A 72,089-nucleotide genomic window follows, 5' to 3' on the forward strand; every position below is an offset into this window, starting at 1 on the left:
AATAAAAGTTGGATCAGTCATGAGTTGGAGAGCTTCAGGGGCATGGTGTACATATGCAGCCTACTCGACTGCCACGCCCAAGGGTGTCCGTGTGAACTAGGGTTGGACCTTGATTTCGCAGCTTAGGTCAGCTTTTGTATTCATTTTTAGTCTGTAATAGTTTTAAACTCTGTTGGGATCTCATGTATCAAACTCAAACTCTTTTAATGGAATGGTTGACTTTTGACTGAAATTTTTAGTACCTAAACTTGGTGTTAGTTTCAAATATATGTTTTAAGTCCAAATAACTTGTTTAGCGAGTTCAGCACTATTTTAATTACACAGTATAACGGTCGTGGATAAGGAGGACATCACATCAATCCTAAACCTAATGAGATTAGACCTAGACTGTATACAAATATTTTTCTAGGCTTGTCTCGTGAGTCCCATAAGCAGTCAAGAAAAATATACACTCTATATTTTTATTCTCTCAAGTCTCTAGATCTCATGTGTCGAATACATTTAGAGACTGAAAAATTGTCTATATCATTCTACGTGCCCACACACATCCTAGTGTGTTGAAGACTGGCTTGGAAGATCTTGGTGTGAATCCAAATTCAACAAGCAAGGATTGAATGTTCGTTATTTTACACTAAAAGATAGTTAGGACACTCAACATGAGGTATATATCTAACTTTTGTATGTCTTTGCTTAAATGTATAATTATGTATAGGATTCTGCCATGGTTTAAGTTAATAAATATATATATTTTTTTAAAATACCTTTTGCTATGCATCTACTGTTCCCTTTTTACCTACACTTTGACCATTCTTTTCTGATGGGAGGGGGTCGCTTGAAGGGGACACGATTCTCATTTACTTCCAAGTTTTTGGGAAATTTACAGAAGGCTATGGGTACGCAACTGAAGTTCAGCACTGCTTATCATCCTAAGACACATGGACAATCTGAGAGGACGATACAGATATTAGAGGACATGTTGCAAGCATGTGTTCTGGACTTTGATGGGTCCTAGAGTAAGTATTTTCCTTTGATAGAATTTTCCTACAATAACAGCTATCAGTCGATCATTGGGGTGGCTCCTTATGAGATTTTGTATGGTAGGAAATGTAGATCTCCCATTCATTGGGATGAGACAGGAGAAAGGAAATACTTGGGTCCTGAGGCAGTTCAGGGGACCAATGACGCTATTGAGAATATCAGAGCTTGGATGTTCGCTTCTTAGAGTAGGCAGAAAAGTTATGCTGATCCTAAACGTAGGAACATGGAGTTCCAAGTGGGAGACTATGTATTCCTTAGAGTCTCACCATGGAAAAGGGTGAGGAGATTGGGTAAGAAGGGCAAGTTGAGCCCTAGATTTGTAGGACCATTTGAGATCTTGGAGGGGATTGGTCAGGTGGCCTATAGATTTGCATTACCTCCGGCACTGTCAGTTGTACATAATGTATTTCATATTTTGGCCATATGGAAATATGTGTCAGGTGTGACTCATGTGTTGAGTTACGAGGGTCTGGAGCTTGAGACAGATCTCTCCTATGAGGAACAATCAGTCCATATATTAGACAGGAAGGACAAGGTCCTGAGAAACAAAACTATACCTTTGGTTTAGGTATTATGGAGAAACAGCAAGGTCAAAGAAGCGACATGGTAGCTGGAGTCAGATATGCGGAATCAATATCCCAAGCTATTCAGGTAAAATTTTGAGGACGAAATTTCTTTAAGGGGATGCTTGTAACGTCCCAAATTACCTAATAAGGCTTAGGGCCTTGATTAAGGGGGCAGGATGGAAAATTATGGAAATTATGTGCTTATGTGATATATATGTGTATCATTTCATTATTATGTGAGTTATATCATAATATGACTTGATATACATGTGTTAGGTGTATTAAATATGGATGTGGGCCCATTTCTTATTAGAATGGAAACTTTCGTAATTTGGCTCGTTATGGGTATATTTGGCATATATATGATATATGTGTGAGACCACATTATTATGTGGATAAATTTGGGTTACTCGGCACAAGACAATCTGTAACACCCTGGATAACAAAGATTGTTACACTGTGTGTTTAAATAGTGCGAGACTTGCTAACCAAGTTATTTAAATGAAAATGTGAATCTAAAGACATAAACATGTTAGGTTTAAAAGATTTTGGTTATAAACGGATAATTTCTCATTAAACTAAATGTTTGGTACATGGGATCCCAAATCAGGGTTTAAATGACATATTTACAAGATTTCCAGATGTTATGAATAATCAAGGCCACTCTAATGGAAAAATACACATTTTAGGTTTCTGTCCCTGTACAATCCCTCGACCGTGGCGGCTGAGCAGCTGACAATGTACACCTCACCCCCAGACCTCTCCAACCCATGGTCGATTCATCTTACCCTTGCCCTTACCTGCATCATGTAGCACCCGTGAGCCAAGGCCCAGCAAGAAAACTATACCATCATAGCACTATCAACATCGTTAACCAAGTAGTTTACAAAGCATAATCAAATGATTTACAAGACAAGAAAAATATACACTCTATATTTTTATTCTCTCAAGTCTCTAGATCTCATGTGTTGAATACATTTAGAGACAGAAAAATTGTCTATATCATTCTACGTGCCCACACACATCCTAGTGTGTTGAAGATTGGCTTGGAAGATCTTGGTGTGAATCCAAAGTCAACAAGCAAGGATTGAATGTTCGTTATTTTACACTAAAAGATAGTTAGGACACTCAACATGAGGTATATATCTAACTTTTGTATGTCTTTGATTAAATGTATAATTATGTATAGGATTCTGCCATGGTTTAGGTTAATAAATATATATATTATTTTTTTAAAAAAAACCTTTTGCTACGCATCTAGTGTTCCCTTTTTACCTACACTTTGACCATTCTTTTCTGATGGGAGGGGGTTGCTTGAAGGGGACACGATTCTCATTGTTGGTGAAAGATGTGTTCTCAATACTGGTTGAGTTATGTGTAGAAGGTGTAGTGGGCTCATTTGTTTTTGTCATTCTTCTTTTCCTTCCTGGGATTTTTGTGACAGTCAGAATCCCGTGATCCGTAAGGGGAAATACCGGGTAAGCTGTGCAATCCCACACCGCCTGGGGAAGGTCAAGTGTGATGATTCTAAGACTGTGTAGGTATGGGACTACACAGTTGAAGAGGGCTTAAATGGATTGATGGGTACTACCTATATCAACAAGATGCATCTTCTTTTCGGTTGCCCATCACCTGAGAACTCCAAAGTTAAGCGTGCTTGACCTGGGGTAATCTAGGGATGGGTGACCTCCTGGGAAGTTTTCCTAGGAAGCATGTGAGTGAGGACAAAGCACGCTGAAAAGACTCGTGTTGGTTTGTAGGGCCAGTCGTCATTCCAGAAAGCAGCCATAGTGATGTGGGGCGTCACAATTTTCCTTCCTCTGCTCTTTGTGACCTCACTTTTTGTCCATATGAATGCTTGCAAATCACACCTTGCTGAAGGTGAAGATTCTTGCAAGGTTCCACTCACCCACATATTCTCATGCCTGTCTTCAACACGTATGTATTTCTAGGCTTAGGCGCAGAAATCATCAATATCTTGGAGTTCTTCCTTGACCATGTTATTACATAACTTACTCTCGTGTTTTTCCCCTGCAACTATGGCCATCTTCAAGTTATCTTTGGATAGCTTCTCGACTAGGGCGACTTTGGCAATGAAGTGTTGATTGTAGCTCTTGATGTGATTCTCGATTGCCTTGTTTCACACTAGCGAGGCTCTTCAACAGAACAGTGTAGTCTCGGGACGTGTGATGCTACTAGATGAATTCATTGAAAGTTGCTTCCAAAATGGATGGAACCTGGAGGAAATTTTTTGAACCACTTATACACAACCTTGACAAGGGTTACCACAAAGCATTTACATATGTCCTTGCAAATAACATATTTTATCCCTACGAGGTTATTTGAAGAGACAGAGCGATTCCCAGCACAAGGACGTTCCAAATTGCTACCTCGAGGAGATGGTCCATTTCAAGTGCTAGAAAGGATCAATGACAATGCCTACACACTCGATTTACTAGGTGAGTATACTGTTAGTGTTACTTTTAATGTTTCTGATTTGAGTCCTTTTGATGCAGGTGAAGATTTGAGGACAAATCCTTCTCAAGAGGGGGGGAATGATGAGGACACCAAGACTAAAGATCCAAGTCTAGTTCCAGTTGGTCTGGTGACGAGGGCGCGAGCCAAAATACTCAGTTTAGGAGCTTGATGAGTCTTATTGTATTTTGTCATCTTGTATTTTTTATTTAGTCTTTGTTTATTTTGTGAAAAAGTCAAACACTTGACTTGTGTGAGTCCAAGAGTCCTTTTGTCTTTAAATTTCAGTTTTCATTAGGAAGACAAAAGGTTGTCTTTATTTTTCGGTTTTTAGGAAGACAAAGGGGCTTGTCTTGATGTATTTTTCGGCTATATAAGGCCTTGAAAACATTTGGAAAAATCAGATTATGTTGAATGAAATTGTGAGTTTATTTCTTCTTGAGTTCTTGAAGAAACTTTTGAACTTATCAAGGAGATTCCTTGTGGCGTTCATCCTGACTTATCAAACGGATTCCATTCCCGTTTGTGGCGTCTTCCTCATACCAAGGTTCGTGCTTGGCTAAGCATTGGGTCGCGGTTCCATTCCAATCTCGTATGTTCTTGGTGGCTGTTCCATATTTGGTGTCGGGTTTCATCACAATGTTGGTGTGGTTCGTATCATGGTCGCACATAACTATGATGCTTGATAAACCAATAACTTTATAGTCGATGGCCGAGCAGGATACATTCACTTATAGTTGTCACGTGCCTACCACGTGTAGGTCAATTCTGCCACATCATCAGGGGTCATTTTTTTTTGGGTAAACAGAGTGAGTTTTTGAGAATGACATCACGTATGCATGTTACATGCAAGTACACTTTTACGCATAATTATATGTTATTTAATTAATTCTAAGGTTCTTGTTTAAAGATCATTGAGGGTTGATGAGTAAAATGACATTTTGTGACTTTATGTGAGACTTGCGAATGTGACTTGATGTGAGGATTCTTGTTAGAGTTAAGACTATGGTGGAACTTGTGTGGGATAGATGCCACGTGTGCATGGCCCATGCACCCGTGGATTATGCTTGAAATGTTCTTGTGTGGTTTTACATTATATTAAGATGAGTGTTTGAATGTTATTCTAGGCTCGTTATGAAGTACTCTCGCTCTTATTATTCTTGGACTTGAGGTAAGGAAGTTAGATAGTATTTATTTTTGGATTTTTATTATGTACTAATGTTTTATGATAAGGTATATGTTGTGTGACTGATGTTAAGACTACAATAAAAAGGGGTGCCACAAAAGTTGACCAAAAAGGTTGTTATGAATGTAAGAAAGTTTGCTAGATTTTTCTGTTATGCTCCTGAATGAACTCTTGTTATGAGATATGCATGGATGTGTTTGTGTTTGTTTAACCTATTGTTGGAGCATTATTAAAAGAAAACGTGCCTAAGATTCTGGCCAAAAGGGTGCCAGGTGAATTATGCCCAAAAGGGTGCCATGGAAGTGACCAAAAGGGAGTCATATGATCATTGGAAATAGGGGTGCCATGTTCTTATGCTGCATGCTTATGATTACGTTGGTTATGATCTTCTGTTGAATGTTTATGCTCATGTTACAAATGATCTTATGGTTATGATTGTGATTTTATTATGTATGATTGTGCTTATGCGCAAGGAGTATCATGTTTATGAATGGACTTGTGTTGATAGCGATTGCTATAAGAAAATTATGTTAAGAATGTATGAAATATGTTGCTTATGCTTGTATGTCTTTTTGTACTTCCTTACTAAGCTTTTAGCTCACCCCAATTACTTTTGCCCCTTGCAGATAGAAAATAGATAGACTTGTTTTGGCACGCATGGTTAGCTGAGTCAGTTTTCCATAAGTATGTATGTATGCTGCGGGGAGCCAATGAACAAGGAAATGATCCATAATGATCTGTATCAGTGGGATGTATTTGTTTATTTTTAAGACTGCATAAAATTCTCTTTTGTTTTGAACATCGGATCCAAACTTTGCATGTATTTCCAATAAGGTCCCACTGTGTTTTCAGAAAAAGTAATCTTTTTGAGCTATTATTAAAAATTGTACTTTAATGAAGATAGGAAATTAGGGGTATTGTAAAAGGTATCAGAGACAGTCGTTCAACTCTTGGTTTCGAGGAATCCCTCAGCATACATAGTGAAGACTGGGAAAAAGACTTAACTCACTGTGTCGTAAGTTGTTTTTATTTTCTGTTTGTTTTGTTAGCATTAAAATAGTAGTTTTGGTTCTATTATTCTTTCTAGATGTAGAGTCACTAAGAATCAGATTCTCTCTTTTCTCAAATCCATTTGGACTTTAGAATTCCATCATGTCAACTAGAGGAGCAAAAAGGGGCAGAGGGAGAGGAGCTGGCCGATGAAGAGGAAGGGGCAGAGGTCGTGGTGCGGCCGCTAGCCCGAACATGGTTGGCATCTCTTAGGACTCAATACCTCCCATGGCTGACATTCCTGAGGTTCCTGTAGCACCCGTTGCTAACGACCTACCAGGAAAATTGGCAAGGTTGAGAGAGTAGCTTAGGGCAAGAAAGGAAGAATTGGCTCGGGTTTGGCAAGCGCCACTAGCACCACCTACACCAGCAGGATCACAACAGGTGCCAGTAGGTCTAGGAGTACAAATTCATGGATTTGCACTAGTGTATGAGAGGTTCAAGAAACAATCCCCGCCAAACTTTGAGGGGAAACTGGATCCCATGGAGGCTGAATATTGGCTCAAGTAAGTGGAGGCTATCTTTGAACACATGGAATTAAATGATTGGGAGAGGATATCTTATGCATCCCACTTACTGAAGAAGGATGCGAGAATTTGGTGGGATGTCATCAGAAAGAATCAGGACTTAGCCACTATGACTTGGAATGACTTCGTGCTGGCCTTCAATAAGATGTATTATAGTGCTGCAGTCATGGCAACCAGGGTCGATGAGTTTTTGACGCTAGTTCAAGGGAACTATACTGCCATAGAATACGCACAGCAATTTGACAGATTTGCTAGATTTGCACTAGAAATAGTTCTGATGGAAGCCATGAGGATCCAATGCTTCATTAGGGGATTGAAACCGATGATAGCCAAAGACATCAAGTTAACTAGTGTGGAAATAGACAGTTACGCTGAGATCCTGGATAGAGCCTTGGATGCAGAGTTCGTGGAAGACCGCATCGAGAAAGATTTAGCAGCCAGAAGAGAAGCAAGGAAGAATCACTCAGGGTAGGGTGACAACAAGAGAAAATCGCATGAGGATTAGGGCAGTGGGTAAGACTAGAAGCCCAAACCAGCAGCCCAGAGCAATGGCAACAGCAACCAGCAGGACCGCATAGTAAAGTTTATATTTTGTCAGAAGTGTGACTGTAAGCACCCAGGTGAGTGTAGGGCAAACACTGGAAAATGCTTCAAGTGTGGCCAGGAGGGTCATATAAAGAGAAACTATCCACAAATGGGGGTAGAGGCAGGACAAAGAGGCAGTGACAATCTTGTACTAGCCCGAGTCTTTGCATTGATAAAAGGAGAAGCCGGGGCCAGTAACACTGTGGTAACAAGTCAGAACTCTATAGCTGGTAGATTATGTAAAGTCCTTATTGATTCAAGAGTTATGTATTCTTTTATTTCTGTGGAAATGATAGATCGCCTAGGAGTGCCCTATAGGGATTTTAGTGAGGGTTTTGCTACGATGTTACCCTCGGGTAATGTAATGATGTGAACTAGATGGATACCAGCAACCCCAATAGACATTGAAGCGAGAATATGTCCACGAGATTTGATCGAGTTGGATATAATAGACTACAAGGTGATTCTTGGTATGGATTGGTTGGTTAAGTATGGAGCAACCATTGATGGTCGCAAGAAGGCAGTGAAGTTTAAAGCTAGACAACGAGGAACAGTTCACCTTTATGGGCGACACAGCAAGACTTCGTACACCGATAATATCAACCTTAAAAGCACACAACATGATTCGCAATGGATGCCAGGTGTATCTTGCAAACGTAATGGATAAGACAAAAGAAACTGAACTAAGGCCTGAGGACGTTCGCGTGGTGTGTGAATTTCCAAAGGTGTTTCCAAAAGACTTACCTGGCCTACCTCCAGATAGGGAAATTGAATTTGTGATCGATTTAATTTCATAGATTGCGCCCATATCAAAGGCACCCTACAAAATGGCACCAATGGAGCTAAAGAAATTGAAACTACAACTACAGGTGTTGTTGGACAAAGGTTTCATAAGACCAAGTTATTTTCCATGGGGCGCTCTAATGTTGTTCATTAAGAAGAAGGATGGGAGCATGAGGATGTGTATTGATTATTGAGAACTTAACAAATTCACAGTCAAGAACAAGTACCCGCTACCGTGAATCGATGACCTCTTTGACCAAATTCAGAGAGCGGTAGTATTTTCTAAAATCGACTTGAGGTCGAGGTACCATCAGCTGAAGGTGAGGGAAGAAGATGTCCCAAAGACTGCCTTTTGAACCCGGTATGGCATTACAAATTTCTGATGATGTCTTTTGGACTCACAAATGCTCCAACAACTTTCATGGATTTGATGAGCTGAGTCCTAAAGGACTTTCTGGACAAAATTTGTGGTAGTGTTTATTGATGACATTTTATTGTACTTCAAATCTGAGATGAAACATGAAGAACACATGAGATTGGCACTAAAGAGGCTTCAAGAGCATCAGTTGTATGCAAAGATTGAGAAGTGTGGATTATGGTTAGAGAATGTGGGATTTTTGGGCCATATAGTGTCTAAAGAGGGAGTAGCGGTAGACCCAGCTAAGATCGAGGCTATTCGAGATTGGCTTCAACCTAAGAATGTAGCAAAGTTTAAGAGCTTCTTTGGATTGGTGGGGTATTACAGAAAATTTGTTGAAGGGTTTTCTAAGATTGTTGCACCCCTAACCAACTTGACAAGAAAGAATCATAAATATACTTGGACTGAAAAGTGTGAAGAGAACTTTCAGACCATGAAGAATAAGCTTATATTAGCTCCAGTGTTGTGTGTACCAATTGAAGAAGGGAAGTTTGTAGTATACTGTGATGCTTCCAAGAATGGCTTGGGATGTGTATTAATGCAAGACGATAAAGTAGTGGCTTATGCCTCAAGACAATTGAAAGAATATGAACAGAGATACCCTACCCATGATTTTGAGTTTGTTGCGATAGTATTTGCACTTAAGATATGGAGGCACCACCTTTACGAAAAGAAATGCGAGATATACACAGACCATAAGAGCCTAAAGTATTTCTTCACTTAGAAGGAGCTGAATATGAGGCAAAGAATGTGGTTGGAGTTAGTAAATGTAACGACCCAAATTTACTAATAAGGCTTAAGGGCCTTGATCAGTGTGCCGGGAGGGCATAACTGGATTATATGTGATTTAATGATTAAAATATGTTATATGATTATATGAATATCTGAGATGCATGACTATGTGTATTAGTATGCATGTAGGCCCTGATTAGGTTAGAAGGGCATAATCGTAATTTTGGCCCGTTGAGGGCATAACTGTTTATATATGTGATAAATTGTCTAAACCACATTATTATGTGGATATATTTGTAATCTGTGATTCGAGGCGATCCTAGTGAGCGATTTAGCAAAAAAGTCACGGCGGGGATTTATACCTGGCTTGGGACGAGCCTGGGGGTATTTCAGGGAATTTAGAGAATATATTGGAGTCTATTTTGATATTGGGGAATATAAATGGTGATTAGTTAGGTGTCGGGAAGTAAGCGATAAATATTAGAGACACTCGAGGAATTAGCGAGAATTGGGAATAAATGACAAGAATGCCCTTGGATGGATTAAAGGCTTAAATTTTAATGGGAGGGTATTGTGGTCATTTGGCTTACAAGGGGATAAGAGTTAAGTGTTTTTTTGGCTTTATGCCTTAGTGGGAAGTCTAGAATCTGAAGGAAGTTAAAGAAAAGAAGAAGAAAAAGAAAGAAGGAAAACAGGGGGTCATTTCTTCTCCCATTCAGTTTAGGTTTCTTCCTCATTTCTTCAAGGAGTGTTCAGCTGAAATTCAAGGAGAGTCTGGGCAGGAGCTTGAGGCTAGGGTTCTTGGTCTGGCTTGAGGAATTAGCAAGGAGTTAGCAAGAAAAGTCCATCCATTTGAGGTAAGGTCTAAGGTTGTTTTTCAGTTTCTAGTTCTTAGTATTGATATACATTTTGAGCTGAGCTTTTGATATGAACCACACCAACGATTGTAGTGAAACCCGACACCAAATATGGCAGCCACCAAGAACACACGAAATTGGAATGAAGAACCGCGACCCAATGCTTAGCCAAGCACGAACCTTGGTATGAGGAAGACGCCACAAACGGGGATGGGAATCCGTTTGATAAGTCAGGTTGAACGCCACAAGGAACCCCTTGATAAGTTCTAATAGTTTCTTCAAGAACTCAAGAAGAAAAACTCACAAATTTCATTTCATCATAATCTGCCTTTCCCAAACGTTTACAAGGCCTAATATAGCCGAAAATTACATCAAAGACAAGCCCCTTTGTCTTCCTAATGAAAAACCGAAAATTACATCAAGACAAGCCCCTTTGTCTTCCTAATGAAAACCGAAAATTACATCAAAGACAAGCCCTTTGTCTTCCTAATGAAAACCAAAAATTACAAAAAAAAGACTATTGGACTCACACAAGTCAAGTGTTTGACTTTTCACAAAATAAACAAAGACTAAATAAAAAACGTGATTAAAATAAAAAATACAAGATGACAAAATGTGATAAGACTCATCAAGCTCCTAAACTAAGTCTACTTTGATGAGTAGGACAAGTCTTTCCTCATGTGTAACCATACCCAATCACCGGGCTCAAAAACCTGCTTATGACGACCCTTGTTAGCTTGCATAATGTATTGTTTAGTCCTTCTCTCTATGTTGAGTCGTGCCCTCTCATGGATTTCCTTCACAAATTCTGCCTTCTTCTTTCCATCTAAATTCAAATGCTCATAAACAGGTAAAGGTGATAAATCCAAAGGAGTTAGAGGATTAAAACCATAAACAATTTCAAATGGTGAAAATTTAGTAGCAGAATGCATGGAACGATTATAAGCAAACTCAACATGTGGTAAACAATCTTCCCAAGTCTTAATATTTTTACTTATGATAGCCCTCAACAAGGTGGATAGAGTCCTATTAACTACTTCTGTTTGACCATCGGTTTGAGGATGACAAGTAGTAGAAAACAATAGTTTTGTCCCAAGTTTACCCCATAATGTTTTCCAAAAGTAGCTTAAGAATTTAGCATCCCTATCTGATACAATTGTCCTAGGCATACCATGTAATCTCACAATCTCCCTAAAGAACAAATCTGCAACGTTAGAAGCATCATCAGTTTTATGACAAGGGATAAAATGAGCCATCTTAGAAAATCGGTCTACCACCACAAAGATTGAATCCCTCCCACGCTTACTTCTAGGTAAACCCAACACAAAATCCATCGAAATATCAACCCATGGTGAACTAGGAATAGGTAGGGGTGTGTAAAGGCCATTTGGTTGAACTCTTGATTTAGCTTGCCTACAAGTGACACACCTACCACAAATTCGCTCAACATCTCGTTTCATGTGGGGCCAAAAGAAGTTCTCTTGTAACATAACTAGGGTCTTAGCAACTCCAAAATGTCCCATCAACCCTCCCCCGTGGGATTCCCGAACTAACAAGTCTCTTAAAGAACAATTAGGTACACACAACCTATGCTCCCTAAACAAGAAACCCTCATGCCTATAAAATTTTCCCCCAGCAGATTTTTCACAAACACCATAAATCTCCCCAAAGTCATGGTCAACAGGATAAAGCTCCTTAATGTGTTCAAAACCAAGTAACTTAGCATCAAGAGTAGAGATTAAGGCATACCTGTGAGAAAGGGCATCAGCAACCACATTCTCCTTACCTTGTTTATACCGAATGACATAAGGAAATGTCTCAATGTACTCAACCCATCGTGCATGTCTCTTGTTGAGCTCTGATACCAACTGATACGAACCACACCAACGATTGTGGTGAAACCCGACACCAAATATGGCAGCCACCAAGAACACACGAAATTGGAATGAAGAACCGCGACCCAATGCTTAGCCAAGCACGAACCTTGGTATGAGGAAGACGCCACAAACGGGGATGGGAATTCGTTTGATAAGTCAGGTTGAATGCCACAAGGAACCCCTTGATAAGTTCTAATAGTTTCTTCAAGAACTCAAGAAGAAAAACTCACAAATTTCATTTCATCATAATCTGCCTTTCCCAAACGTTTACAAGGCCTAATATAGCCGAAAATTACATCAAAGACAAGCCCCTTTGTCTTCCTAATGAAAAACCGAAAATTACATCAAGACAAGCCTCTTTGTCTTCCTAATGAAAACCAAAAATTACATCAAAGACAAGCCCTTTGTCTTCCTAATGAAAACCGAAAATTACAAAAAAAAGACTATTGGACTCACACAAGTCAAGTGTTTTACTTTTCACAAAATAAACAAAGACTAAATAAAAAACGTGATTAAAATAAAAAATACAAGATGACAAAATGTGATAAGACTCATCAAGCTCCTAAACTAAGTCTACTTTGATGAGTAGGACAAGTCTTTGTTCTCCTTCAGTGTTGACCACGGTCTCCTCTTGTTTTAGGACTCTGTGGACTAGGCTGTTAAGTTCTTCTTTGAATCTCTTGCCTCGTGCCCTCGTCACCGAACCAACTGGAACTTGACTTGGATCTTTAGTCTTGGTGTCCTCATCAGCTTTGATGGGGAATTCTAGGGAGTTGAGGCTGAATCTTTGAGGAGGTGAAGGCTAAGCTAGTGTGGAGGATAACCTAAGTTGAGCTCATCCATCAAAGGTAATAAACTCTAGTTTCAATCTTTGTGATTTCTGTGGTTTTGCTAAGATTTTGAGCTTTAGGTTCAGCCATGGTGGATCTTGTGTTTTGAGGTGCATGTGATTGAATTTCTTGTGGTTAATACTTATAGGATGATTTGAGGATGTTGGGAGGCTTGTTTTGTAGTTTGGTTGAAGTTTGGTTGAGTTTTGGAAAGATTTGGCTCAGGAAAATTCGAAGGGGAAAATTTGTGCTAGGCTGTGCTGTGACTAGCGCTACAGCGCCCAGCTAGTCACTAGGTGCTGTAGCGCTAGGCCCTAAAGTTCCTGAGCCTTTTGGCTCTGTTTTTAGCGCTATAGCGCTCTCCTTAGGGCGTTGTAGCGCTACCGTGTTTCCATAAAGGGATTTTTGGGTTATTTTCAAGGGTTTTTGCCCAGGGGTTCGGGGTTTGATTCCACCACCCCGTTTGGTGGAATTTGGGCTTCCCGATGGCTCGGGATTGGTCTCGAGGCTAGGTTTTGGATTTGAGGTTTGGTGATGATTCTGATCTATGGCTGTGACTAGGTGTACGCTAGGGCTCAAGCGAGATCGTGCTTGAGGATCAAATTGAACAAAGCTATCGAATCTAAAGGTAAGAAAACTGCACCGGTTATGTGTTTGTGATGGGACTAAGAGCTCCCTATATCTGTATGATTTCATAGATGGTATTATGCCATGGGACATGTTATAAACGGCCTAAGGGTGCCATAAATAATACTTGCGCACAGGGCACGGCTCGGCCATTGGTAGCTGAGGACAGCTTAATATTCACTGAGCTCGGTTTAAGCGGGCCGGAGTCAGTGGGATAAATAGAGGGTGCGGCCTAAGGGCGTTAACCCTAATTATCATATGTGGATTGATTATTGATATGAAATGATATACTTAGTATGTTGAATACTTGATTAACATGAATGCTTGGACTGTTGAGTACATGCTTATGCGGTATGAGTTATCTGATTGTATGTTGAATGATATGCTCTGTTATTGTGTTTTCTTGCTGGGCCTTGGCTCACGGGTGCTACGTGGTGCAGGTAAAGGCAAAGGCAAGTTGGACCAATCCTGAGATGGAGAGCTACGGGGCTGAATGTACATAATCAGCTGATCGGCCGCCACGGCCGAGGAGTGGAACAGGATGAGAAAAGCCTATTTGTTTGTTTTGCCTTAGAGTGGCTAGCAACTGTATTTAAATCTTAAATCTTTTGTAAACAGTCTTTAACTTATTACTTTTGGGATCCCATGTAAAAAGAAAATGTTTATTTATAAGAAATGCAACTTTTGAGACCAAAATATTTTAACCCTAGTTCAACCATAGTTTCAGTAACACGTTTTGAATTAAACGACTTGATTAGCAAGTCTTGCACATTTATGAACAAACAGTGTAACGGTCTTGGCTATCCAGGGCGTTACAGTAAAGGACTATGACTATGAGATCTTTTATCACCGAGGCAAGGCAAACAATGTAGCAGACGCCTTGAGTAGACGCAGTTATGGGACCCTCTCTGCACTAACTTCAATAGAGGCACCACTCCAGAAAGAAATGGTAGTTGCTATAATTGAATTAGTTACTGGGACATTGTCAAGCTTATCTTTGTAATCATCCTTACTTGAGCAAATAAAGGAGAAGCAGAAACTGGACAAGACTTTGGTTAGGCAGGAAGCACTAATCAAGGAAGGGAGTGACATTAACTTCACTATGTCCAAGGTGTTGGAAACATATTTTCTGAGTGCGGAGCGGAATGCGATTTATGGCCCCAGTAGATTACAAAAAATTTATATATAAAAATATTTTATATAAACGATCCTGTAGCGTCCCATATTTGCTAATAAGGCTTAGGGCCTTGATTAGTGTGCCTAGAGGGCAATAATTGATTTATTATGTTAATATGTGTGAATTCGATAAGTATGCAATTAGAAATGCAAGTTTAGGTGAATTAAATATGCATGTGGGCCTCATTTGGTTATTAGGGGCATGTTTGTAATTTTAGCCCGCCAAGGGCATAAATGCAATATTTGTGTATACTGTGATTGACACCACGTGTGAGTGGTGATATATTTGTGATGCACGACCCGAGACAGTTCTAGAGAGCGGTTTAGCTAGAAATTCACAACGGGGTCGAATACCCGGCTCGGGAATATAACTTATGTTCGAGAATTATTAAGTAATGGTTAGTAGCTTATCAATAATTTGGCATGTCAAGATTAAATGGGGATTTATAGGAATACTCGAGGACTTAGCGGGATTTGGGTGAAATGACGGAATTACCCTTGAGGTTAGTATAAGAATTTTATAAGGGGAAAGGGCAAAATGGTAATTTGGCCTTAGGAGTAGATAGACTTGGCAGAGGAGAAGTCATTCACACTATTTACAGTTAGATTTATATCTCAGTTTTCTGTTGGAAGTCTAGAGAGAACCAAAAGCTAGGAAGGAAGGAGAATAAGAGTTTATCTTCTTTGGGGTCAAGGAAGGAACTCAAGGCTGAACTAGGGGAGAAGTGAAGTTGGGGCAACTAGAGTCAAGCATAGGCCAAGATTAATTCAGAGGTAAGGCTTCAACTTTGATTTTGAGTCTTCTTACATGTTCTTGAGAGTTTGGGGTTGAATGTTGAAAATTGGATTTGTGGCTTAGTGATTGTGAGGTTTCAGCTTAGGAATCAAAGGATTTAAGCTTGGAGTTGGACTTGAAAGTAGCTCAAGGTCGAATTCCTGCTTGAGGTAAGAATTCCATGCATTTCTGAAGTTTATGTTATGATGTGGTTTAAGTTTTCTGGATTATGGCTTAAGCTTTGTGAAGGGTGGTTTAAGTTTTATAAATTTTTAAACCACTAGATGATTTTTGGGTTTGGTTGGGTGTTTCAGTTTGTTGCTGTTGTTTCTGGGTTACAATACTGTTTATTTGAGGTTTTAGGCCGAATTGGGACTTGGGTATACTTTGGTAGTGATTTGGATGAGTTTTGGCTCTGGAAAAATGTTGGGAAAAAAACCCAGTTTTCTGGGTTCTCGTATGAGCATCGCGATCCTGTTCTTCTGTGTCGTGGTGCTGGGTTGGATCAGGACATGGGAGACCTGCTGGGCGTCGCGACCCCTATAGGCCTGTGTTGCGACGCTAGGCCATTTTCAGGAGGTGGGATTTTGTCTTTATAGGGTTTTGGCTCTGGGGGCTCGGGGGACGCTTTCGCTACCTTGTGTAGGGAAACGAGAGGTCTCAAGAGCATGGGATTGGTTCCGGGGTACAATTATGAATTTGTTAGTAATGAGAGTGTTATGTATGTGTTGTGACTAGGTTTTCAGCGAGGCTTGGGTTAGAGGACTGTGCTCGGGATTCTGGTACTCAAGAAGCTCATGACACGGGTAAGAAAATTGTTGTACCCGTAGAGCAGGGTGTGGCCCTATAGTTTGTATTGCAGGGCACGACCCTATGTGATTGTGATGCAAGGCGTAGCCCCATTGATTATGTTTGTGTATGTTTAAGTATTTGTTAAATTATGCTATGTGTGCATATATTTGATGAATAGCAAAGGTCGGGAACGGCGAGGGCCGGGAACGGCGAAGGCCGAGAACGGCGAAGGCCGAGAACGAGAAGGGGCTGGGAGCAGCGTTTAGCATGCGGAGTGCGAGTTTCCAGGGTGAGACCCCTATTGGATACCTGGGATATCCTAACGGTGTGGACCGCGAACCCAGGGCTTGGTAAAGCACCTGGGACAGTATGGTCGTATGTGTTTAGCCTGTTGGCTATTATATGCTAATTGGTTTAGCTTGTTGGCCGTATGTGTTTTATTATATGCTAATTGGTAGCTATGTATAGGTTGATTGCTTGTGTGGAGTTTTCTTGCTGGGCTTCGGCTCACGGGTGCTATATGGTGCTGGTAAGGGCAAGGGGAAGGTCAACCAACCATTAGTACGGAGAGCGTGAAGCGACGTGTACATATTTTTCCTGCCTGGCTACCATGGCCAGATGTATTTTTTGGAGATGTTTGTATTTAACCTAATTTTTTCGTTTAGTCGACTTTGATCATATTTTTGAGTTGTAAATATTTCTAAACAGTATTTTGGAATCCCGAATGTTAAACGCTTTATAATTTTCAATGAATGATTACATTTTCAAATTATGTGACTTTTATTACAGTTTAGTTACACTTTTGACCTAAATCCTCGATTAGTGGGTTAATTGCACGTTTTAAACTCACTTAGTAATGGCTCTAAGGAAGTAGGGTGTTACAGAAATTTACCTCTTATTTCAAGATCAGAAATTTACTTAGTAACGGCTCTAAGGAAGTAGGGATTAATATGCTTCAAGTGGTGTTACAGATTAATATCTTATTGTACAAAGCACCTCCACTAAGATGTCCTACTACACCAGCGATCCGGATCTAGATCACATGTATTCATATTACTAGTGGACCATACTAGCAGTGTTTAATTAAAGATTCCATAACTTTAATATAAACTGTGGACTATTTAATTCATTATCTATAATCTTAATCATCTTGTACCAATACAAGATTATAGGTACATTAATGAATTAGGAATTTTTCTGATATTTATCTAGATATTATTCAATAATAATAAACATTAATTGTATATAAAAAAAATATTTCTTTTATAAATTTCATAAATAATGAACTATTTTCATTGCTTTAAGGGCACTATGCCCAACACAAGGATGGATTGTTGCGGTATAAGGATCTAATTTGTGTGCCAGCAGATAAGGAACTGAAAAAGAACATCATGTCAGAGGCTCACACTACCCCTTATTCCCTGCATCCAGGTTCTACAAAGATGAACATTGATTTAAAAGCATTGTACTAATGGCCAAGAATGAAGCATGCCATGGCAGAGTATATGATGCGGTGTCTCACTTGTCAATAGGTTAAAGCAGAGCACCAGAGGCCAGCAGGTTTTGTCCAACCCATCAGTATCCCAAAATGGAAATGGGAAGACATAACCATGGACTTTGTGGTAGGATTTCCACGGACCCCAAAGCAACACGATTCAGCTTGGGTGATAATCGATAGATTCACCAAGTCAGCTCACTTCCTACCAATTAAGAAAACTTATATTGTGTACCAATATGCAGAGTTATATGTAGGTGATATCGACCGATTACATGGAGTGCCAAAATCTATAATCGCTGATAGAGGGTCTGCATTCACTTCAAAGTTTTGGAAGAGTTTACAATAAGCTATGGCGATGAGGCTTAAACTTAGTACGGCCTTCCATCCCTAAATAGATGATCAATCAGAGAAAACAATACAGATTATGGAGGACATGTTGAGGTTTTGTGCACTCAACTTTTCAGGAACGTGGAGTTGATATTTACCTCTAATAGAATTCTCTCATAACAATAGCTACCAGTCTACTATTGGGATGGCCCCGTATGAGATGCTATATGAATGTAAATGCATGACACCCCTACATTAGGATGAGGTGGGGGAGAAATAGATTCTAGGTCCAGAAGCAATGAAAGAGGCCACCGAAGCAGTCGTCAAGATTAGGCAGAGGATGTTGACTTCCCATAGTAGAGAGAAAAGCTATGCGGATTTTAAGAGAAGAGAGTTGGAATTCTCAGTAGGTGATCAAGTGTTTCTAAGAGTATCACCTATGAAAGGTGTTATGCATTTTGGGAAGAATGGAAAGTTATGCCCGAGGTATATATGTCAATTTGAGATCTTGAATAAAGTAGGGCAAGTTGCCTATCGCCACTAGTTCTCACTGAGACAATTGATGTGTTCCACATTTCCATGTTGAGGAAGTATGTGCCCGATCCCTCCCACATATTGAGTTATGAATTGTTGGAATTGAAGCAGGACCTGAGTTATGATGAGCAACCAGTGCAAATCTTAGAGATAGGAGTCAAGGAACTAACGTTCAAGAAGATTCCGCTAGTAAAGATCGTGTGAAAGAATAGTTCAGCTAGAGAGGCAACCTAGGAGTTGGAGGAGGACATGAAGGAACGCTTCCCCGAGTTTTAGAAAATATTTGAATTATTGTTTTATGTGAATTAGGATTTATTGATTTATTGTGTAATGTTTGTTTAATTATTAGTGTTACATTTTATTAGGTGTGACAAATTATGTGATTAGAATAGGTTATATTTTTTTATTAAATGTGCGTGTGCTGAATTTGTATGTATGTGTGTGTGGATAATTGTTTTATTTTTTTAAAATTAAGAAATTAAAAAGGGAAAAGAATGTTAGTTGTCATATTTTGGGATAAGATGACAAGGCTTATCTATTGGATTATGTTCACATTTGGATAGGGTTTAAGTGAGGTGTAAAGAAAGAAAATGGTGGAATTAGGCTTATTTGGTGGGATAGGATTGGAGCTTTCACACTTTGTTTCTTTTCTTAGGGTTAGTTCATTAAGGGTTATAAATAGAAGAGAATGTGAGCCTTGGAGACCCATTTTGTTGGCTGTCGAGACTTGGAGAGAAAGAGAGGGAGAAGGGCACGAAAAAGAGAAAGAAAAAGAGACAAAGAAAGAGGGGATGAGAAGGAACACTACAAGAAAAAACAGTATTCATAACACTTAAAAACTGCTAACCGGGACTATTGATAGCACTTCTGAAAATGCTAACATAGCCCCTGTTATTAAAAGTCCAGTCTTTTCTATAACAGTTTTTGAATGTTATGTTCGATGTTGTCTTAAACTATTCAATAACACATTTTTAGGTGCTATAATATTGAAATAATAACATTTAGATAGAGTTTTTGGTTATAAATTTGAAACTTAATCTTGTACTTTTTTCATAACACTTTTCAACTATTACATTTGATTATTTTGATAACATTTTTAATTGGTTATATTATATAAACCATAACGATTTTTTACGCTTATAATACGTTTCTAAATCATAACATATTAAAAGTCTAGTAATAAAATTTTGTTACTTTAGTGTGGATAATATATTTTAAATTTTATTTTGATAAGTATACTTATAAGGTTTTTTTTTAATTAAAAGATTTTCATTATTGTATTTTGATAAAAAAAAATCAAAATTAATCATAAAATGCAATTCCCAATAGATTGATAAACCACAAGTATTACATTAATCAATAACTAATTCAAACCATGAATATATCTAATTCATGAGATCTTAGTTCTAACTTAAATTTGAAAGCATAACATAATAAAGTAATATAATCTTGAACATTTTTTACTTTAAAAATGAAAAACAGAAACATTACAAAATACACAAAAGTAAACCATGCATGAAACTTGCTCCATCCTTCAATTCATCATCCAACCAAGTACTTGCTGCTGAAGTTGTTTGTTGCCATCTGAAGCTCTCTAAATTGAAATCTCCTCAGGTTTCCAAGGCAAACCTCCTCATGATGTTGCTCTGAAATTTTTTAAAACACTGCAAAATTTAGTCAAATAAACAGTATGGTAATAGTTCAAAAGCTTGGCATCTATCACTCTCTAATCCAGTGAGTCAAAGAGACCTCTTCTATGCTCATATAAGTTGCATAATAATTACAAACTTTTCCACAAAAAATGAGTAAAATGAGAGCTGAATAAAATGACTAAAAATTAATCAAAAGAAAACAAAGAAAAACCATATACACACGTACATACATACATACAATGTGTATTATATTTAACTAAATATCAATCCTAATATAGCTGAAACATGAAAGTTGGAAACTCCCAAAAAAGAAAAATGTATGAATAAAAGAAGTTGTCACTATTGCACAAGAAAATGTTAGCATGTAGTCTTTCTTGATACTAGATATGATAATCAATTAGTGAACCTCAATCAGTAACATTAGCTGCAAAAATAGCTTAAGAAAAACTTGTTAAGATCTTACAAAGAGATTCAGAATGTGGTCTTTCATTGTATCAAATAAACAACATTATCCCTTTCCACAAATATTCAAATAAGCAGCTATATTTTAGGCACAATTTTAGGACATTCATAAACAAAACGAATCTGATTGGCATGGAATGCATTTTGATTTACAGGACTAATGAATGACTTATGCAAAGCAAAACTCCATATCTATATCCGTGTTTATATTTCATTAGCATAGCTGAAATTCCCAAATACCAAAACTAAACATGAATAGAAGATCTTGGGACAAAGCAGAGAAACATTCCCACTTAAAATAAATTCAAAAAAAAAATGTTAAACCAATAACCAATGATACATCATGACACATATCTTAATTAACCTGTCTTTTAACACCCAATTAATCAGACACTTTACAACAATAAGAAAGCAGAACAAAGCTTCAGATGCAGGCTAAGAACCAAGATAAATAACATCCCAGAACATATGTTCTGTATGTTGAGTAAAAATGTTTCAGATTGGAGAATAGTAAATTGAGTATTCTTCTTAATCTTTGTTGAAAAAAGACGGGGAAATGAGGGAGCCAAGAAGCCTTAATCGAAACAGGATCGGAAGCTATATTTTAGGCACAATTTTAGGACATTCATAAACAAAAATATTGAGCATAACAATACATTTTTGATATTTTGATTAACAAACAATCACTTTTTCAAAGAATAGTTGCAGGTGTGAAATTTGAAATTTTTTTGCATGAACTCAACAAATGTAACCAGTCCAGGACACAGAAAAAAGAACTAAAGTGAGTGTAATGGGATGAGACAAAAACACACTAAAACAAAAACTAAAGAGAAAAAACACTTGCCCAAAAAGGAGCAACTCAAACCATATTTTAAACAACTCAAATATTAAGAAACAACATCTGGGAACAAGAAACTAAAACTACTATCCTTGCATCAAAAAGCTATTATACTGATTTAGTCTATTTCAGTATAACCTCCAACATATGGATAATACTGTATACGCTTTAGTACAATGCACTAGAGACTTGTCCCCAGATGACTATAAGAAATGTCTTGAAAGTGCCACAGAAGAGATTTTGGATGTTTATTATTACTCAATTGGAGTTAGACTTCTTAGTCAAAGCTGCTACTTGAGATATGAGTTGTATGCGTTTTATATGGGTGAATCTGATTCTATGGCTAATAATAAGAATGGAGAAGGTTCTTAATTATTCATCATGACTAGACATTTGAAGTTGAAATTCTTTACATGATACTAAAATTTTACAAATATGTATAAAATTGAAAGTTAACAGAATAAAAGGAATGATCTAACAGAGTTAGTAAAGCAGAACAATACAATTTTCATTTACCAAACAATGTTTATGAATTTCTCATAATTAACTCTAGAGAAAAAGAAACTACTTAAATTATAAATGACTTGCAAGATGAGATGAGATGAGATGAAAAGAGACATACTGGCTCATGCAGCACATTAGCAGTTTCAGTCCTGGAAGTCCATTCCTCCAAATCAAGCTCTCTAGCTATACTGCAAGTTATTCAACATATTTTTGTGTGAGGTAGATTCTAACTACTATAAAATGAACCAAAAATATGCTGGCTGAGATCCCTGTGGTCAGAAAGGAGCCCATATTGGACTCAAATTGAAGTCTATGGTTTCAAATTTTGCATATTAAAGCTAAAGTACCAAGAGAAAGTTAAGCCCTTTAGTTCAAATTTTGTGTACTCTTTAACTGTACAAGAATATTGTAAGCCAATCAAATCTGAATTGCCAACTAAAATTCCCCAAAATTTCCCATATCAGATTATCAAATCAATTTCAAAAAACAAATCAAAATATATATTCCTAATTAACAAGCAACAAAACCAGAAAAAAAAAGCTTCGAACAACTAAGAAAATCAAGAACAACGGATTTACAAATGAAATAAAACTTATTGTAAAACTTCTAACTCTGTCTAAATCAAAAACAAACAATCAGAAATACATATAACTTATTTGGCCATTTTATTAAAAAGAAAGAAAAAAAATGGGAAAAATACCAACATAGAGAAGGGAAGAGAGAAATACAAAAACAAACAGATATGGAAAAATGGACTTTCAGTCAAATAAATCAAAGCTCACTTTAACATACACTTTAAATCAAGTTAATGGTACTTTAGCACTTTAGAAAACACAATCAAAACTATGGTTCTTTTAACTATACTTTAGAAGGAAAACGGTTAAAACAACACTAAATCTGTATGAAAAGAAGAAAGACTTAAAAAATTTATATTACCAAAACAAGCTAAACCAGCAGCAGAGGAAGCTAATCCAGCAGCGGTGGGGAAGTTACTTTGACTTAAATGCCTCTTTATTAGATAGCTCATACTCAAATGCTCCAAATTTGAATGCATAATAAAACACACATAGCTACAACTTTGAATTTCAAACTCAAACCATTTCAAGAGAGATTAATATACATGAAAGTATGAATTGTGTGTATATATATATAAATATAGTATAATGTTTCACTAGAGTTACAGCAACAACAACAAATGATTGTTTCAGCAAAAAAATACCTGAAGAAATCTGATTTTTTTATGTTATCCAACATATCACACTTTCAGCAGAAAAATAGAAAAGGAGAAATAGAGAAAAAGGGGAACTTAAAAGTTCCATAAAACAATGAGCAATTAGTTTGACTTCAACATTAAATAAGGAGAAAAAGGCTCAAAAATTCCCTGACCACATAATAGAGTTTCTAAACATGTGCAAACAATATCCACTAGGGCAGCGAGGGTGGATGTTTCCATGGCAAGAAAGCTTCATGATTTAAGGACATAGAGAAAAAAGCAAGCATAGGGTAAAAAGAAACAAAGATGTAGATTCAAATTAGTGGTACAGTAAGTTTTCTCTTCTTCTTTTATAATAACACATAAAAACTAAAATGCACTTTAGAACAAATAATAGCAAAATTATAAATAAATAAAGAGGGAAAATTACTGAACAACAACACAAGCTTCAAAGAGAAACTAATTATTCTATTAGCACTTGAAATCTTCCCTTCTTTTTCTTTTGATTAAATTTTACTTGCTGCAAAAAAATTCCTAAAAAGAAGTCCTTTATATATATAATTTATACAAACCATTATAAAGCTACAGAGACAACAAAATCACTAGGAAAAACTAGAAACTATAGAGACAGAGGGACAACTTCAAGACAAACAAAACCAAGGGAAACATAAAACAAGGAAACATGGTGAAAACTACAAAAAAATGACAAGTAACAGACCATAAACTTCCCATAACAACACCCCTATAAAACATAAGAGAGAATAAAGCTGACAACAAATAGAACAACATCAGAGCAGAAACAGAACTAAGAAAACTTAAGAAAAAATAGGCTCCACAGAGAAGACAGGACAGAAATAGCAAAATAGACCAATGATAGTCACTAAGGAGGGACAAGTCTAAGCAAAGATAGTACTTAATGATTTACAACACATCAGCCATCTCACTCTCTAACTGACTCACAAAGTCTAAGCAACAATTTATTATAGAAAAGAAAAACAAAATTGAAACAATTGAAGCTATGAGTTATTAGTCAATAAACTCTAGAAACCATCAAAATGAAAAAGCAGAAGTATAGATCAATCAAGTATATATGATACAATATAATCAGGAAAAACAGTAAAGTGAAAATAGAGCATATACAATACAGTAAGAAATTATAGCATAAATATGAGTGTTTTTCCTATCTACTCATTAGACCTATGAAAAACAATATGATAAGCTAAGCTGGAGTTATTCTTCGCTAGCTGCTCCCTATAGACCTTAAACCAATAGACTGTTGTTGCTAGAAACATAGTGAGATCCTAGCATAGGACTTTTAAATTAAGAAATGAACATTGTTCGAGTCTAGACTACTAAAATATTGGTACCTTGAAAACTTCTGTGTCATCCACATATGAAATTTTGGTAAGATATTCAACACCCATGAGCAAAGCAGCTATGTTCTCTCCAGGAGTTTCCAGCACACAAATGTGAGACTGCACAAGGATAGAACGATGTAAATGTTGCAATGTATTTAAACAGCAACTTCAAATCTTTGAGATTTGACAAGGAAACAATGTGATTGTATATTATCTTATTAAATCCCTTAAGCAGTGAATGTTGCAATGTATTTAAACAGCAACTTCAAATCTTTGATATTTGACAAGGAAACAATGTGATTCCATATTATCTTATTAAATCCCTTAAGCAGTGCCTTATTGACACATTAAGCCTGTTCTACAACTAAATGAACCATAACTTACAACCATAAGAGGATGGCCATTGAGATATAAATATAACAAAACGTGGTAAATACTAAGATCAAGAAAGTATGAAGGGAAAAAAGAAAAAAACTTGCCTTATAAAATGAAGTGAAAAACAAAGCCAAATTCTGAATAAAAGCCTGCAGAATAGGTAAGTTAAACAAAAAAAGACATTGCCAGAAATAAACAATTATTGAGCGAACACATAAAAAATGGTCTTCATTAAATTTTGAAGCGCCAAAAACAACTTTACCTGCTCTTCGCTGGAACCAATTGCATAAGCCTCAGGAATGTTTGTATTAAGAGGAATCATGGTCTGACCAAAAGGAAGAAAAAAAAATATTAATAGCAACACAGGAACAAGACATACAATTAAATAAAAGAAAAAACTGGACAATGATGTGATGAGTAAGCCAACCAAAGATAGTACTACAATAAGCATTTCATTTCGGACCTACCTGCAACAGTTTCATGAATATGGTGTACATCTTAACGTACTGGGCATTGTAGAAATCTCCAAAATTAAGTGCTGCAACCTAAACACCAGTGCAGTGAACTATGAGAACCAGGCACAGTTTTGAAGCAACTCTTAACTAAATCAGCATACAAACACACCTCTGTCAAACACTGAAGAGTGAGATTCCGATACGATGGCATGGGGAAAAAATTCAGCAACGTTTCAAGCTGTTACATAAACAAACACAATCAGAATTTTGCTCAAATGTACTTACTCTTTTAAGGAAGTTATTAAGTATTAAATTTGATGAGGACACCAAGACTAAAAATCCAAGTCAAGTTCCAGTTGATCCAAGTCAAGAGGGGAGGAATGATGAGGACACCAGTTTAGGAGCTTGATCAATATTTAGCTTCCTGTAATGAGTCTTTTTATTTTTAATCACGTTTTTTTTATTTAGTCTTTGTTTATTTTGTGATAAGTCAAACATTTGACTTGTGTGAGTCCAATAGTCCTTTTGTCTTTAATTTTCGGTTTTCATTAGGAAGACAAAAGGCTTGTCTTTAATTTCGGTTTTCATTAGGAAGACAAAGGGGCTGTCCTTAATTTTTCGATTTCATTAGGAAGACAAAGGGGCTTGTCTTGATGTAATTTTCGGCTATATAAGGCCTTGAAAACATTTGGAAAAATCAGATTATGTTGAATGAAATTGTGAGTTTATTTCTTCTTGAGTTCTTGAAGAAACTTTTGAACTTATCAAGGAGATTCCTTGTGGCGTTCATCCTGACTTATCAAACGGATTCCATCCCCGTTTGTGGCATCTTTCTCATACCAAGGTTCGTGCTTGGCTAAGCATTGGGTCGCGGTTCCATTCCAATCTCGTATGTTCTTGGTGGCTGTTCCATATTTGGTGTCGGGTTTCATCACAATGTTGGTGTGGTTCGTATCAAAATTTAAAGGCAATACAGCAACCATTTATCAAGCAAAGCACATACCAATGGAGACTCCAATATATATCCCAGGGGAATCCATGAGAGAAATGCGTGCAATGTGGAGAGTGTTGCATGTATAAGCTCAGTTCTTTGAGAGGCTGATAGTACATATAAGCATAGCTCATGAATGAGTTGTAATTCACTGCAACAACCAATCACATTATGTGTGAGAGATTGGAAAAATGCATAAACATATCATTACGGTAACATGTGACATGCCAATTAGAAAATAAAAGCCAAATATATGATGACTATGAACTGGCAGTACGTGACTATCAGTAGTCCAAGATAAGTGATCAGATCACTTGACTTTGTGGTGGCAGTTCACCCGGAAGACATTGTATCAAAATATGTGTATAATAGTGAATAAAAATAACTTAAAAAGTGCGTAATGACTTCTCATCAAAGGATATCTAAAAGAACTGTCCTTAATATATATATAATTATAAGCAAATGATAATTCTACAGAAGGAAAAAAAAAAAGAGCACTCATGAAACATTACAATATAAAGCATGAAATGCATCCCAAAATGAAATAAAAATAAAAAAAAAACATAAATTATCTACCTGTTCAATGATTGTTTAAGCTCCTTTATCTTACTTTGAGTCATCTCTCCTCTTGAGAAATCAAACACCTCTTCACTTAGAAGCTGAAGAAAACATATTCAAGTAATTAGTGCCAACTAATTCTCAATAGTTTAAGAGAGAGAGAGAAACCTTCAATATAGCCATGCAATTCTCACAAATTGTTTCACTAGTTTTAGCAGCTGAAACAAGATCAGGAATAAAGCTTTGCCATCTTGCTGGCCAATCATGCTTCAAAATCTGTACATTAAACATAGAGGAAGCAAATTAGGGTTGATTATAGAACTTCAAACAGAGATACAACTCACCAAACAAAGTAGACCCTCACTTCAAACAGAGATACAACTCACCAAACAAAGTAGAAAAAACCAATTTGTCAAAATGAGAAAGTTGCAGGTGGGGAAGGGAACACAAAACTAGAAAGAAATATATTTAATTTTTTGATTTTATAGAACTTCTTGCAATAAAATAATCTCGTGGCCTTGAAATGTATAAAGAAACAGAAAATCAAACTAGACCCAAATTTTAATATGTTTTACATGATTTGGGATTTGCTTTTCTATGATGTAACTAGCTAGCAAGAAAAATTATAGTAGTTTACTACTACTACTACTAATTTCAAGTAAATTTAAAAAGTTTGTATTATCACAGAGAAAACTAATCCAAAATACAATTTAGATCCTTTACCAAATAGGTGGTGGATTTCTTGATGGCATCCTAGCTAAAATACCCACCAATCAAGTAATTTAAGAAATGGGATTTCTTGATGGCATCCAATCAAACAACCTAATAGCTTTATTAACTTCTCCATGTTTAGAAAACCCATAATTATAGAACTCTAAAATATAACATCTAACTTAGAACTTTCATCAAACAGTTTTCTTGCTTCACTCAGAAACACACAAAAACAAAAATCATTAGCACATACTACAAATATGCAATCTGAATTCCAAAGTAAAAATCTTAGTCAAATGAAACTCATAAAATAGTTGGGAAACAGCCAAACTAGTCTTAAAATCAACTACGGTGGCAACAAATCATTCTGATGTTATGCAAAGCCAACAGCTTTGAGCTAGATGATAGTTAATAAGTAGAAAATTAATTTTCATCTACTTGACAGTTTCAATCAAATCTCATCAGTCTCTCAGTGTTTTTCTTACACAGAAACTGAGATAAAAATTATCTAGATGTGATTAAAAATAAGAAAAGGATTCCTTAAAAAAAAAAATTACTTACCATGCCTTTCATTAAGATCACTAATAGTTGTCTTTTTGTCTAATTATGATCAAGAGTCCAGTATTACAGTATGTCTATAGACAATGAAGCTCAGGGAGGAGGTTTAAGCTCAGTATTACAGTATATCTATATTCGCTCAACTCTATAGACAGATGTAACTCATAAAAGTATATCTCAGAAACAGTATTACATGTATATACCTGAGCGAATATAGAGTTGACTTCAGAAATTTATTCAAAAAAAATCTTGATAAATGAAGACCTGATGCCGTGAGATACTGAGGTGTTGTGCCTACTGCTTGCTGCCATCTGGCTTTTGTGAAGCTTTGAGGTGTCCTTCCGAATTGATGCCATGACTAGTGAGGTGAGCTGCCTTGAAGACCTGGTGTCATGAGAATGCCTCTTGCTTTTTGTCTTTCATAAACCGAAAATCTTGGACTCTTGGAATATTTCTGTACACAACAAAAATAGCACAGAAAATTTTTAAAACAAAATTGTACTTAGAATAGCATTCAAAATATGAAAACTAACAACGGCTTCGAGTACTTGAACTAATTAAGGAAACGTTTCCATTGGTAGTCTTGAAAACAAAATTAAAATCAGACAAGAACAGAACAGAACAGAACAGAACATTGAGAAGAAAAAATAATACATAAAAAGATCTAATAACCACCCTTGAGATCGTTGACAACATCATAAGGAATGGGGGTGACAGTTTCCAACTGAGCTCCTTCGACCATGAAACCTGGCTTGGGACCCTCTGGCTGCCTCTTGGTGCTGATGGCCTCACCCTTCAACTTGGCCTCGGTCTTGAGCTTATCGTTCCTTAACTTTCTGTTTCTGAACTCCTCAGTGCATCTAGAGGGCTGGACATGCTCCACACGAACATGAATCCTCTTCTTAATGATGCGGTTCCCAACCTGCTTGTTAACCTCCACGCCAATAGCGCGCTTGGTGATGTTCCAGACACGCCGAGTTCGGCCATGGTAGAACTTGTGGGGCATACCCTTGTGAATGGCGCCGTTAAACTTTCAAATCCATAAATCAACACCAAAAAAGAATCAAAATTGACAGGCTCAATTACCTTAGTTTACATATAAATCATACTTCATATATCATAAATTAAAAAAATGGGTTAAAGTTACCTTACTTCACATAATGGACAGACTCGGTTGCCCATCGCCCATGGAGGAAAGGCCTCTGGTTCGCGCTAGGGAGAAGAAAGGGTCAAAGCACTTTGGGGAGAATCTGCTTCGCCCCTTATTGCGTCTTTTCATCATCGTCCCAAAGCCCTTTCTTGGGACCCTTCATCATTGATCCTTAGCACCCACATCTGAAAGAGAATGAGAGAGAGAGGTCGATGAACGATGGTTCCAAACCAGAGAGAGCGAAAGAAATAGTCACTGTGAGTGGGATGAACGAGAGATTGAGAGAAGGCAAGAGATTGGAGTGTGTGTGGCTATTTTTAGAGGGAGAGAAAAAGAGACAGAGGGGAACACGGTTGGGGTTGATTTGTGAAGAAGAAGATACAAGAGAGAGAGAGAGAGAGAGAGATACTTTAGGGCTAATAGAATATTAGAGGGGGAGATGGAAAAGCTAGTGGCGGGCTGTAAAATTTTACTGTACCGAGCGCGCCTGATTTTTCTATTTAACCATAGCGTTTTTTAAAAATTGTCATTTTTAGGTGTTATATTAGGCTAAAATTCTTGTAGTGGAAGCTAGGTTTTCGAAATCTTAGATACGCTTTAATCTTTGTGGTTTTTTATTCTCTAAGAATAGCTCTTTCTCTCCATTCCAAGTATTTTTTCTTGTCTTGTTGGGTTCAAAAATCATAGGTGCCCAATGGTGTGCTCTTGCTTTTGAGTTTTTTATCATAGTCAAGGAGGTAATGGGAATCCTATCTTTGTATCATGATGATGATCTAATTTTATTGTGGTTATGGTTCTAATTATTGGAAGTTGTTTAGATAGCTTGCCTCTATGCATTTTAATTAATTCTCCATGATTCTATTTTATTAGCATTCATAGAAACATGCTAAGGGTCATTGTCTTTGGATTTTGAAATGATGATTATTGTTTTTAAGCCTATAAATTTCAGCCAAGCCTTGGGTGCATGATCTAATGATATTATTATTTTTCGTTGTTTTGTTCATGTTGCTATTATGAATACATATGTCGTTTTGGTATTTTGGAAAATTATTTTGGTAAAATGACATATAGTGTTTTGTCCTAGGGTATTTTAAAAGGGCTATGGGTTATGTTTTGTTTCTTTATTTTTATTTCAAATAATTGAGAAATGAGCATGTTGATAATTGTAGCATTGTCATGTTAGTATACTAAGAGTATTTCTCCCATGAGTGTTTCTGTGGTTAGGATAGTTTAATGATTTTGATTGTTAGTTTCACATGTTTAAATGTGATATTGAGGTGTTCAAAGTGTAGAAACATGTTAGGACAAATTGTTAATCTGTTAAAAGATTAATAAGCATTGTATAGGAACTTTTATGATTTTATGAGCTTGCTGATTTTTTATTTGAATAAAATTTTGTTTGTCAAATATGATTGAAAGAGAGTAATTTTATGCTATGATTTCATGATATATGTTAAAAATGAAAAGGCATAAATTTTGTACATGTTGTTCTTGTATATGTTTAAGAAACTCTATGATTTTAAGTGAGAAAGTATGTTTAAAAGATAAGGCAATTAATAAAACATGTGTTGAATTTTATTTTAAAAAATTTTGAAATTGGGAATCATGAATGCCTAAGGTGATTTATAATGTATATGCTATGAGTTCTTTTTACCAAGTTTAATTAATTATAAATAGTGTTACTTTATGAAATTATGAGTTCTAAAAAAAGAATATAAAATATGTCACATCTTATTTAGTTTAGAGAAGAAAAAAAATGTTGTTTTCGTATTTTTGTAAAAATTGAGAAGCATGAATAATAGTTAAATATTTATTTTGAAATATGGTTTCCAAAATAAATTATCGGTTAATAAGCAAGTCAATGCATTTGTCAAACTGGGCCATGAACTATTGTGAGTTCTATAAGATATTTGGAAATAAATTTTATGCATATTATTGATATGATTTTAAAAGGACAAATAATAACAAATATAATATGGAACTAATTAGGAATCTATTTTTAAGTTTAAAAATGCTTACTGAATTTTTTGTAAAACTGTCAAGAAGTAAAAAAGCGTTATAATTCCAACTTTGAGTGAGATTTTGAGAATGGTCTCACGTATGCATGTTAAATGCAAGTACACTTTTACGCATAATTATATGTTATTTTATTTCTTGTTTAAAGATCATTGAGGGTTAACGAGTAAAATGACAATGTGTGACTTTTTGTGAGACATTCGAATATGACTTGATGTGTGGATTATTGTTAGAGTTAAAGACTATGGTGCAAATTGTGTCGGATAGATGTCACGTGTGCATGGCCCATGCACACATGGAATGTGCTTGAAATGTTCATGTGTGGTTTTACATGATATTAAGACGTGTTTGAATGTTATTCTAGGCTCGTTGTGAAGTACTCCCGCTCTTATTTTTCTTGGACTTAAGGTAAGGAAGGTAGATAGTATTTATTCTTGAATTGCTATAATGTACTAATGTTTTATGATAAGGTATATGTTGTGTGACTGATGTTATGACTACAATAAAAAGGGGTGTCACAAAAGTTGACCAAAAAGGTTGTTATGAATGTATGAAAGTTTGCTACATTTTTCTGTTATGATCCTGAATGAACTCTTGTTATGAGATATGTATGGATGTGTTTGTGTTTTCTTAACCTAGTGTTGCATCATTATTAAAAGAAGATGTGCCTAAGATTCTCACCAAAAGGGTGCTAGGTGAATTATGCCCAAAAGGGAGTTACATGTGATCAATGGACAATAGCGGTGTCGTGATCTTATGTTGTATGCTTATGATTATGTTGCTTATGATCTTACATTGAATGTTTACACTCATGATGTAATTGATCTTATGGTTATAATTTCAATCTTCTGATGTACGATTGTGCTTATGTCGCAAATAGTATCATGTTTATGAATGGATTTCTGTTGATAGCGATTGCTATAAGAAAAGTATGTTAAGAGTGTATGAAATATGTCTCTTATACTTGTATGCCTTTTTTGTACTTCCTTACTAGGCTTTTATCTCACCCCCTTACTTTTCCCCCTTGTAGGTAGAAAATAGATAGACTTGTTTTGGCACGCTTGGTGATCTGAGTTAGTTTTTCATATGTATGTATGATGTGGGGAGCCAATGAACGAGGAAACGATCCGGAACACCATGGTGCCTTAGAGTCTTTCTTATGTGAATCTATCAGTTGGATGTATTTGTTTATTTTTATGACTGCATCAAATTCTCTTTTGTTTTGAATATTTGATCCAAACTTTGCATGTATTTCCAATAAGGCCCCACTGTGTTTTCAGACAACGTTATGAAATCTTTTGAGCTATTATTAAAATTAGTACTTTAATGAAGATAGGCAATTAGGGTCATTATAAAATAGGTGACCAAAATATATTATGGAACCCCGATGTCTCACCAAGCCTTTTTTATTATTTATTTTCTTTTTTATTTTTAATTCTTCAAACTATTGGTATTAAAAGAGTAAATCAGAGATGTGCGGCAGGGAATTGGCCCTTTTTAATAATTATTATAACCAGCCAAGATCATACACACACACACACATATATATATATATATTAAATCACATACAATGAGATTAGAGATTACCTCTTGTAGCCTATCAAGTGTCCTCGAATCTTTTTGTATAAAATAAACGATCTTCCTATCCAAGTTCTGAAGACTCACGCATTGACCTTCCAAACCAATCCTCAAACACACAAGGATGTGTATGACCACGTAGAATTCAAAAGGTTGATTTATGACTCTCCAGATGTACTCAAGACATGACATCTAGAGAGGTTTTATAGAGAGAAGAGGAATTGAATATCCATGTGTGGCGCCACTCACGGTGCAATACAATGAGTGGCGTGAGCCACATTAGAGTTTTCCCTAATTTTCTCATTTTTTTATTTAATTAATATTTAAAAAAATATATTTATCTCAAAATAAATATCAGTTAATTCAAAATTAACATTATCTCAAAATATCAGTTTTAAGTAATTAAATAAATAGCTTATTCTAAATAAGATAATTATTAATCTCTCTTTATATATTAATCCAAACAAGATTAATATTTATTTTAACTTGTAGTTTTTCAAAATAAAAACTATATAGTTAAATAATTAATTAATTCATAATTAATCAATTGTCCATAACTATCACAAAATAATTCCATTGTCCTGGAAAATTAATTCATTTGCAATTAAGTCATTCTCTCTACAAATCTTTCTTTTGACATCCTTACCCTTGACAGTGTAGGATAGAGGTGATCTGGGGACCATGGACTTATAATATGAAGCTCCAATAAACCAGATTATTAATAAAACTCTTTAATCCAATAATCTTATTTATTAATTCCGTGATTACTCCACTATAAATATGGAATTGCACTCTAAGTATTTATAGAATTATATTTACAGAGTTTTCTCTTGTAGTCCATTGATATAATTAATAAATGTAGTTATGTCCTCCATTTATTGGTTCGTTGATTAGTGTTGGCCAAGATTACCGTTTTACCCTTCTAATTACCTCTTGATCCTTAAGTACCATTAATTCACTAGCGAATATTTAATCTATAATCAAATTATAGATTTGAGCTTAATAACTATTCAATTACAAAATTAACCTTTCAGGGAACTAATATTCGAATTGTTAGGAAAGTATGGATTCTATTATTGTAATTCATGTTACCAGCCAATCATGATATTGAATCTCCAAAACAAAAGTCATTAGCCTCATTATACTAAGAAACCTTAACAAGTGAATAAAAATATCCAATAAACACAAACAGGAGTTCGTAAATACTCAAGATTTAGACCGATCTACAAATGATCATCTATTATGTGACGTCCCTTGTTTTGAACACACGTTAGTGGCCGGTTTGGGTCGGTGAAAGATCTTGTGAAATATTATTTTTAATAATATTATATGAATTTGAGACAATTCGTGATTTGTTATAGCCGCTGTGATGATCTCGTGAATGATCTAGTCTTTTTGCAAAGAAAAACTTTATTTTGGACTAAGGGGTAAACCCTACTGGGAGAAAAGTCTCGGAATAAATAAAATAGGAAAAATACGATGGCATAATAATATTTTTAGAAAATTGGGGAATTTATTGTTAAGTCAATAAATTTTAAGAAATTGGTTGAGGTTTGAATTCTAATCAATTATGCATAAGGGTGAAAAATGCTTGTTTTGTCCTTGAAGGGAATTTTGGTCAATATGAGATAAATTGACAAATTATTTTTAATAGTGTGACAAAATTAATTTTTGGTCACAAAATATTCAAATTAATTCATGTATGAAAATTTAAAAACTATAGGTTAAAATATGGAAAATGCCTATTTAGCATAATGGTGAAAATTAACTAATATCTAGTTTGGCCATTATTTGAGGTAATAGTTTTGAAAAATATATATATATAAAAAAAAAATTAGATGAGGGTAAGGTTCGGCCAATAGGGGGAGTGGAAATTCATGAGGTGTCACTCATGCATGCAAAGTAGCAAAACCGTACCCCTAGTTAGTCTAGAACCAATCACATAACAAGACCCTTCCACTTCCCTATTTCCCTCCCAAAACCGAGATACCCCACTTCCCTCTCATTTTTTTCATTTTCTAACTCTAAAAATACAAAGTCTCTCCCTCTCTCTCTCTTTCTCTCCCAAGGAGGAACTCCATTTGAGCTTGTGAACAACCTTAAGTAAAACCAAGTTCAAGGTAACCCTTTCACTCTTTCTTCTTGTCTTTCTTTTTGTTGAATATATCTGCCATTCTTCTCTAAGTTGGATCTCATTTCTCTCATGGTAATGCAACCTCCAAGCTTAGGAGATCACCCATAAGCCAAGAAGGAAGGAATGGTGGTGTAGGCAAGGTTTTCAAAATCTCAAAAGGTAAACCCTTGAATCCGAAGAAAAAAAAAAGATCTACCTTTTCTTCTTCCTTCTACATGCCAACCCTATGGCATCTCTATCTCCTCTTTACTCTTTGAGCTTACTCACCCATGTCCATGGTTCTAAGTTCTAGAGGTTCAAAGAGTAACCCCCAAGTCGTGCAAACCCTTTTAAGTGTATGCATGCAACCTTGAGCACCAAAAGAGGTAGTTTCTTTAGGGTTTGAGATGTCAATCCATCTCTATTATTTTCTCCTTTCCTTGTGGTATAATTTTACCTTGTGGTGTTTGGAGAAGGTTTGAAGGTATCGGAAGCTAGTGGTGGGATTCAAGGCTTAGGAGAACACAAATTAAAAACCTATAACAACAAAGGGTAAAAATCTTGTGATTTTGGTTAACTTTGTGTATGATTGGTAAATCTGAGTTGCATGTGTAATTTTTGTGGTTAATCCTTATTTTGGCATGTAGTAATGTGTTTTAGTGTGGTATTATGATTGCATAAATGCTTGTGGCCTAGGTTTATGCTAGGCCACAAGCATAAGCGGAAGTGAGAAGATTTTTGTCTATTGGTCTCTCACCTCCCCAGGGATTGTGCATGAATATCTGGAAAAAAAATAAAGGGATGTGAGAATCTACGACCAATAAATAAAGAATAACAAAAGAAAACAAAAAAGAATAGTGCTGCTCGTAGATAAAAGTTAAGATTTTATTTGATCAGCAACACCTAAGTACAAACACACAAAACCCACGAGCAGGTTGGAAAAACATATCAAAAAGTGAAACTGAAAAGTTTTTTCAGAAAAACTTTTCAACTTCAAAACTAGGCGAGAAAAACAAAGTTTTTTGGAAATACCCAAAATTGAATTTTCACTTCGATTTTGGACCTAAAATCAATGTAAGCAAACCCAATACTCCATCTAAACATTGTTTTATGATTATATTGCCCAAAATTCCTATTCTAGCATAGTTTTTCTATGAGTTTTTTGCCTAAACCCGATCTACCCTAAAACTCGCCAAGAACAGTGTAAAATCAGTTATGAAAATAGGTAAATTGTAGCCAAAATGCAGATAAATTGCTACAAAATCTGAAAAGGTTGCTCGAAAGCTTACTTGGAATGAATATCGTTGAAGAAAGCATGGAGAAATTGCTCAAAATTGCTCTAAAAGCTTCGAATTGCACTGAGAAAAGCATGACAGTCTTGAGAGAGTTCGAAGTGTTCTTGAAGAGATAGAAAGTTTGGGTAAGAGCAAAAAGAGCTGAAGGGGCTTATATTTTTACTGATCGGGGCATTAATGGTGAGTAATGATGAGAAAAGGGTTTCGATGCATTGGAAACTGCAATAACCATCAAATCGTGTCTGGGAGGCAGAAATGGTTATGATTGCTTACCTTTTCGAGAAAGTAAGTACTGACAGATGTGACAAGTCAGCAAGATTTCTGGTCGAGTAAGTTTATTAAATGTTGTTCGCATCGTAATAAACTTTGGGGGCAAATGTTTTCGTAATTATCGACATGATGATGTGGCATGTTAAAAAGGCACATGAACAGCACGTGACCGACTATTAATAAAGGACTGGTCGACCGACGACCAGATTGTCATGAAAAAAATTAAGTTGCTCGATAGGCACACGAATATGCTGAGCAGTATGAAAAGGAGGTATACCAAAGAATACGACCAGATCTACTAGTAGGACCAAGGCAAACGCTCAGACACGGTTATAAGTTAGATATTCCAGAGATATTTGACTATTTTAAATGTAAATATCATTATTTATGTTATGATTTTGCTATGCTTATAATGTCAATTGAACTTTGCCCATAGGCCCATATGTACATCCATGAGCCTATAAATAGGACTCATAGGATTCATTTGGGACACACGCAATATTTAGTATTCAGAGAGAAATAGTGAGTTTATACACAAAGCTTGTAGCTATCCTCGAGGCTTGTGAAACTTAATGAACCCTTGTTCGTTGATCGCATGTTTTTGGGATTTTACATCAATAAAATCACTAAGTGAACGTAGGTTATTACCAATCTCTGGGGCCGGACCACTATATCTTCCTTGTGTTGTTTACATTCTTGTTTTCAGCTCTATAATCCTTATCATATTTTGTGACTCTATGTCGTTGACTAAATCAAGGGTCAACAGTTTGTATTTTAAATAAATTAATTAAGGGATATTAGTTGTTTTTAGATATATTGGGTAAGAAGACCTTGGTAAATTGATAGTGTGTGTGAGTGTGTCTGCTAGTCGTGTATAGGAGAGAGAGGAAGAGAGTGTGTGCGTGTGAATGGAGGAAAGGGAAGAGAGGCTTGCCTCTTAAATCCTATATTATTTTATTTTATTATTTTGTGAATTATGGTTATTGATTTATGATGGAATAATGGGATGAAATTAGGGGAAGGAATCAAGGGAAAAATTAGGGGCTTAATTGGGAAACTTCCTTTTCTTTTCCTAGCTCTAGGTTTCGGTCAAGAGGGCTTATTATAGGAGGATGGGAGTGGGAGAACCCTAGTGGCTGCCAATGTAATGACCCACTAATCTAGACTATTTGGACCATTAACGAAACTATACATAAAACTTACAATTTTGCAGAAATACCATAATTTTATTGAGTAACTTGTGAAAATAAGAGTTACTTACAAAATAGAATACTAAGAAGGATATGGGATCCCATTGTCTTTAAAAACAAAACATGATTTAAATGAAAAGAATTACATAAGAAATGCGGAAAATACATATAAAACCCTAAAGAGGTAAAATGAGACTACATCCTCGAATCGAATAACGCTCGGCCCCTTGACTCCATTCACCATCGATACACATCCTCTAAGCGTCACGAATCTTACCGCCTCTAAAGCTATTTTCCTGCACATAAAACAAAAAGGAATGAGCCTAATGCCCAGCAAGGAAAATCTAACACATAGTCATAAACATAAATTTCATAATAACCGTAAAGACATATCATAACACTTAATACATACACTTATTATAATGGCCATTATTACTTGGGGTCCCATAGACTAAACAAGCTTATGCCCATGAGATTAGTGGGGTCCTACTAGCTAAGTAGGCATATGCCCATAATCTTTTTGGGGTCTTGTTAGTCAAATAGGGCATAAGCCCAAGCCTACAAACATACACATTCATAACATATTCATAACATATCATATTTCATAACATAACACATAAGATAACATAAGCAATACACATATAGATTCTATCCTATTTTCCTTACCAAAGTTACCGGGATATGATGGACTGAGTTGGGACTTTTGGAACACTCCTAAACCATATGAGAAAGAGTGAGTCTTAAGAAGAAGAAATGAAAATGAATAGGAAGACTAAACCATTGAGAAATATGCTTACCACAACTTATGTGCTATCAAGCACAACAAGAAATCAACACTTTTTAACGAAAGTTAGCAACTTCATTTCATAACCTATACCATATACAACAACATTTCAAGTTTGGGTTGGCAAGTCTAAGGGACTTACAAAATTAGCCCTAAAAATGGAGTCATAACCCTGCTAACCAGTTACTAATTTCCTTAATCATATACAAGGTATGTACATATTTCAAAAGTAGGTGGGTTTCTAACACCTATGCAGCTCCTAACACCTAGCCGGTGTCGCTTTCCGCTGCCATATTAGAATCATCCTCAGGATCCTCCTCGGGATCTTCCTCGGGATCTTCCTTGGAATCTTCTTCGCGATCTTCCTCATCTTGGTCCATCGGCTCCTCATAAGAAATTTACCCGTCGCCGAGTTCTTCATTAGCCACTTCCTCCATTGGCGGGTTCTCAGCTACAACTACACCAAAGTCCTACAACCTAGTAGGTTTGCAAGGTCTTTACAAAAAGTATCAACAAGACCCTCACAGCATAACCTAATCTAAGTTGTCCATCAACATATCCAGCTCTATGTCGGTATCCTCGTCAGACTGCTCGGGATCCTCCTCTGGCTCTACTGAAGACTTATGTCATGTACTGCGTACATTGCCAAATGGCACGCCAATGTCGTCATTCGTACTCAAAGTGGCAAGGAATTCTCATCGTTAAAGAGTCTATAGAAAATCGATTCTAGGCGAAGGGATCATGGGTAATTTTCCTATCACAGGGTCACCTATCTCAGGTATATCGACCATAACCTACAATTTATAGAATTGAGGTGAATAAAAAGAAAACAACACACTAAAGGAAGAAACAGTACTTACAGTGAGTGTCGGTCTATCTTTGCAAAATGTACATGTGGGTTGTCTACAGAACCGGCTCAACTCGAGCTCTGATACCAACTGTAACAACCCGGATTTTCAAGACTCGATAATGCGGAAATATAAATGTTTTCATTTAACAAAATGTCTCAAAAACCCATAGAAAAAAAAACTTTTTAAAAAGTCGTATGGCCATAACATTTAGTTATAAACATGTTTTATAAAGATTAGAGTGAGCCTAGTTTAGGAAAATTACACAACATTTCCAAAAATAAAAAGGCTTCCCAAAAGGTCGGTCCACATGTACATTTGCAAGGAAGACTCCAGCGCTCACTGCTCTACCTTGCCCTTGCTCTTACCTACAACATGAAACAACTAGGTAAGCGAAAACGCTTAGTAAGATCAACTTTCAAACAAAGCATGTAGAGAATTAGGGTTCCGGACCCTACACAATCAATTTCAAGAACGCTAAAGCGTCCTGGCAAACTTATGGTCATGCTTGATAACCAAGGATAAATTAATTCATATCTAGATAAAAATCCTGCACTCAGAAAAATCCCAGAACAAGCAGATATATCATATCACAGCTAATTCTTATCAACAATTATATCCCTGCACTCAGAAAATCTCAGAGCAAGCAGATATATTATATCACAACTATATCTTATCAACAATTATATCCCTGCACTCAGAAAATCCCAGAGCAAGCAGATATATTATATCGCAACATAATTCGAGACCAACGCTCGACAATTTCCAACAATTCATGCGTAACGCACCCTCCAACATAATTGCTAATCTGTAAAAGAGAACCGAGTCCCCACACTAAGATCTAGCCAATAAATATTCTCATCAAGGGTAACTATCGTGTTACCTAGGGCATCGCTACTTATTCAAGAGTGTAATCCAATTTACACGATTTTACGGAGACTTCTATGTTAATCAGTGGTGCTGGTGAGCAGCTGCCCCTAGGGTGTTCAACCTCACTCAATCTTGGCAACCCCTAGTATCTCTAGGCACTCTCACAGAATGGCCAATATTCACGGCTGCTATCCGGGAATAACTTATCAGAGCACTTGCTCGGATTCTAACCGTCCAATGATTAAGTAAGCATGAGGGCCCCTAGGTCCCATTTATCTTGGCGCCCCTAGGTTTAACCAGCTTATCCTCATCTCATGGCCACTCGTCGCGATAATGAACCGGACATAAATAAAATCAAGCAGTGTGACGGGGATCAACCGTCTAGGATATGACGGACTTCTACCGTTCATATTTTCTAAATCAGCACTCACTAGACTAACGTCTCTAAGCAACTTTCTATGACAGCCTATGTATATGCATGTATCCCTATACTAACATACAAGACAATAATCATTTCATGTTGCAGCCATACAATATAAGTTGACTTACTTGGAGTCCTTAGCGCTCAGCAGGTTTTCACCCTCCAACGCTCAGCCAGTTACGCTTAGCCAATACTGTAGTTATCCATACAGTATACTCGGATTAATTATGGCATTCATAATTCATTATTATTATTTTGGGCAGTTTGGTCATTTTAATAAAAGTCATTTGTAAGGATTTATAATCCTTATTTGGTTTTAAACCTATTAAGGAAAGTCATACAAAATATTCGAGACTAAACCCTAAGTCTCGGGGAGACCTATCCTAAGGTCTCGATACCCAGGCTCGGGTATCACAATGGTATTTCCCCACAACCCGCTAAAAATCTTATTCTTTCAAGGTATCGCTATTAACCCGCACTTTCGACTAGTCGGTTAAAATATGTAAGATTTTAGCCGGTATTATATCCAGAAAATACAAATAACTTCCTTAATTATTTTTAAAGAAAATAAACTCTTTAAATTTTCCTTTTATTTTTCTTAAGGTTTTAATATCTAAAAACCGTTTTAAGAAAATTGCCTAACTTGTCTTAATTAGGAAAACCGATATAAATTTCTCATCTTGACTAATTAATTTTCCAAAAGCAATTAATCAATTTTACTTACTAGGAAAATAATTTATTTAATTATTTTCTCAAAATATAGGGTTTTAAACCCTCTTTTAATTTATTAACTATTAATAAATTAAATCTCTTATTTTTAGAAAGAATAAAAACTCTTTAATAAAAATAATTCATTTAAACTCAAAGGGATAATTTTAGTGAAAATATGATTTCAAGACTTACCAATTTATATCTTGAAATAAGCAAAATTTTACTTTTTACCTTATGTTCCAAAATCTCATTTTTACACTAAGTGTGAAAAACCTATTTTTCACATTTTTAACTACATACTTCGTTAGTTCATAACTTGAAATTTACTTACCCTATTGTTACCAAAATTTCCCAATTCCATTTTTGTTATGCCATTTAGGTCTTTGAAAAATCTTAGGTCAAAATGAGCATTTTTGATTGGTGAAATCATTTTCCAATAATGAGGTAAAAATGACCTTATTTTCAAGTCCTTATTTTTCCCAAACTTTGACAGTTAATAAATTTCAAACCGTTCAATATTTTCTTACCAAATTTTACAGTGGAATAATAGGTTATTCCAGTAATATGTCCACAAAATTTTAGAAAAAACTGGGTTCATTTGCCCTATACAGTGGCTGTCCAAACTTGGTTCCGAAAATAAGAATACGAAAAAACAGATTTTTACCTAATCTTTAAAATAACATAACTTACTCATTTCTAAACATTTTTTTGTGTTTCAAAAGCTCAATTTTATGTACTCAATCTCAAAAATATCACAGTACAATTTAATTTTACAAAAACAATATACAGTGGCTGCTTGACCCCTTGGAAGTCACAGCTCAAAACATGTTTTGTTTTAGGGTATCCTACAAAACCCTTGGGGGTTTTGGTTCCCATTTTCAAAAATCAATACACATGCATCATAAAAATTATTAAACAACTACCATAACCTTATTACATCACCAACAAGAAACTTTAAGCATTAGATATACAAAATAATGCTTAAAACTAAAAACCCTACAACAACATCATCAAAAGTAAACTTTTTACCTCTTTGGTGTTCTTGCTTAAGGTTTGGACCTTCCTATTAGCTTTGGCTCCTCCAAAACCTTTCAAAAACCCTAACCAACTTCCCCCAACAACATAGTTAATTAGCTATTTGAAACTCTAAGCTTAAAACTTTACAAAAGCCTAGATTAGTGAAGGTTTACCTTAGGGAAAATACTTCCTAGACCAAGACTTAGCCTCCAAGTTTTCCTTGGTGTTCTTGAGGTTGAATATTGAGAGAACACTTTGAATGGTCTTAAAAAATCAGATGAGTGAATGAGAGAGGGTGGTGTGGTCGGTTGGGGAGGGATGGAAGAGTTATATACTATCTAATTTATCTCAAAAACACTCAAGTGTTTTCCTCCCACTTGCCCACTTGACTTCTTAATTAAATGGGATTTAAATTTTATAAAAATTTGGGTTCACACCACTCTAAAACACCACATGGCCGGCCACCCTTTGCCATATATGATCATTTCATTTTTTTTTTTTTTTTAATAAAGGTTAATAAAGGTTTCATAAGAAGAAAAGTCCAAATTGGCTTTTGACACCTTTTTTCACTCTTATTAAGTTTTAATCACCAAACTTAACATTAATTAATTAAATTAAATGTCTCTCACATTTAATTTAATTAATCACATAGTAAAATTTAACCTAAGGTCCATTCATGGAATAAAATTCCCCATTTCGGTAAAATTAGGCATTTAACACAAAATGCCCTAAAATTTCCATTTTCTTTTAGGTTTATTATTTTTTACCAAACTTTAACTTTTATGAATGTATTTTATGCCCAAAATATAATTGCCATGATTTTTCATTTTATTTTCCGAGATTTTACCCGATTAGGGTTTTTGTGTCGGTCCAGGACCGAAAGTCTTATCTTGACTTTTAAAATCACAAAATTCATATTTTGGCTAGCAATAACTCATGGAATACTTACAAACAAAATATAATATTATTTAAAATAATATTCTTAACCCGGGGGAAAAATCCCGACCCGAGTCGTTTAAAGGAACCCAAAAACGTAGGACGTTACAGTCTTAGGGATATCTTCTCCCTTTACCTTGAGCTGATGATACCCGGACCGTAGATCGATCTTAGAAAATACAGTCGCACCTCGGAGTTGATCAAACAAATCGTCTATCCGAGGTAGCAGGTATTTGTTCTTGATCGTTACTTTGTTCAGCTCACGGTAGTCTATGCACATGCGCATACTTCCGTCCTTCTTCTTCACGAATAGTACCGGAGCTCCCCATGGTGAATGGCTTGGCCTAATGAAACCCAAGTCTAGGAGTTCTTGTAGTTGCGTCTTTAACTCCTTGAGCTCCGTAGGTGCCATCCGGTATGGTGCCTTAGAGATAGGCTCGATGCCCGATACTAATTCTATCGTGAAGTCTATTTCTCGATTTGGCGGCAATCCTGGCAAGTCATCGGGAAAAACTTCTGGAAATTCTTGTATAACTCGAACATCTCCAACTTTAAGTGATGTCTCCTTCTCCACATTCGTGATGCTGGCTAAGAACGCTTGGCATCCTTTCTCCATCATTCTCTGAGCTTTGAGAGATGACACTAACGGGGTGCGTAGTCCTGAAGCTTGTCCCATGAAGCACAGTTTCTGGTCGTCAGGAGTCTCGAACATCACCTTCTTGCGTCTGCAGTCGATCGTTGCGCCATGTCGTGCTAGCCAATCCATGCCTAGGATTACGTCGAAGTCTTTGATCACCAGCTTTATCAGGTCTCCTTCTAGTTCTATATCCTCAATCTTGATCGGTACGCCTCGTACTATTCGTGATGATAGAACTACTTTGCCCGAAGGCAACTCGGTTACAAACCTAGTTCTAAATCTTTCACTAGGTTTGTCTAGTTTATCTATCATTCCTAACGAAATATACGAATGAGTGGCTCCCGAATCAAATAATGCATGACATAAATTATTGAGGATGGAAACCTGACCTGTGACCACCTTGTTGCTAGCATCTACCTCTCCTTGGGTTAAAGCAAAAACCCGAGCAGGAACCATCTTTTCGTCCTTCTTCCCTTCTGGCTTTTGCTGAGGACAGTCTCTTTTACGATGCCCTTCTTGACCACAGTTGAAACACTCCTTGGTGTTGGCGCGGCATTCTCCAGGATGCTTCTTCTGACATTTGGCACAAGGCGGGTATTCCACGTAGCCCAACCTATTTCCCCCATTCATTCGTGCCCTTTTATTGTTGTCAGACTGCTTGTTGTCAGGATGCCGTCTTTTCTGGCCGTTACCGTTGTTGCCTGATTGACTGTTGCTGGACTGATTGTTTCCGCTATTGCTAGACTGATTGTTGTTCCGACTGGCCTGAGGTTGGCTCTGCTGTCTGGGTTCCGGCTTACTGGCTTCTTCTTTGCTTACATTGGCCTGCAACCTTTCTACTTCGATTGCCGTCTCAAGAACGTCGGCATATGTAGTGTTTCCCGGGTTTGCTAGTTTAACCCCCATCTCGATCTTCAGGCGAAGTCCTCTAACAAACTTGTTCACCCTCAGATAGTCGGTTGGAACTAACTCTGCTGCGAACTTTGCTAAGCGGTCAAACTGACGAGCATATTCCGCCACTGTTAAATTCCCTTGCTTCAGATTGGTGAACTCCTCAACTCTCGTAGCAAGTACCGCTGAATTGTAGTACTTCTTGTGGAAGAGCTCCACAAATCGGGTCCACGTCATGGTGGCAGCATCGTGGGATTGCTGGACCAAGTCCCACCATATCCTGGCATCTTTCTTGAGCAAAGATGAGACGCAGGATATGCGGTTTGCATTACTTAGGTTCATGTGGGCCAGAATTGGCTCCACATTTCTTAACCACTCTTCTGCCTCAAAGGGGTCTGTAGTCCCTTCGAAGTTTGGAGCGTGCTACTTGCGGAACCTTTCATACACTGGCTCCACGTGCTGTACTGGATATGGAGCGTAGTTCGTCATAAGCCATCCCCCATATGGACCAACTTGTTGGGGTGCTGGGGCCATTGGCTGTGGCTGCGGCTGCGGCTGCGGCTGTGCCGGAGGCTGAGGCTGAGATTGAGCCTGTTGGCGTTGTTGCTGCAGAAGTTCCTCGACTTGCTGTCGCAGTCTGGCAATCTCTGCAGTGTTGTCAGCTGGCTGTGCCGGCGCGTTGCGGCGAGCAGTAGCACGCACTCCCCTTCGGCGAACTGTTGGAACCGCATTGGTCGCTGGAACATCGTTAGCGGCGGTTCCGTTGGTGCGTGCAGATCTTCGGAGAGACATCGTAGCAGAGTTCTAACAGTTGAAAGAAACATGTTAGAACTTTTCCTAATAGGCTCCAAGGCAAAAGCTTATTCTAAAACAAACATATCTCAGACCTATTTATTATGACTTCTTATGAAAAAATTATATAGGTCTTTATTTATTATTAGAGTGGGTTTCTATACTTAGAAAAACAAGTCATCTTTATTTTCTAAGTGTGTTTCTAATCATCCTATATGACTTAAATTCTCAGGCTCGAAACTTATCTTTGTTCCAAAGTTAACCATATTGAGGGAGGGCTGGGATCAGTAAAATCGTTCCCACTACTAAGGCCCCCTAACTCTCAATAAGGAAACCAGGTTCATTGATTAGTATCCACCCTCACCGAACTTAGTCATTATTCATTTTATTTAGTATTTATTATGATTGCGAAAATAGAATCAAACTCACACATGATATACAAATAGCATGTTATTCATTTGGAAAAACAATTTCACTTATTACAATCAAAAGTAAATAAAACAAATAAAAACTACTAATCTAAAAATCGGGATCTTCTACATCTGATCCGTCATCTAACATATCATCATCTATTGCCTCATAGTCATCATTATCATGAGCATCAAAATGCCCTCTAGGAAGGTTGGTGAGAATCCTATTCTTTTGCTCATTGGTGAACTGAAACTCAAATTTGGCGGTGAACCTAACTAAGAGGAAATAGTATCTCATTGCTAAGGGTAGTTCATCCTCCTCATGCATCTCTTCCCATATCTCTTCTAATGCTGCTATTACAGAATGAAAATCTTTAAACAACCTAATTACTAATACATATTGTTCCATTGATCTTAACATTATTTGTTTAGCCTCTTGAAGGCCACCTATCTCTTGGTGAAACAAAAGCAACCTTCGAGTAATCCTTTCTAGGGCTCCTACGGTGTCTCTTGGCTCCCTTATTCTTTTTAAGGCCTTAATGGCTCGGATATCTTGGTAGGTTAAAGCTCCGTTCATTCTTAACTGAAACATAAACACTAAAGTTGTTAGCTATACACATAGGCAAAGTAACTTGTAACTTAAACACTTACTTGGCGGTCAGATTCGGAGCTTTGAGCGTGTGTATCGAGGAGAACTTCATGCGAAGGAACCGTTTCTCTGATACCAACTGTAATGACCCACTAATCTAGACTATTTGGACCATTAACGAAACTATACATAAAACTTACATTTTTACGAAAATACCATAATTTTATTGAGTAACTTGTAAAATAAGAGTTACTTACAAATAAATAGAATACTAAGAAGGATATGGGATCCCATTGTCTTTAAAAACAAAACATGATTTAAAATAAAAGACATTACATAAATGGTGCGGAAAATACATGTAAAAAGACATAAAACAGAAACTACATCCTCGAATCGAATAACGCTCGGCCCCTTGACTCCATTCACCATCGATACACATCCTCTAAGCGTCACGAATCTTACCGCCTCTAAAGCTTATTTTCCTGCACATAAAACAAAAAGGAATGAGCCTAATGCCCAGCAAGGAAAATCTAACACATAGTCATAAACATAACTTCATAAGAAACATAAAGACTTAACATAATACATATAACATACACTTATTATAATGGCCATTATTACTTGGGGTCCCATAGACTAAACAAGCATATGCCCATGGGATTAGTGGGGTCCTACTAGCTAAGTAGGTCATATGCCCATAACCCATTTGGGGTCTTGTTAGTCATATGGGTCATATGCCCAAGTCTACAAACATACATGCATACATATCATAACACATTTAACAACATAAAACATAAGATAACATAAGCATATAACATATTGATTCTAACCTATTTTCCTTACCAAAGTTACCGGGATATGTGGACTGAGTTGGGACATTTTGGAACACTCCTAATAACCATAATGAACAAGAGTGAGTTGAAAGAAGAAAAGAGATGAAAAGGAAAATGGGAAGACTAAACCATTTGAGAATCATGCTTACCGAAACTTATGTTCTCAAGAACCTAGATTCCCTAACCAAAATGAAGATTAAGGATAGAGATTGAGTAGAAGACTATGAGAAAGAAAATAACATAATACAGAAATGAACTAGAGTTTTGGTTACCTCAAAGACTTGAAAGACCAATCTACACCTCAACTGAAATACTATAGAACCTCACTTCCCAAGTGTTTGATAAGCTTATGATGTTTAAGCTTATGTTTTTCCCAAACCAGGTGTTTATACTCTCACACTCTCTTAACACTAGCAGCTCCTGAACTTAGAGCAAAAGGTGAATAATGGCTGGGTACTAGGTCCTATTTATAGAGTTTGGAGATAAAAGGATCTTGATTTTACTTGAATAAAAATAATAGCTTTTTAGGTGAAAATCATTTGAATAATCGTTCAGCAGAGGCTGAAGACTCGTTCAAAAGATGCTGGACTGTTGAAGGAGTTTGAATGGCTGAAAGGAAATGAATTCAAAAGTGTTTGAATTTATGCTGGAGGAGGCGATATATCGCCCCCTGTAGGCGATATATCGCCTGGGCTAGTATGCCCGAGGCGACCGTGCATCGTCTCGTGTTTTCCGTATCTACGTGTTGCGATATATCGCCCCCTATAGCTGTAATATATCGGCACACGCTGAATATTTAAACACGAAATTACACATTTTTAGCTAAGTTTGAATGGAGTAAACATCCTTGACTAAGCCCTCAACGTACTCAAAGCTGCTGACTGACCCTATAACATTCAAACTTTACTCCTTATTAAATTTAATCCTCAAAAATACTTATTCCTTAATCACCATTCATAACATGTGCTTAAAATCCTATTGGTTGATATCTAAACCTTATAGTATAATAAATATAATCCTTAATATCAGTCACATTAATCAAACCTTAGGTTATACTTAATATTCTTAAACTATAGATTAAACTTAGAAAATCTATAAGTACTACTATGAGTGTCCAAATAATTCCCGGTCTGAACCAAAAATCCACAGTAACAAAGATAATACTATACATACTATAATACTACTAAACAATTAGCTAAGTAAAGTTCTTGGACTCTACATAAAGGCAAGGGCAAGTTAGATCAACCCTGGTTGAAGAGCTCAGCGAGCAGAATGTACATAGCCAGGTGCTCGGCCGCCACGGTTGAGGTTTAGGCAAGGACGTGAGACCTGAAGACTGTCTGTTTTGCCTTAGTATGGCTAGTGAATACTCATGTACTTTTGGGAGTCTGTAAACTTATTCTAACTTTGTTGTCTTATGGGATCCCATGTTTACTACAATTTAAGTATATGAAATGAGTCTTTTGAGACCAAAACCTTTTTAACCCTAGCTCTTACATGTTTAGTGACACATTTTTAAGATAATGACTTGATTAGCAAGTCTTGCACCTTTATAAGTACACAGTGTAGCGGTCTTGGCTATCCAGGACGTTACACTTAGGGTCGGTCCAGTGTTAATGCCTTAGAACCATTCAACACTGATATCGATTAGATCTAATCTTCATTCAGCCCTGCGTTCAGGACGCTTATGCCGTTTCTGACTCTTAGGTCAGTGTCCCTGACTAGTCAGTGCCATATACAAGTAACCAATATTCGCTAGCATTTAATATGCAATCAATGTCCACATTTATCAATCAACATGCCTCAATAACAATCACACATGTCATATATACACAGGGTGCAGTTTTCTTACCCCAGGTTCGAGCAAGAATTACTATAAGAACGACCCTTGAGAATGACTTGTCTTTTTGTCCCTTAACGGTTACCTAGTCATAACCAATTATGGGATTCCATCAATAAAATGAATAACAAAGGTTCCCAAACCAAAACCTAGCCTCTGAGACATCGAGTCCTACTAAACCGGGTAGTAGGATCAATCCCGAGGCCTAAGGCTAGAATCCCCAAGCCAAAAACTCATTTCTGGCCAAAATGCCACTAAGGGTCGCGGCCCTCCCTGGCCATGCCGCGTCCCACCCCTCAAACAGAGGCGGCCTCCTTCAGCACCCATCATGAGCCGCGGCTGTAGAGTCCAAGAACTTTACTTAGCTAAGATAGATAGTAGTATGATAGTATTTATAGCATTATCTTTGTTACTTTGGATTTTTGGTTCAGACCGGGAGTTATTTGGACACTCATAGTAGTACTTATAGATTTTCTAAGTTTAACCTATAGTTTAAGAATATTAAGTATAACCTAAGGTTTGATTAAAGTGACTGATATTAAGGATTATAGTATTGTATTATAAGGTTTAGACATCAACCAATAGGATTTTAAGCACATGTTTTGAATGGTAATTAAGGATTAAGATTTTTGAGAATTAAATATAATAAGGAGTAAAGTTTGAATGTTATAGGGTCAGTCAGCAGCTTTGAGTACGTTGAGGGCTTAGTCAAGGCTGTTTACTCCATTCAAACCTAGCTAAAAATGTGTAATTTCGTGTTTAAATATTCAGCGTATGCCGATATATCGCAGCTATAGGGGGCGATATGTCGCAGCACGTAGATACGGAAAACACGAAACGATGCACGGTCGCCTCGGGCATACTGGCCCAGGCGATATATCGCCTACAGGGGGCGATATATCGCCTCCTTCAGCATGGATTCAAACTCTTTTGAATTCATTTCCTTTCAGCCATTCAAACTCCTTCAACAGTCCAGCATCTTGTGAACGAGTCTTCAGCCTCTGCTGAACAATTATTCAAATGATTTTCACTTAAAAAGCCATTATTTTTATTCAAGTAAAATCAAGATATTTTCATTCCCAAACTCTATAAATAGGACCTAGTACCCAGCCATTATTCACCATTTGCTCTAAGTTCAGAGGCTGCTAGTGTTAAGTGAGTGTGAGAGTGTAAACACTTGGTTTGGGGAAAAACTATAAGCTTAAACATCATAAGCTTATCAAACACTTTGGGAAGTGAGTGCTATAGTATTTCGGTGGATGTTAGATTGATCTTGCAATCTTTGAGGTAAACCCAAAACTCTAGTTCCTTTCTGTATTTTATGTTATTTCCTTTCTCAAAACCTTCTACTCAGTCCCCTAACCTTATTCTTATTTTGGTTAGGGAATCCAAGCTTTTAAGCATATAAGTCGGTAAGTATGTTTTCTATGGTTTAGTCTTTCCATCTCTTTCATTTCATCTCCTTTCTTTAGACTTACTCTTTCTTATGGTTTTAGGAGTGTTCCAACAGTCCCAACTCAGTCCATAATCTCGGTAACTTTGGTAAGGAAAATAGGCTAGAATATATATGTTTATGTTTATGTTATCTTTTGTGTTATGATATGATATGGGTATGTTATGAATATGTTGTGCATGTGTATGTTGTAGGCTTGGGCATATGCCCTATTTGACTAACAAGACCCCAAAAAGATTGTGGGCATAAGCCTATTTAGCTGGTAGGACCCCACTAATCTCATGGGCATAAGCTTGTTTAGTCTATGGGACCCCAAGTAATAATGGCCATTATAATAAGTGAATTATGTGTTATGATATGTCTTTACGTTATTATGAAATTATGTTTATGTATATGACTATGTGTTAGATTTTCCTTGCTGGGCATTAGGCTCATTCCTTTCTGTTTATGTGCAGGAAATAAGCTTTAGAGGTGGAAAGATTCGTGACGCTTAGAGGATGTGTATCGATGGTGAATGGAGTCAAGGGGCCGAGCGTTATTCGATTCGAGGATGTAGTCTTGTTTATGTTTTTATGGTTTTAAATGTATTTTCCGCATTTTCTATGTAACTCTTTTTACTTTAAGTTATTTTTGTTTTAAAGACAATGGGTACCCATATCCTACTTATTTTATGAAAGTAAACTTTGTTTCTACAAGTTTCTGATAAATTATGGTATTTTTGCAAAAATGTAAGTTTTATGTATAGTTTCGTTAATGGTCCAAAAAGTCTAGAGTAGTGGGTCGTTATAGTTGGTATCAGAGCAAACGGTTCCTTCGCATGAAGTTCTCCTCGATACACATGCTCAAAGCTCCGAATCGGACCGCCAAGTAAGTGTTTAAGTTACAAGTTACAAGTTACTTTGTCTATGTGTATAGCTAACGACTTTAGCGTTTATGTTTCAGTTAAGAATGAATGGAGCTTTAAGCAATGAGGATATCCGAGCCATTAAGGCTTTAAAAAGAATAAGGGAGCCAAGAAACACCGTAGGAGCACTAGAAAAGATCACTCGAAGATTGATCTTGTTCCACAAAGAGATAGGTCACCTTCAAGAGTCTAAGCAAATCATGATGAGAGCTACAGAACAATATGTCCTAGTAATTAGGCTTTTAAAAGATTTTCCTTCAGCAATTTTAACTTTAGAAGAAATATGGGAGAATATAAATAATGATGATGACTTACAAGCAGCCCTAAGATATTATTCTCTCATACTTAAGTTCACCTATGATTTAGAGTTTCAATTCACTAATGAGCAACAACATAGGATCTTCTTGAATCTTCCCCGAGGAAATTTTGAGGCTCAAGACAATGATGATTATAAGGAGATAGATAATGATATGCTAGATGAAGGATCGGATGTAGAAGATCCTGATTTTTAGAATAGCTAGTTTTTCATTGTTTGTTTTGTTTATTTCTTTATTTTATGATTGTAATAAGTGAAAATCTTTTTCCAAATTAATTTCATGTTATTTTATCATGTATGAGTTTGATTTTATTTTCGCAATCATAATAAGTAATAAATAAAATGAATAATGACTAAGTTCAGTGAGGGTGGATACAAATCAATGAACCAAGTTTCTTTATTGAGAGTTAGGGGGCCTTAGTAGTGGGAACGATTTTACTGATCCCAGCCCTCCCTCAATATGGTTAACTTTGGAACAAAGATAAGTTTCGAGCCTGAGAATTAAGTCATATAGGATGATTAGAAACACACTTAGAAAATAAAGATGACTTGTTTTTCTAAGTATAGAAACCCACTCTAATAATAAATAAAGACCTATATAATTTTTCATAAGAAGTCATAATAAATAGGTCCGAGATATGTTTGTTTTAGAATAAGTTTTTGCCTTAGAGCCTATTAGGGTAAGTTCTAACAAGTTCTCGACTGTTAGAACTTTTGGTGAAGATCCGCTCCGAAGATCTGCACGCACCAACGGAAACGCCTCCAACGTTGTTCCAACGACCAATGATGCCCTCCAGTTCGCAGAAGAGGAGTACGTGCTACTACTAGACGCAACGCGCCGACACCGCCAGCTGACAACACCGCGGAAATCGCTAGACGGCAACAACAAGTCGAGGAACTCTTGCAGCAACAACGTCAACAGGCGCAGCCTCAGCCTCCGCCGCAACCGCAGCCGCAGCTACAACAAATGGCCCTAGCACCCCAACAAGTTGGTCCATATGGGGGATGGCCAGTGACGAACTACGCGCCACATCCAGTACCGAATATGGAGTCAGTGTATGAGAGGTTCCGCAAGCAGCACGCTCCAAACTTCGAAGGGACTATAGACCCCTTTGAGGCAGAAGAGTGGCTAAGGAATGTGAAGCCAATTCTTACGCACATGAATCTCAGTAATGCAGACCGCATATCCTGCGTCTCGTCATTACTCAAGAAGGATGCCAGAATATGGTGGGACTTAGCTCAGCAGACTAACGATGTCACCACCATGATATGGAAAAGATTTAAGGAGTTGTTCCACAAGAAGTATTACACCTCGGCATTCATCACTAATGATAGAAGAATATGCTCGTCAACAGATTAGTCAAGTTTGCACCAGAGTTGGTCCCAACCGACTTTACGAGGTTGACCAAGTTCGTCAGAGGACTTAGACCAAAGATGGAATTAGGGGTTAAGTTAGCAAACCTGGGAACCACTACCTATGCCAATGTTCTAGAAACGGCAATCGAAGTAGAAAGGATTCTGATGAATGTTAGTGAGGAGAAGAAGGATTAAACGATGGTTCCAGACCAAAGTCTTTGCATTGACCCAAGGAGGAACCCATGCTAGTAACAAGGATTTACAGGTCAGATCCTATCCTCGATAGTATATGTTCTAGTATCGCTTGATTGGTAACAGTATACTCGTATATCTCGTTAGGAATGATAGAAAAACTAGACAAACCTAGTGAAAGATTTAGAACTAGGTTTGTAACCGAGTTGCCTTCGGGCAAAGTAGTTCTATCATCACGAATAGTACGAGGCGTACCGATCAAGATTGAGGACATAGAACTAGAAGGAAACCTGATAGAGCTAGTGATCAAGGACTTCGACGTAATACTAGGCATAGATTGGCTAGCACGGCATGGCGCAACGATCGACTGCAAACGCAAGAAGGTGATGTTCGAGACCCCTGACGGCCAGAGACGATGCTTCATGGGACAAGCTTCAGGATTACGCACCCCGTTAGTGTCATCTCTCAAAGCTCAACAAAGGATAGAGAAAGGATGGCAAGCGTTCTTAGCCAGCAGCACGAACGTGGAAAGGGAGACGCCACTTAAGGATGGAGATGTTCGAGTTATACCAGAATTTCCAGAGGTATTTTCCCGATGACTTGCCAGGATTGCTGCCAAATCGAGAAATAGACTTCACGATAGAATTAGTACCGGGCACCGAGCCTATCTCTAAGGCACCATACCGGATGGCACCTACAAAACTCAAGAAGCTAAAGACGCAGCTACAAGAACTCCTAGACTTAGGCCAAGCCATTAACCATGGGGAGCTCCGGTACTATTCGTGAAGAAGAAGGACGGAAGTATGCGGATGTGCATAGACTACCGTGAGCTGAACAAAGTAATGATTAAGAACAAGTACCCGCTACCTCGGATTGACGATTTATTCGATCAACTCCGAGGCGCGACTGTATTCTCTAAGATCGATTTAAGGTCCGGGTATCACCAGCTCAAGGTAAAAGGAGAAGATATTCCTAAGATAGCCTTTAGGACTCGTTATGGACATTACGAGTTGGTTATGTCTTTTGGTCTTGCTAACACACCAGCCGCGTTATGGACTTAATGAATAAGGTCTTCAAGGATTACTTAGATAAATTCGTCGTTGTATTCATCGACGATATCTTAGTATACTCCAAGGATGAAGTAGAGCACGAGGAACATTTGAGGATGATTTTGACGCGATTGAAGGAGCACCAACTCTACGCGAAGTTCAAGAAATGCGAGTTTTGACTCTCACAAGTGGCGTTCCTCGGGCACATCATATCGAAAGACGGAGTTGCAGTAGATCCATCGAAGGTAGAGGCCATGAAGGATTGGCCTAGACCAAAGAACGCGTCAGAAATAAGAAGCTTCTTAGGGCTAGCAGGTTACTATAGAAAGTTGTAGAGGGCTTTTTCTAAGATAGCCACTCCACACACCAACCTGACCCGGAAGCAACAAAAGTTTAACTAGAACGATAAGTGTGAAGAAAGCTCCCAGTAACTTAAAGATAAGCCTTGCTCAACACCAGTACTTAGTGTACCAACACCCGACGATAAGTTCGTTGTCTAATGCGATGCATCAAAGCTAGGATTGGGAAGCGTGTTGATGCAAAAACGACAAAGTGATAGCCTACGCCTCACGTCAGTTGAAGGAGTATGAACAACGCTATCCAACTCACGATATGGAGTTGGCAGCGGTGGTCGTTGCAAATCTGGCACCATTATCTTTACGGAGGACGGTGCGAGATTTATACGGACCACAAGAGTTTAAAATACTTCTTTACACAGAAGGAGCTCAACATGAGGCAGCGCAGGTGGATAGAATTAGTCAAGGATTACGACTACGAAATCCTATACCACCCAGGGAAGGCGAACGTAGTTGCCGATGCGCTTAGTAAGGAAAAGCTATGGGAACTTAGCAGCCTTATCCGGAATTGAAAAGCCTCTATAGCAGGAGCTTATCAGTGCCGGAATAGATGTGATTATAGGCAAGCTGGCTAACTTGTCTATCCAATCAAATAGGACATACGGATTGGTCAGAGACATGAGAAATCGCTAGCACCACATATGGATGCAGTCAGAGAAGGCAAGACTACAGATTTCTCAATATCCAGACAAGGATTATTGAGATATAAGGATCGGGTATGCGTGCCAGACAATCAAAGTATTAAGAAGACAATCCTAGAAGAAGCGCACAGTACCCCGTACTCAGTTCATCCAGGGTCTACCAAGATGACTCATGACATCAAGGCAGTCTATTGGTGGCCAGGGATGAAGAAGGACATAGCGGAGTATGTATCTAAGTGTCTGGTATGCCAGCAAGTGAAAGCAAAGCATCAGCGGCCTGCAGGTTTATTGCAACCGCTTAGCATACCAGAATGGAAGTGGAATGATATAGCCATGGATTTTGTGACGGGGCTACCAAAGACGAACAAGCAGCATGATTCCGCTTGGATAGTAATAGATAGACTAACCAAGTCGGCTCATTTTCTGCCTGTTAGAACGTCATGCACGGCAGACCAATATGCAACATCTACATCCAAGAGATTGTACGATTGCATGGAATCCCCAAGACGATAGTGTCAGATAGAGGATCAGTATTTACGTCAAGATTTTGGAGAAGCTTACAGCAAGCTATGGGTACTAAGTTAAGCCTTAGTACAGCTTTCCATCCTCAGACAGATAGGCAGTCTGAGCGTACGATTCAGATCTTAGAGGATATGCTACGCGCTTGTATACTTGATTTCGGAGGATCGTGGAACAAGTACTTACCGCTGATCGAGTTCTCGTACAACAACAGCTACCAGTCGACGATCGAGATGGCACCTTATGAGTTGCTATATGGAAGAAGGTGCCGATCACCGTTGCACTGGGACGAGGTAGGAGAAAGGAAGCTTCTAGGGCCCGAAGCTGTTAGACAAGCTCAAGAAGCAGTAGCGCTTATTAGACAGCGTATGCTTGCAGCTCAAAGCCGACAGAAAAGCTATGCGGATACCAAGCGATGCGATGTGGAATTCCAAGTTGGAGATCAAGTCTTCTTGAAGATATCTCCTATGAAAGGCGTCAAGCGGTTCGGGAAGAAAGGCAAGCTTAGTCCCCGATTCATAGGTCCTTTTAGATATTGGACAAAATGGGAACAGTTGCGTATAGACTAGCCCTACCGCCAGCACTAGCCGATAGTCACAACGTCTTCCACATTTCGATGCTACGCAAATATGTGTCAGACCCATCTCACGTCCTCAAGTACGATACCATAGCGCTCCAGAAAGACTTAAGTTACGAGGAATGACCGATTAGAATCCTAGATAGATGGATGAAGTAGTTACGGTCTAAGAGCTTTCCTATAGTCAGAGTCCTATGGAGCAATAGTTCTGAATGCGAGGCAATGTGGGAGTTGGAGAAGGACATGCAAGGCCGGTATCCGGAGTTATGTGATAAGTAAATTTCGAGGACAAAATTCTTTTTAGTAGGGGAGAATTGTAGAGTCCAAGAACTTTACTTAGCTAAGATAGATAGTAGTATGATAGTATTTATAGCATTATCTTTGTTACTTTGGATTTTTGGTTCAGACCGGGAGTTATTTGGACACTCATAGTAGTACTTATAGATTTTCTAAGTTTAACCTATAGTTTAAGAATATTAAGTATAACCTAAGGTTTGATTAAAGTGACTGATATTAAGGATTATAGTATTATATTATAAGGTTTACACATCAACCAATAGGATTTTAAGCACATGTTTTGAATGGTAATTAAGGATTAAGATTTTTGAGAATTAAATATAATAAGGAGTAAAGTTTGAATGTTATAGGGTCAGTCAGCAGCTTTGAGTACGTTGAGGGCTTAGTCAAGGCTGTTTACTCCATTCAAACCTAGCTAAAAATGTTTAATTTCGTGTTTAAATATTCAGCGTATGCCGATATATCGCAGCTATAGGGGGCGATATGTCGCAGCACGTAGATACGGAAAACACGAAACGATGCACGGTCGCCTCGGGCATACTGGCCCAGGCGATATATCGCCTACAGGGGGCGATATATCGCCTCCTTCAGCATGGATTCAAACTCTTTTGAATTCATTTCCTTTCAGCCATTCAAACTCCTTCAACAGTCCAGCATCTTGTGAACGAGTCTTCAGCCTCTGCTGAACGATTATTCAAATGATTTTCACTTAAAAAGCCATTATTTTTATTCAAGTAAAATCAAGATATTTTCATTCCCAAACTCTATAAATAGGACCTAGTACCCAGCCATTATTCACCATTTGCTCTAAGTTCAGAGGCTGCTAGTGTTAAGTGAGTGTGAGAGTGTAAACACTTGGTTTGGGGAAAAACTATAAGCTTAAACATCATAAGCTTATCAAACACTTTGGGAAGTGAGTGCTATAGTATTTCGGTGGATGTTAGATTGATCTTGCAATCTTTGAGGTAAACCCAAAACTCTAGTTCCTTTCTGTATTTTATGTTATTTCCTTTCTCAAAACCTTCTATTCTCAAAACCTTCTACTCAGTCCCCTAACCTTATTCTTATTTTGGTTAGGGAATCCAAGCTTTTAAGCATATAAGTCGGTAAGTATGTTTTCTATGGTTTAGTCTTTCCATCTCTTTCATTTCATCTCCTTTCTTTAGACTTACTCTTTCTTATGGTTTTAGGAGTGTTCCAACAGTCCCAACTCAGTCCATAATCTCGGTAACTTTGGTAAGGAAAATAGGCTAGAATATATATGTTTATGTTTATGTTATCTTTTGTGTTATGATATGATATGGGTATGTTATGAATATGTTGTGCATGTGTATGTTGTAGGCTTGGGCATATGCCCTATTTGACTAACAAGACCCCAAAAAGATTGTGGGCATTAAGCCTATTTAGCTGGTAGGACCCCACTAATCTCATGGGCATAAGCTTGTTTAGTCTATGGGACCCCAAGTAATAATGGCCATTATAATAAGTGAATTATGTGTTATGATATGTCTTTACGTTATTATGAAATTATGTTTATGTATATGACTATGTGTTAGATTTTCCTTGCTGGGCATTAGGCTCATTCCTTTCTGTTTATGTGCAGGAAATAAGCTTTAGAGGTGGAAAGATTCGTGACGCTTAGAGGATGTGTATCGATGGTGAATGGAGTCAAGGGGCTGAGCGTTATTCGATTCGAGGATGTAGTCTTGTTTATGTTTTTATGGTTTTAAATGTATTTTCCGCATTTTCTATGTAACTCTTTTTACTTTAAGTTATTTTTGTTTTAAAGACAATGGGTACCCATATCCTACTTATTTTATGAAAGTAAACTTTGTTTCTACAAGTTTCTGATAAATTATGGTATTTTTGCAAAAATGTAAGTTTTATGTATAGTTTCGTTAATGGTCCAAAAAGTCTAGAGTAGTGGGTCGTTACAGCGGCCCTCCCTGGCCATGCCGCAGCCCATCCTACACTTCAGCCAAAACTCTGGTTTTTCCTCCCTAGCGATTTTCCTTGAAACCAACCTTCCAAACCAAACCAAAACACCTCCCAAACATCCAATACAACCCCTAAACTTGATCTACATCACACCCTCATCAAAACCCAAGTTAAACACCAATAATTTATATCCCATTACCCTTTAATTCCTGGTAACGCTCTAATCATTAAAATCACCCCGAGACTCATCCCGAGCCCCGAACTTAAACCTGTTATGACTAGACCGCTAATCAATATACCAAGATCGTCTCATGCCGAATAGCTCAAACAAACCCACATTATAATGTGGTCCCAACAATATATCACCGACATGCATACAAATATACAATTATGCCCTCAACGGGCCAAATTACCAAAATACCCCTTGTTATCAAATGTGCACCCACATGCATGCTTTTAACATCATATTATAATATAATTCACATAAACATGCATATATTCATTTAATGGCATAATTAAATAGTTATGGCCCTCCCGGCCTACTAATCCAGCCATTAAACCACATTAAGGATTTCGGGGCATTACACTTAGCGTGGAGTAGAACTTCTTCTGGTCTAGGATAAACTGGGTGAGGGGAGTCTGGGCATAGGGTCCTGCCATCAAGGGCAATATATTGAGAATGAAAAATAAAAAGTGAAAACGAGAAAGAAAGTAGGGAACGGGAAGCCACTTACCCACTCGCTGGAAATCCAGCATCAGCATGGGGTTCTTATCCAAAAGAAACCCGGACATCATGAACAAGTATTGTCTGACATCCGGGGGGTGCTTCCATGTGTTGGTCGGAGCAGCGTAGTTGCCCCGCGGTTTTAGTCTGTAGAAGTCGTCCAGGGTCTTGTCCTTGACATTGAGCTGCGGCTCCAGCTTGTAGAAATACAGCACCTCTGCCGGAGTCGGATTCGGGACTCCCTTCGCTATGCAGAATATGCGCCATCCCGCAAGCAGTCGGTATGCTTGAGGAAGAGCTGGAACGGTGCAATCCCTACGAACTTGAGGAATTGCGCGAAGTAATCATGAAGCGGGAGAGTGGCTCCCGCACTGATGTGGCCTACGCTCCAGGCCCCGAATTCGCCCACGCCAGTGTGAGCTTTCTCTACTTTTTTGGCCAGGCGGTTATAGAACAGTCCGGGAGTCGACTACACACCCAAATGTTTCTCCAGGGCATACAGCATCCCATAATTTCGGAACAGGTTCTGCACCTCGTCCATCTCCCATTTGTTGCCACTGGAAGCCTTGTGTCCTAATAGAGTGAAAAGGGTTGTTTGAACATGTTCTTCTGAATGGAGGGTAATGTTGGAAGTCATGGCTGATGATCTGGGAGCAAAACAAAACAAAGCAAACAACCAAGAAGTCAACACCAAAACTATAACGCCCTGGATAGCCAAGACCGTTACACTGTGTGATTATAAAGTGCTAGACTTGCTAATCAAGTCGTTTAATTTAAATCGTGTTATTGAAACTATAAAGGAACTAGGGTTAAAATGTTTTGGTCTCAAAAGTCACATTTTCATAAAGAAACATTTCCTGTTTGTACGGGATCCCAAAAATGTAAAGTTTGAAACTATTTACAAAAGATTCAAGGACTAAATACAGTGTTAGACATATTAAGGCAAAACAGGCAATCTCTGTCCTGATCCACTTCTCGGTCATGGCGACCGAACAGCTAGCTATGCACATTCCACCTCGTAGCCCTCCATCTCAAGATTGGTCCAACTTGCCCTTGCCTTTACCTGCACCACGTAGCACCCGTGAGCCAAGGCCCAGCAAGAAAACACAACAACAGAGCATAAGCAATCAACAGACAATTCAGTATCTCATATTGCATCACATATTCTTAATCATATCAATATTCAGAATAGTCAAGTATTCAGCATACTAAACATATCAATTCACACCAAATCACATATGATAACTAGGGTTAGCGCCCTCAGGCCACACCCTCCGTTATCCCACTGACTCCGGCCCGCTTAAACCGAGCTCAGTGAATATTAAGCTGTCCTTGGCTACCAGTGGCCAAGCCGCGCCCTGTGCGCAAATATTGTGTACGGCACCCTTAGGCCGCTATCACATGTCCCATGGCATAATACCATCATTGACATAATACAAATATCGGGAGCACTTAGTCCCATCACAAACATATAACCGGGTGCAGTTTTCTTACCTTTCGATTCGCTAGCTTTGATCACTTGACTCTTTGAGCACGATCCCTCTCGAGCCCTAGTGCTCACACAACCATAGGTCAAAGTCATCATCAAACCTCAAGTCCAAAACCTAGCCTCGGGACCAATCCCGAGCCCCCGGGAAGTCCTAGTTCCACCAAACAAGGTGGTGGAACCAAACCCCGAACCCTTTGTCAAAAACCCTTGAAAATAACCCTAAAATCCCTTTCTGAAGATAGGGTAGCGCTACAGCGCTCATTGGAGGGCGCTACAGCGCTACAAGCAGAACCAAAATACCCTCAGCATACATGGCCTAGCACTACTGTGCCCAAAGGCTAGCGCTGTAGCGCTAGTCACAGACAAGCAACAACTCATTTTCCCTTCCTGCGATTTCCTCAAGCCAAACTTAACCAAAACTTCTCCAAACCTTCACCAAACTCAAAAACAAGCTTATTAACACACTCCACTCATCCCAAGCACCCCAAATACTCAAAACCCAATCACATGCATCCCTAATCTCAAAATTCACCATTGTTGCTCACAGACTTCAGAAACTCAGCAAAGACAATCAAACCTTCAAAGTTCAAAGCTTAGAATTTCATACCTTTAATGGGAATTCGATTTCAAGACAACCTCTACACCTTCTTAGCTTGCTCTTCCTCAACCTTTGGCCTGAATTCCCTAAATTTCCTAGCAAATCCATCTTATGCACCATAGGTCAAAAACTAAAACCAGAAACTAAAGAAGCTACAAAGTCTTACCTCAAGTGATGGTGTGTTCTTGCTAAACCCCTGCCAATTCTTTAAGCCTAGCTTAGGATCCTTGATGCTCAGCCTAACCTAGCTCTCCTCTGAGCTTTTCTCCAAGAAGAATGAAGAGAAATGGTGAGAGAACCATAAACCGACTCTAGGAAACCACTCTGTTTTCCCTTCCTTTCTTTTTCTTTCTTTTCCTTCTTTTCTTTTCAGACTTCTATTACTTTCTACAATTCCCACTAAGTATAAAGCCTTAACTTATCTATCTCTGAGAAGCCAATTGACCAAAATGCCCTCCCTATTAATTCTAAACCCTTTAATCCTCTTAGGGCATTTTAGTCATTTTACCCAATTCCCGCTAATTCCTCGAGTGTCTCTAATATTTTCCGCTTACCTCCCGATGCCTAATTAATCACAAATTATATTCCTCGATGTCAAAATAGACTCCAATATACTCACTAAATTCCCATTTATACCCCCAGGCTCGCCCCGAGCCAGGTATAAATCCCCGCCATGACTTTTTCGCTAATCTGCTCACTAGGATCGTCTCGAGTCACAGATCACAAATATATCCACATAATAATGTGGTCTCAACAATTATCACATATATGTATACACTTATGCCCATAATGGCCAAAATTACGATTATGCCCTTCTAACCTAATCAGGGCATTCATGCATACTAATACACATAGTCATGCATCTCGAATATTCAAATAGTCATATAATATGCTTTAAATCATTAGTCATGCATTTCACTCATTAAAGTCACACATAATTCCCATTATGCCCTCCAGGCACACTAATCAAGGCCATTAAGCCTTATTAGAAAATTTGGGTCATTACAAAACCCCAAGAAGGTTGGTTAAGGCACGGGGGCTCTCCTACGAACTGCTTGGAAGAGTCCCCTATGGATCAAGTCTGGGATCACCAAGGAACCGCAGAACCCTGATCGGGAACGAATAAGAAGGGATCTAGCTGAAGTTCTCCTAAGCCGGCCTATTACCGCTTGTCTGGGAACTGCCCGAACCTGAGGAGATCTGGGACAGTCCGGACAATTTTTTCCTAACCTATTCTAATGCACCTAGATCCAGCCTAAACAGAGACGAGCTCTAATAGCCTAAATAGACAATTTTGACGATATGGAAAACGCAAGAAAATAAAAGCAAAAGTTAGGAAAACTTACTGGAATGGACTGGTCGTGAAAAATGGTGTATTTTCGGCGACAGTGACGGCAAAATCGCGGTCTTGAACAGGTGAAGGCTGCTCAAAAGCTCGTCTATTGGACAGGCCGAGGTCGTCTACTCAGGAAAAGGTGCAGAGTTCAGGCACGTTGGAAATAAATGGCAGCGAAGACGAAGTAGATGATGGTGAATGTCGTCGGCGAGCTCGGACATAAAAGGTCTTTTAAGCGTTTTTTGTTCTGAGAGTGTAAAGATGTCAAATGAGAATCTGAGGTTATTTATAAGAACCAGAAGGTTGTTTTGATCTAACGGTCTGACACGATTCCACCCATCAGACGATCCTGGATCGTGTAGGGACATTAATGGGCCTCCTCGAATACTAGGTTGCAGTTACCCAAGGGTACGATCCGCGCAGCCCTGATCCAACAGCCCAGAGGAAGAGCATCTCAAAGGTCATCCCATCCAACGGCCCCCTTTAATGCATAGGTAATAAAAGGACCATCCGTGCAGATGGGACACTTCAGAAGTCGCGATGACGAATGATTGCCAACACGGCAACCCATAAAATGTCTTCTGACCTTTCAGATTCAAGTGCCATCAACATGCTAGTCGCAAGAGGACACGTATGCACATCATGATGAAGCTGAGTGAACAGGAGGCCTCCCAACGGGCCTAAAGTAAATGAAATGGGGTTTGGGTAAACAGACCTGGATATTAGTAAACAGACCCGGACCCTAGTAAACGGACCGGGATTTTCAGGATTCGATCCGAGACGTTGGAATAGGTGCTCAATCCAGGAGCTTTCGGTAAGCACTCACCCACAGCAACGGATCTATCGTCTTGAGATCGAACCGGGAGGTATGGAGCTGAGCCGAGAAGGTAGCAAGCCTTCACCGCGCAAACAAAGATGAAAGCTTGGGGGTAATTGTTATCCCCATTTCTCCCCCAAGTGTACGGATCCACATTCTGAGTTAATGAGCCGCCTCCCAGGAACTTAAAGCCCAGGTCGGGCCTAGTAGATGAAGATAGAACGAATATTGGCAGCCCAAGTCTCGGCAAAGCCCAAAGGGCGTCCCAAACGTTGGCCAGGACCATCGCGTTGGCACGCTGCATACTCCCGGACCTCTGCCTCCGGGACCCCCTCGGGCTGCAATGACGAGGTCGTGAGTCCCAAGTCCGAGAGTAGGCCGGGATCATTGTGGATAAACCCAGGTCCTGGTAAACAGATTGGGACCCTGGTAAACGGAGGAAGACATTGGTAAACAGACCTAGATCGGTTGGCCGAGTTCGGTGTGATAAAGTACCCTCGATACTGACATCGTCCCAAAAAGTGTGTAACGTTGTCCCCATAAGTAACCTAAAGGGGAAGCCACCTCGGGATTGTACGTTGTTGGCTCAGAACTGCGCCGCCACTACAGTGACCAATCTTGTCTCCCAAATCTTCCTCGTAGCCCATAACACCCAGACTGAAACTCCAGTTTTTCGCGTGTCTAGTAATAGGATCTTATTTGGCTGGCCCATTGGGCCTTAGTTAATGCATGTTTTATACTTCAATCCTTTGTATTGGGCTTCCATCAGAGAAGCAAGTGATATTTACACCCTTATTGGGCCCAGACTAGCCCGGCCCAAGCCCAATGCACTCGTTTGCCTATAAATATGAATAGTGGTGCATTGACGAGGGGATCCCAGATTTTCTCTTGTAAGGAATTACTCTGCTAAAACTTGCAGAAAACTCCATTGTCAAAAGCTCTCTAAGCTCTAATACAACTAACTCGTGGACTAAGGCTCATTAATGCCCAAACCACGTAAAAACCTTACTTGCAAATTCTAAATCCTTTCTTCTTAAGCTCTCTTATCTTTTATAATTCTAGTTTCCGAAAAACTCGGTAAACAATTAATTTTTAAAATTAATGAATTATAATTTCTGAAATTATTATTAAATAGTAATTATAATTTTTGACATTAATAAATATTAAAAACAATTAGTTTTTATTTATTTAAAAATGTGAAAAATAAATATGATCATTCAAATTGCTTTTGAATTGGTTTATATAATTATTCAGATAATTAAAATATTTATTTGATAAAGTTGGTTATCAGTTTTAGATATTTTATCATTTTTGAATAAATATATTATTAAATAAATAAAATAGTTAAGACACATGCCCTGAAAATGACATGTGTCACACAAAAGTCACAGTAAGACTCTGGGATATTTTATTTATTTATTTAATTTAATAATTAAAATTGTTTAATTTTTAAATTTAATTCAATTATTAAAGCAATTAAAAAGAAAAGAGTTTTGTAGGGTTTTAAAAAGAAGACTTAGTGATTAAGTTTTCTAAATTTTTCACAGATACAGAGAAAGAAAATATATTGTATCTTTTCTCTAAGCCTGAAAATCAATCTCAGACCTAATTTCAAGATCTCGTGTGTTTTGTACATCTTACAAATCACTAAATATTATCATCGTTACTCTAGTGCCCACACGCGTCTTAAGGTGTAAGGAACACTTTGGAAGATTGGGGTCTAAGTACTCGTTGCTTGCTTGGATTGAATGTTTGTTAATTAGATACTAAATGATTGCAAGGACTCTTGATAGACATCAAATGGTATGCTCTTCTTCTTTATATTTGTTTTGAAAAATGTATGTATATTAATGGATCCGTTATTTAAAGCTTGTTTAAATAATTTTTTTGAAATCTCTCAAGCCCACCACCCTGTGCATTCCGCTACGCAAATGGTAAACTTGTTACCTACATCCTTGGAGTATACAGTTGATTACTTCTTGCATGTTGTCCACAGTCATTTCGAGTCTCATGTTTCTTAGGCGTAACTCTTCTATTTTAGTGTTCCAACATGTTCGAGAGCTTGAGCTCATCGAGTGTACACATTGTGCCCCTTTTCCATTTCCTACGGGGTATGGATGTCTTCCAGGCGATAACTCGGTCACCATTAGGCTCTCTGATTCAATTCGATAGTTGACTCCATTATCATATAAAGTCTCTGGGACAGTGCCATTCATGTGCAGGGGAAGTAACTCCTGCCCATGGCACGAAGTTGTGTATCGTCTAGGTAGTTCTTTACTTCCTAAAGGTCCTGCAATCTTTTAACATCCTATATCAAAGATGATATCCTCATCATAAGTTCTCTTTACACAACTACTCTTATGCATGGATTGCTCATTTGTTGAGTAGTGGTGGCACTGATTACCAAGGGGTAGTCTAATATGTGCCTCCATTGAGTTGTGGATGCGACTTGTGATTGTACTTTGTCAGTAGAGTTAGGGGACCACTACCTACGTGGCATCATTACCATGTGATTGTTATTCTATTAGCTTCATCTCATAGAAGTGTTGCCTCTTTCTCGCAAGGATGTTGTCTCCATCTCACTCGAGCAATCTATGAGTTGTTATATGTTTGTTAACCTCTGGTCTCACGAATAGTACCAAACTGCAAGCAAGTTATCCTCAAATTGTACACATAACATTAATGAAAACAAAATTATATATATAGAAAATGCAAGAAAAAAAAAAGAAAATTGAAAAATAAGAAAGAAAGCAGTTAAAAATTGAAAAGAAGAAAAGAAAAGAAGAGGAGTTCAATAAAAGCAAAAAATTAAATAAAAAATAAAAAAAATGGGATAATGACAGCAAAATTACTCAAGTAATTACAATTCTCGTAGTTAAATACCTATATAAAACTTTTGACGGAAAAACTACTCAAGTATTTATAATTCTTGCAGTTAAATATACATATAACAAATTTTACGGCAAAAGTACACAAGTAGTTGATTTTCTTGCACTTACCTCCATGTCTTTAAGTCAACTATTAAAACTAACCCTATCGGACATGTGGCAGCCTCCAATTCTTCCACTTTTTAATTTTTAAACAATTCAAAATGTTTCCGTCAAAATTTTTACGTTGGTATTTAACTACAAGAATTGTAACTACTTGAATAGTTATGCCGTCAAAATTTTTACATGGGTATTTAACTGCAAGAATTGTAACTACTTGAGTAGTTTTGCCGTCATTATCCCTAAAAAATTCTATGTAAAATGATAATATAATAAATTTGTATAAAAATATAATATATGTTGTACTATAATATATATACATATATAAGCCACATTTTTTCTCATGGGAAGAATTTCATCTGACTTAAAATCATGTGATTAGTGATTAGATTAGTAAAAAAATTATCAATAAATCTAAAACACGATCATTTAAATTATATAGCATAAGGTTTAAAATCTAAACCAAAACTCTTTAAAATGTATACCTCAAGGCTTAAAATTTAAACCATTATTCTTTAAAATTATAATCACAACTCTTTAAAATTTAAACTACAATGCTTAAAATTTAAACAATTAGGCTTAAAATCTAAACAACGTCTCTTTAAAATGTAAATATCAATGTTTAAAATCTAAACCACAACACTATGAAATTTAAATAGTTGAATATAACTTTTAAAATAAAAAATATAAAATGTATGTCATTGGATCATCATCATTATTCACAAATCTAATTAAAACATTTACACTAGTTTCAAACACGTAAAAAGTATATGTAGTTAAGCAATGCATAAATCACAAGTGACAAGTATTAATTACAATAACAAATAATATAATAGATAGCATATATATTATATGGGTTATCCACTAAATTTTTAGTAAGTATACTACTTCTATTGGCTTTAGATTTAACATTTTTTTTCACAAGATAATGCCTCACCAGGAGACTTTAGACTTTTATCTTAAGCAGCCTAACTTTCATCTTAAACTTATATGTAAGAATGCATATAGGCATTAAAAGTAAGAATGCAAAAACACTCTTATTCATATATTTATATGAATTCAGAAGGCTTTTAACCACAAACAAAACACAAAGTACATATCCAAAACAAGCAAAGAAAAAAATTATAACATACCAAAATTTAAAGTATATAAAAGAGAAAACAAAGTGCATGTAGATGCAAAAAAGCTTGTGGAACATCTGCAATTTGATCAAAACTTAAATAAATATAATTGTATACGAAGTCATCATCAGTTGAGTTAAATAATGCAGAAACCATACAAGTAATTCGCTTTAAATTTTTTGAATTTTGCATAACACAATACCTGTGACAAGAAAAAGTAACTTATGATCTTAAAGGATCGTGGTTTAGACTTTAAGTTTTGTGGTTTACATTTTAAGTCTTGTAGTTTAGATTTGAAGTCTTGTGATTTACATTTTAAAGAGATGTTATTTAGATTTGAAGCGTAATGTTTTACATTTTCAATTTTGTGGTTTATATTTTAAAGAGTCGTGGTTTAGATTTTAAGTTTTGTGTTTTACATTTTAAAATGTTGTAATTTAGATTTCAAGTCTAGTGGTTTACATTTCAAGCTTTGTGGTTTACATTTTAAAAAGTCATGGTTTAGATTTTAAGTCTTGAGGTTTACATTTTAAAGAGATGTAGTTTACCTTTTAAAATATAAGTCTTAAAATGTTAAATACAGCTTGTAAAATATAAATCAATATTCTAGACAAAATGATTCCTCTATATAGCTGAAAATATGCAAAATATGAACTTTTAGACGCTAAATTGATTACTTTTCCAAAATATACCCCAAATATGAATCTGGCCTTTGGTTAATTTTTAAACCAATTATAACATAGAAAAAATAAATTCAAGATAATGTATTATAAAAATACTAGTAAGTCAGTGGAAGCATTTCACGTTGACAAGGAACAATTTGATGAAATCATGAGCTATATTAAGCTTGGCAAATGAGAAGAGGCCACTTTATTAATTGGTGGTAAGCCAATAACGGGAATGGATACTACATTGAGCCAACTATTTTTAAAATGTCAAGGTATATAGATTCTTCCTCTTCATATATAATATAGTTATACTTTATGTGTCTATATTTACATAAAGTATTAATTATGAATAAGATGTAAATTTATGTGTCAAAAGAAGCTTGAAAAATGGAGCTAGAAAATTATGAATGTAGAGTCAAAAAGTAGAGTAGAGATTGTAATGTGATGGTTGAAAATTGTTGACATAATTTGAATTTGAAATTTCTTGTTGCAGGCATAGGAGACTAAGAAGGAACAATAATGAACTTTGACTCCATTTGGTTATACTAGAGAGTGTATGTGGCATTAAAAGAGAAGGTTTAGCATTTTAATAGGGTGTTGAGTAGGTATATCCGAAACAACCTAGTAAGAAGAAGTTTTGAAATTTAAAATTTGGTTTGATGATAGTGGAGATAACCAAGGGAAGAGTTGGAGCCTGGAAGCCTATAAATAGAGCATTGGTGCTCTTCATTTCTCACACACTCATATCCTTCCAAGCTCTCCATTTCAAAAATTTGCTAAGCAAGATTATACTCTCTCAAGCTAATCTATTTTCCCACAAACACTCCACCTAGTTGAAACCACAAAGAACCCTAGTGGTGTTCGAATTTCTTCTTCTTCCTCCTCTTTCTTGTGTTCAAAACATAGCCTCATCACCATCACCATCATAATTTCCTCACTTGGACGAGACATACTGTAATGCTCTGGATAGCTAAGACTGTTACACTATGTATTTTAAATAGTGCTAGACTCTCTAAATGAGTCTCTTGGTCATAAATGTGTAACTAAATTTGATGAACGGTTTAGGGTTAAAAAATTTGATCAAAAGGAATAACCATTTCATTAAAACATTTAATTCCGTACATGGGATCCCAAAATAATATTTAAAAGGTTAATTACAACTCAAAAGTTACAACAAGTTGACCTAAGCGGCAAAATAAGGTTTGACCCTAGTTCCTCTGAGAAACCCCAACCGTGGTGGTCGAGCAGCCGCATATGTACACATCACCACCGAAGCTCTCCAAATCATGGTTGGTCCAGCTTCCCTTTCCCCATACCTGCACCACAAAGAACCCATGAGCTGAGGCTCAGCAAGAAAACTTAAACATCTACTCATGCATGCATTCTATTCAGATAAGTGACTACAGTGTCACACTGGGGCCCGTTGCCCTAAATACGTGACCATAGAGTTCATACCAGGGTCGCTGCCCTAAATAAATGACTATAAAGTCACACCGAGGCCCGTTGCCCTAGGATATGGGACTACAAAGTCACCCTGGGGCCCTCTGCCCTATCCTCTATATAACCAGCTTTAAAGTTGGCCCAGCGTACCTAGCGCTTTAATTTTCCAACGACCATAAGGTCGGTCAAGCGTATATCATGCTCATGATTAGGTCTAACCATGTCGGTCTGCGCTCCACGCGCTATTGTCGCCCTTGACTTATAAGTCAAGTCTTTCTCAATCAGATAATGGAAACAAGCATACATCATTTAACAATTATCCAGATGTTGTAATGACCCAACTACTCTAGACTTTTGGACCATTAACGAAAACTATACATAAACACTAATCCTTAATAAAACTTACAAGTGAAAAGACCATAACTTTATTTAAGAAACTTGTAAAAATAAAATTTAAACTTACATAAAATTCAAGTTAAGATATGAAATCTCATTGTTTTAAAATCAAAACATGACATAATTAAAAAGAGATTTACATAACAAAATGCAAAAAGATACATGTAAAAACCATAAGAAACAAAACTACATCCTCGAATCGAAACGCTCGGCTCTTGAATCCATTCCGCCTCAATACACATTCTCTAAGCTTCCAAGAACCTTCCCCACCACTAAGACCTATTTTCCTGCACATATAAACAAAAAGGAATGAGCCTAATGCCCAGCAAGGAAAATCTAACATATAGCCATATACATAAGAATTCATAGTGCAACATAAAAACATATCATAACACATATAACACATACTATAATGGTCATTATTACTTGGGGTCCCATAGACTAAACAAGTCATATGCCCATTAGATTAGTGGGGTCCTACTAGCTAAACAGGTCATATGCCCATAATCTATTTGGGGCTTGTTAGTCATATGAGTCATATGCCCAAGCCTACAAACATACATATCATAACATAAAAACCATAAGATAACATATAAAACATATAGCACATAAATCCTATCCTATTTTCCTTACCAAAATAACCGGGATATGAGAACTGATTTGGGACCTTAGAACACTCCTAAAAACCATTTATAATAGGGTGAGTATATTGAAGAAAAGGGAAATGAAAGGAATGGGAGGACTATACCATTGAGAAAAATACTTACCAAAAACTTATGTGCAAGTTCTTAGATTTCCTAACCAAAATAAAGAATAGGTTAGAAGGTTGAGTAGAAGACTATGAGAACTTTAAAGAAAATAATACCGAAATGGACTAGAGTTTGGGATACCTTGAGTACTTCTATGATCAATCTAAATCTTGAACCGAAATGTGAATAGAACCTTACTTCCTAAGTGTTTATTAAGCTTATAGTGATCAAGCTTATAATTCCCAACCCAAGTGTTTACACTCTCACAATAACCTAGCAACTTGCAGCCTCTGAACTTAGCTTGATGAATGAATGAATAATGCTTGGTGCTAGGTCCTATTTATAGAGTTCTAGGAATAAAAATCTTCTTTTTGGCTTTGAATAAAAATAATAAATTTAATTGAAAATATTTGAATATCCTTCAGCCAAAGGCTTAGGAATTGTTCAAATTTTCAGAGAGATTTAAGGATTCAAAGCTTGATTTTTAAAATAATAAAAACAAATAGAATCCTAACTTCTAACTCCCTAAATCTCGTAACTCTAAACTCCCCTTCAGTAAAATCAATATATCTGGAGCTGTAGACCTTAGATTTGGAATCTCTTTATACCATTAGAAAGCTGATTAAATTATCTACAACTTTTAAGAA

At 37.2% G+C, this 72,089-nt stretch overlaps 3 protein-coding genes across 3 annotated transcripts; 1 reads left to right on the top strand and 2 right to left on the bottom strand.

Annotated features, from left to right (window-relative positions):
• Positions 1 to 8,254: 8,254 nt before the first annotated feature.
• Positions 8,255 to 15,456, top strand: LOC133823854 (uncharacterized mitochondrial protein AtMg00860-like). Its single transcript, XM_062256705.1, has 3 exons — positions 8,255 to 8,312; positions 8,685 to 9,259; positions 15,361 to 15,456. Exons 1-3 carry the CDS (start codon positions 8,255 to 8,257, stop codon positions 15,454 to 15,456), a joined length of 729 nt encoding a protein of 242 aa, XP_062112689.1.
• A 9,345-nt stretch (positions 15,457 to 24,801) lies between these two features.
• Positions 24,802 to 25,740, bottom strand: LOC133821517 (protein EXPORTIN 1B-like). The gene is made up of 4 exons (XM_062253764.1): positions 25,680 to 25,740; positions 25,523 to 25,600; positions 25,318 to 25,380; positions 24,802 to 25,204 (listed from the first exon to the last, which is right to left on the bottom strand). Exons 1-4 carry the CDS (start codon positions 25,719 to 25,721, stop codon positions 25,061 to 25,063), a joined length of 327 nt encoding a protein of 108 aa, XP_062109748.1. The 5' UTR covers positions 25,722 to 25,740; the 3' UTR covers positions 24,802 to 25,060.
• A 1,431-nt stretch (positions 25,741 to 27,171) lies between these two features.
• On the bottom strand, positions 27,172 to 29,584 carry LOC133821529 (large ribosomal subunit protein eL21x/eL21w-like). Its single transcript, XM_062253769.1, has 4 exons — positions 29,481 to 29,584; positions 29,004 to 29,358; positions 28,593 to 28,782; positions 27,172 to 27,335 (listed from the first exon to the last, which is right to left on the bottom strand). Exons 1-3 carry the CDS (start codon positions 29,508 to 29,510, stop codon positions 28,748 to 28,750), a joined length of 420 nt encoding a protein of 139 aa, XP_062109753.1. The 5' UTR covers positions 29,511 to 29,584; the 3' UTR covers positions 27,172 to 27,335; positions 28,593 to 28,747.
• Between the last annotated feature and the right edge of the window lie 42,505 nt (positions 29,585 to 72,089).

Source organism: Humulus lupulus, chromosome 1, assembly GCF_963169125.1.
Source record: "Humulus lupulus chromosome 1, drHumLupu1.1, whole genome shotgun sequence".
Taxonomy (NCBI): Eukaryota; Viridiplantae; Streptophyta; class Magnoliopsida; order Rosales; family Cannabaceae; genus Humulus; species Humulus lupulus.

Coding starts and splice junctions, on each gene's coding strand:
- LOC133823854 (XM_062256705.1), top strand. CDS start 8,255: ATGGCACCAATGGAGCTAAAGAAATTGAAACTACAACTACAGGTGTTG. Junction 8,313..8,684: donor ACAGGTGTTGTTGGACAAAG/GTTTCATAAGAC, acceptor AATTTGTGGTAG/TGTTTATTGATGACATTTTA. Junction 9,260..15,360: donor ATTTTGAGTTTGTTGCGATA/GTATTTGCACTT, acceptor TTCTGTTGGAAG/TCTAGAGAGAACCAAAAGCT.
- LOC133821517 (XM_062253764.1), bottom strand. CDS start 25,721: ATGCCATCGTATCGGAATCTCACTCTTCAGTGTTTGACAGAG. Junction 25,601..25,679: donor CTCTTCAGTGTTTGACAGAG/GTGTGTTTGTAT, acceptor ACTGGTGTTTAG/GTTGCAGCACTTAATTTTGG. Junction 25,205..25,317: donor TTGGTTCCAGCGAAGAGCAG/GTAAAGTTGTTT, acceptor CCTATTCTGCAG/GCTTTTATTCAGAATTTGGC.
- LOC133821529 (XM_062253769.1), bottom strand. CDS start 29,510: ATGGGCAACCGAGTCTGTCCATTATGTGAA. Junction 29,359..29,480: donor GAGTCTGTCCATTATGTGAA/GTAAGGTAACTT, acceptor TGGATTTGAAAG/TTTAACGGCGCCATTCACAA. Junction 28,783..29,003: donor TGTTGTCAACGATCTCAAGG/GTGGTTATTAGA, acceptor TGTTGTGTACAG/AAATATTCCAAGAGTCCAAG.